The sequence below is a fragment of the Carica papaya genome, chromosome 4 (assembly GCF_054855325.1).
Source record: "Carica papaya isolate Zhongbai chromosome 4, ASM5485532v1, whole genome shotgun sequence".
Taxonomy (NCBI): domain Eukaryota; kingdom Viridiplantae; phylum Streptophyta; class Magnoliopsida; order Brassicales; family Caricaceae; genus Carica; species Carica papaya.
Genome location: NC_142312.1, coordinates 9,895,371 through 9,953,872, shown reverse-complemented (window position 1 = coordinate 9,953,872; position 58,502 = coordinate 9,895,371). Strand labels below are relative to the sequence as shown.

General features: G+C 34.0%; 5 protein-coding genes across 6 annotated transcripts in view; 3 read left to right on the top strand and 2 right to left on the bottom strand.

The window, feature by feature from the left end:
* Positions 1–4,061: 4,061 nt before the first annotated feature.
* On the top strand, positions 4,062–12,398 carry ISPF (isoprenoid F). Its single transcript, XM_022048220.2, has 3 exons — positions 4,062–4,484; positions 4,569–4,699; positions 12,040–12,398. The coding sequence occupies exons 1-3, from the start codon at positions 4,139–4,141 to the stop codon at positions 12,271–12,273; spliced, it is 711 nt and encodes a 236-aa protein (XP_021903912.1). The 5' UTR covers positions 4,062–4,138; the 3' UTR covers positions 12,274–12,398.
* A 4,778-nt stretch (positions 12,399–17,176) lies between these two features.
* Positions 17,177–19,468, top strand: ACS6 (1-aminocyclopropane-1-carboxylic acid (acc) synthase 6). The gene is made up of 4 exons (XM_088217804.1): positions 17,177–17,485; positions 17,579–17,710; positions 17,801–17,961; positions 18,073–19,468. Exons 1-4 carry the CDS (start codon positions 17,318–17,320, stop codon positions 19,073–19,075), a joined length of 1,464 nt encoding a protein of 487 aa, XP_088073930.1. The 5' UTR covers positions 17,177–17,317; the 3' UTR covers positions 19,076–19,468.
* Positions 19,469–20,173: 705 nt separating this feature from the next.
* Positions 20,174–21,528, bottom strand: LOC110819148 (heavy metal-associated isoprenylated plant protein 39-like). Its single transcript, XM_022048233.2, has 3 exons — positions 21,277–21,528; positions 20,783–20,858; positions 20,174–20,667 (listed from the first exon to the last, which is right to left on the bottom strand). The coding sequence occupies exons 1-3, from the start codon at positions 21,280–21,282 to the stop codon at positions 20,366–20,368; spliced, it is 384 nt and encodes a 127-aa protein (XP_021903925.1). The 5' UTR covers positions 21,283–21,528; the 3' UTR covers positions 20,174–20,365.
* A 1,400-nt stretch (positions 21,529–22,928) lies between these two features.
* LOC110807202 (beta-adaptin-like protein C) lies at positions 22,929–41,697 on the bottom strand. The gene is made up of 15 exons (XM_088217803.1): positions 41,502–41,697; positions 40,209–40,406; positions 39,565–39,678; positions 39,174–39,424; positions 26,855–26,990; positions 26,580–26,759; positions 26,363–26,455; positions 26,059–26,270; positions 25,887–25,950; positions 25,593–25,772; positions 25,353–25,445; positions 24,537–24,931; positions 24,120–24,309; positions 23,836–24,039; positions 22,929–23,486 (listed from the first exon to the last, which is right to left on the bottom strand). The coding sequence occupies exons 1-15, from the start codon at positions 41,586–41,588 to the stop codon at positions 23,187–23,189; spliced, it is 2,697 nt and encodes an 898-aa protein (XP_088073929.1). The 5' UTR covers positions 41,589–41,697; the 3' UTR covers positions 22,929–23,186.
* A 12,402-nt stretch (positions 41,698–54,099) lies between these two features.
* XPB1 (DNA repair helicase XPB1-like protein) overlaps positions 54,100–58,502 on the top strand; it is an 11,422-nt gene continuing 7,019 nt past the window's right edge. Inside the window, exons 1-12 of one of the 2 annotated variants that reach the window (XM_022032231.2) lie at positions 54,100–54,260; positions 54,352–54,395; positions 54,509–54,584; positions 54,692–54,851; positions 54,949–55,171; positions 55,259–55,315; positions 55,665–55,808; positions 56,925–57,005; positions 57,184–57,271; positions 57,460–57,797; positions 57,881–57,956; positions 58,045–58,238. In XM_022032231.2, the coding sequence (XP_021887923.2) occupies positions 54,251–54,260; positions 54,352–54,395; positions 54,509–54,584; positions 54,692–54,851; positions 54,949–55,171; positions 55,259–55,315; positions 55,665–55,808; positions 56,925–57,005; positions 57,184–57,271; positions 57,460–57,797; positions 57,881–57,956; positions 58,045–58,238 (1,491 nt within the window). In that variant the 5' untranslated portion in view covers positions 54,100–54,250. The remainder of the gene's footprint in view (positions 54,261–54,351; positions 54,396–54,508; positions 54,585–54,691; positions 54,852–54,948; positions 55,172–55,258; positions 55,316–55,664; positions 55,809–56,924; positions 57,006–57,183; positions 57,272–57,459; positions 57,798–57,880; positions 57,957–58,044; positions 58,239–58,502) is intronic. The other variant, XM_022032232.2, reaches the window with a different exon arrangement.

Genomic DNA, 58,502 nt, shown 5'->3' with positions numbered 1-58,502 from the left:
TTTGCACCAAATTGTCAAATTAGGAGATTATCATTTGAAGGGGGAGTCGAAGCATTAAATGCCTTACAAACTGATGAAAATTTTGGAAATTTGCAGCAACAACAATTAATTGATACAAGTTCAAATACTAGCCTCTAATGTGATCTACAATAAGAACAATTACAAGCAACGGAGTAAGAACAAATCTTGTTACCTCAAGAAGAAGAAATTCAAGGTCATAAAATGATAACTAAATCAAAAGCTGGAGTTTCTAAACCAAATCAGTATTCATCTTATTTCTAGCTTTATGTTGTTGAATGCTCACCATTAAAAGAACCTACTACTGTTCATGAAGCACTTCAAATAAATTGTAAGAAACAGGCTATGGAGGATGAAATAACAGCACTCAAGAGAAACAACACCTAAACCCTTGTTCCATGTGCTTTAACTATGAATATTGTTGGTAAAAAATGAGTTTTTCGAGTAAAGAACAATATTGATGGCCGTTTTTAGAGATGTAAAACAAGGCTTGTGGCAAAGGGGTTTCATCAAACTCCTGACATAGACTTTGAAGAAACCTTCAGCCCTATTGTAAAGGCATCTACTGTTAAAGTAATATTGACTATGACAGCTTCAATGAATTAAAATGTAAGGCGACTGGACATAAATAATGTTTTCCTTAAGGAATAATTACATGAGTCCGTTTTCATGGATCAACCAGAAGGATTCGAGGATCAAAATAGTCCAAATCATATTTGCAAATTAAATAAGGCTCTCTATGGCTTGAAACAGGTGCCAATAACATGGTTCAAAAAATTGAGATCTACACTACTTCATTGGGGTTTCAAAGGATCAAGATGTGATTTTTCACTCTTTTTTCATGAAGAACAAGAACCAAATTATTTTTGTGCTTATTTATATTGAATATATATGACATGAAGTGATCCAAAGCTCTTGTAAGAATTTGTTTAAAATTTAGACAAATTATTTACACTAAAAAGATTTTGGATCTCAGTATTTTTTTCTTAGAATTGAAGTTACAAGAGATAAATTTGGCTTTTATTTGACACAAATGAAATACATTGAAGAATTACTCAGAATAATAAAAATGGGGAATTCAAAATCATGTCCTACGCCAGCAACTGTTGGAGCTTCATTAACAGCTTCAGAAGGTAATCATTTAGACAATCCCACTCAATACAGAATTATAATAGGAGCCTTATAATATATTAGTTACACAAGACTAGATCTTACTTATATCATCAATAAACTAAGCCAATTCCTACAAAAGCCTACTAGCAATCATATCTAGGCTGTTAAAAGAGTGTTGAGATATCTTAAAGGTACTAGTAATCATGGATTGCATATTAAGCCTTGCAACAATCTCACATTCATTAGATATTCATATGCAGATTGGGCTTGTAACAAGGATGATAGGAGATCAATAGTTGGTCATTGTGTATTTTTTGCGACAAGTTTAGTATCATGGAGCTCAAAGAAACAACATGTGGTGTCAAGATCTAGTGCGAAATCAAAGTATCGTGCTTTGGCTCATGTCACTTATGAAATCACTTGGTTGGAATCCTTGCTAAAAGAATTATGTTTTCCACCATCTGAAGTACCAATTACCTGGTGTGACAATCAAAGTGTAATTTCATTAGTAAGCAAACATGTTTTCCATTCTCGAACCAAACATATAGAGGTAGATGTTCATTTCATAAGAGATAAAGTCATTAAGAAAAGGCTGGAGATCATATATGTGCCGTTAGAAGAACAAATTGCAGACTGCTTTACGAAAGCTCTTTCTGGAACAAGATTTAATTACTTAATAGACAAACTTAGAGTTGAAAAAAGACCCCTTACCCAAGTTTGAAGGGGGATGTTAGAATACATACTGCTATAGAAGATTATGCACCAACAAATGCAGATCATACACCAACAGCTGTAAAAAATTATATACCAACAGTTGCAGAGCATCAAACACTAGCAACTGCAGAGAATCCAACATTAACAGTTTTTCAGTCCCTCCTCATCGACCATGACTGTCATTTTGTAAGTTCTTTATAACAAACTTTGTCATTATTTGTTTTCTCTCTCTCAATACATGTCCATTTTTATTACTACATGTGTAATCTTAATCCATAACAAAAATTATAAATTTTCTTTATAAATAAAATTGATTTCTCTCAACAAGCACAGTTGAGAGTTGTCCAGTAATATTTAACAAATATTTTATCTATTTGGTTAGATATTTATTGGTATCATGCCAATTTATAACTAAACTTTTCATGATAGATACCATTTCAAAAACCCATATTAATTTGTCTATGGGACATCCATATGGCAAAAATGTATGTTTAACTAGATTAATATTCCATATATATATATAAATGGAGCAAGAAGATCAACCACTTTTTCTATTATAGTATTGGGTGGTCTCGAGTTCTAAACCCTTTTTAGGTTTGTAGGAACAACCACTTCTCTTCATAAACCTTAATAGTTTGACCATTACCCGTTATTCATTTTAGCCCCTTAATAAGTAAGTCCCTTCTAGCTAGTAAACTCCTCCAAAGACAACTAGGTCGTGGTCGGTCTATTTATATTTAATGTCACCATTTAGGAAATATTTTTCCCTTAGTACCTTTACAAGCAAGTATGTGTGATTAGAAAGGAGTTGTCATGCTTGTTTAGCAAACATTGCCTTATTGAAAAAATAGAAGTCCCTAAAGTCAAGACAATTAAGCATTTTTTAGGAACATAGGGAACTCCATTGAAGCCAATAAATTTGTCATTTTTTAGCTTAGTTACCCCATTAAAATCTTGTAATAAGCATATGAAGTTAGTTACAAAGATATTTAGGTAACAATAATTTACACATGACATATGTGGGTATTGCTTAAATAATTGTTTTAATCAATATCTCCTTCCCAACCTTAAATAATTTCCTGAAAGTGTCATTATGGAGCTTTCAGAATATCTTTGTGAAAAAGAACTCAAAAGTTGAATGAGGAGATCCACCCACAAATTTTGGTAGCTCCATATATTTTCTTTGGTGTTTCATTAACTGAATCCCTAATAAACTTTGAATAAGTTGACAATATTGCTCAATTAAGTATTCAGAGAAAGTGATGGAGGATTTATACATATTTATGTCTTGATATAAGATTTTACCATATTTTATTCAAGATTGCTTGAATTTCAATAATATTTCTTGTCGTAGTCCTCTTGAAAATTAAATTCCCATAAAAAAGTAAGTGAGATGGGAAGAGCTAATTGTACTATTTTTATTCCATGAATCATATCCTTTGTTTATGCATGTTTAAGTAACGAAGAAAAAATCTCTATGCATAAGATAAATAACTAAGGAGATAGAGACATTTCTGACGAATACACCTATTAGGAGAAATAACATCTAATGGTATACCATTTACAAGTACATAACATGTAACTGAAATGACACAAGACATAATCAACCCAACAACACATACATAAAAACCAAGTTTTAATAACATTTCATTCGAGAATTGTTATGAAACTCTATTATAAGCTTTATTGACATTTAATTTTAGTGTAAAGAAACTATGTTGACCACATCTCTGGTGTCAAAAATAATGAAATGCCTTAGGTGCAATTAAAATATTATCAATAGTAAAACGACCAAGAATGACTGTAGATTATGTAGAATGTACAATACAATCAAGCAAATTTTTTAAATACTTACCTATAAACTGTTGTTACTAGCTTTATAACAACATGACAAAAATTAATTAGGTGATAATCTAATGACATTTTAGGATGTGGAACTTTTGGTACAAGCAACATAAGTATGATTAAAGATTCATCATTGGAAGTGTTTTTTAATGATATTATAGTGACATCATTAATTGTAATTAGTTTCTGTCCTTTTTCATGAAGATGTTTATGTTTGAACACCATCTTAAACAAATTATAGATGACGTTATCAATTTCCTTGCATGATTTATATAATAATTTGAAAATATTATATTATTTTATATAATATTATTTAATGCATTTTTAAAATTTCCCACCTCATCTAATTTTAAGCGTGATTAAATATTCTCAAACGGGTGGCTTAGGGTACTTGTCAGCAAAACAACGTTTCCTTCATCTCGCCCCTGCGAAGCTCTGCAGAAATTCCATGCCCATGGCTACTCACCTTTGCAGTTGCGCCCCACCACCTACCAAAGTTACCAACAGCTCACTGTCTCCTCTACTAAACTATCATACTCATGCACCTAAACATCTGAGCTTCCTCGTACGGACACCCTCCCACTTTTCGACTCACTCACGGCCGTCTGTTTCAGCTTCTGCTGCTACCACCTCAATCGAAGTCAAAGACTCAGCGAACTCAGTCAGACCCTCCAAGTCACTGCCTTTCCGTGTGGGCCATGGGTTTGATCTCCACCGATTGGAGCCCGGATACCCTCTGATCATAGGCGGGATCAATATCCCCCATGATAGAGGCTGCGAGGCTCATTCTGATGGTAATTTTTAGGGTTTCTGATGGGTATTCTTATGTTTTCAGTGGGTGATTGAAGCTTGAGTTATGTTTATTGTTGGTATTGCAGGAGACGTGTTACTCCATTGTGTTGTTGATGCGATTTTGGGTGCTTTAGGGCTCCCTGATATTGGGCAGATATTTCCAGATTCTGATCCTAAGTGGAAAGGAGCACCATCTTCTGTTTTTATCAAAGAAGCTGTAAGTTCCTTTCTTATACTACTGACTTCTTTTGGTGTTTATGATGTTAACTTCTCTTGTGGCTGTTTCAGGGAGTTCACTGTAATTTAATTCACTGTAACTTAGTATTGTATTTGTTGTTTCTTAAAAATGATATATTAGATTTTTGTGATTAGCCATGAAAGAGATGCATATAGAGCTGAATTGCACTTCTGTTCAGTTGAGCTGCTTGGCTGGAATGGGGTGTACTCTTTGTTAAGCTCAAGCAAAATGGCCCCAATTTTGTTCGAAATCTTAGGGGTTCTTGTTTATTCTGGTTATTTATGAGTTCCTGACAGGAGTGGCTGCCAGGATTTTTGAAGCATAAACGTCTTCTCTGGACTAAGTTTACTTGGCTACAGGACGGGTTTCTAACGGTTTATTCTGTGAAGTCTCATTTACACTATGCTTTGAACAAAGGAATCCATTAAATGTGCCATTGGTTTGCAAAGCTATATTTTTATTTTTGAGTTATTACAGACTATGGAATTAATTTCAAAATGAATTTCTTTTCAAAATGAGCAAGAGCTTTTGAATTTTCTTAAATTTTATAGATTTTGAAATGAACTTGAGGGTTAAAAGTATAAAAACTTGAAATGACTTTGCACTATTATTTATGTCTTCTCAAATATAAAGATTTAGTTGAATTCTGCAAGAGATTTTTAAATGTTATATTTATTTCAAACATGAAATTTCATTAAATCATCCATCGATTCATCTAGGGATAACATGAAATTTCATGTTTCATTTGTTTTAAACAAAACCTTCATAAAATTTTGAATTTATTTATAAACAAAATTTTAATGCTTGAAGCACATAACAAAATCTGATAATTTTTTTTTTTTGGAAATTTAGTTGAATACTGGAACTTAAGCAAGGATGTAAAAATTATTTCAACCTTCTTCCTCTCTTTAAATTCTGAAGTTTACTCCTAGGTGAATTGAAGTTTCTTTTCTTTTCAGATGAAATCCGTTTAAAACACAATTTCATGTTTGGATCTTTTCCAAACATAAAATCAAAATTTAAAATAGATTTTACTATTCATTTTTGTATGCAATTCATCTGTTTCAAATCCTGCACAGGACATGCAATCAAATTAAACTTGTAAAAAGCATGCAATTAAACTTCACAACCTCATATCATTTAACTTAGGGGACTTGCTACAAAAGTGAGGTAATGTAGGTTTTCTGATTTTCTGGAGTGGGAAAAAGCAAGTGCAGTGACGCTTTCATATCCCTGTAATCATGCAGCTTCCTGTCTGGTGGTCAGTAAACCAGACAACAAAATGAACCTTCATTCAGGACAACTTTGTTAATTTGTAGTCAGAAACGCAATTAGGTTTTGTTCAGCTTGCTAGGTTAGGGTGTATGAATAATGAAATAGATGAAAATGCCTACCTTTCTTTTAACTATCCTTTTTTTCTGAAAGTTGCAACCATTCAAGAGAAAAAGCAAACTAGATTGCATTAAGATGATTGGGATGTTAGCTCGTTTGAAATTTTACTTATTGATGCTTTATGTGTTCCTTTTTCCCTTTGTATATGGTTGCTCTTGGGTTTATTAATATGAGGTAATGCACCCACGTTCACGAGGAGAGAGATGTATGTGAAACCTTACATGTGACACATACAACATTTCAATGCCAAAGAAAAAACCAAAAGGATAATATTCTTAGCCTTTTGGCAGCAAAGCTTTGTATTTTTTCTTTTTTACTAATATTTGACAAAATCAAAAGTCGACATAAAGAAGCTACGGGTTCACAATGAACATGCAAGCAAGCATTAACGATGATCTGATTGAATGTTAGCTTTTGTATTTAATTTGGCAGAACAGTTTCACTGAGGTGAATTTCCAATTGGTATATGACTTTGATAGAAGAAAACATAGAAGCAAGGAAAGATGTGAGAGCTAAGAAAAGAGAGAGTTGGTGGTCTTTGCTTTAAATTTTCTGAAAATCTAGACTCCGTTTTAATAGTTTTCATTTTTTGAAGTTATGTATATTCTATTTCATAAAGCGATGGACGTTAGTTACAAATAGAGAGAACAATAGTGAAAATGAAGATAGAATTAAGCAACTTTAAACTTCTAAAATAAAGAATTAGGGAATTTTAAAATATTGTTTTTAGTGTTCTCTAGAAAACTATTTTTTTGTAGTCTAATTGTTTAACAAATATTCAACTTGGACAAGATTTGCGTAAACACATGAATTTAGTTTGCGATTCTAGATATTTGATCTGCCCATCACTGGCTTGGATGGTTATGGGTTGGCATTTTGATGGGAATTTCCTAGTTTTGTGTCCAACATCTATTTGTATATATATATATATATATATATATATATAACACTTTATGATAGATATTTGGACATAAAGAGACCTTTTTTAGATAATTGATGACCTGATAGATCTAATTTATCTCTAAAATTGTGAGTCTTTTCATATATACTTGGAAAAGAAAAACTTTTTCTAATGCTTTGAAAGATACACCATTTGTTGATTTAGATAAGAATTAGCTTTTATTTCTCGAAATTTTGAATTCAAAATAAACGTGATAATCTTATCATATAAGAGTTGTATTTGCATGCATATATGCAGCCTACCTAAATGATCTAATCTGATAAGAATTTTCAGTTGTAACCTTGCTTATTTAAAGCACTCAATCATCAATGAACATCAATCGAATTCTCCTTCGATTATCTTCTTACTTCTGCAACATACGAAAACAGAGGCAGTTGCATGCTTTTACTCTGTTTTCGTGCCTTTCTCTCCCTAAATTTTCTCTCTCTAAATTCTCGAATACAATATGCTTCAAAAACAGCAGATAAGCTGCTAAAATCAATAGTAGTATCAGAGGGTTTTTCTTAAGGTACTGTGAGACAATCAAGATGTCTTCTTGTTTTGATTCTTCAGCTCCACCACACTTCAATGGAGATAATTATCACTCATGGGCCGTGAAAATAGAGATTCACCTGAAATCTCTGAGTTTATAGGAGGTAGTCCTTGATGACAGTGACCCACCTCCTCTAAGAGACACATCGTCTCTTACTCAAATTAAAAGGCACGAGGATGAAGTAGCAAAGAAACCTCGTGCCTTGGCTTGTATTCATTCGGCAGTCTCAGAATCTGTCTTTAGCAGGATCTTGCCCTACAAAACACCTAAATCAGCTTGGGATAAGCTCAAAGAAGAGTTCGATGGAGGCCACAGAAGTAGAAGAATAAAGATTATAAAATTGAAGGCTGAGTTTATTGCCTTGCGAATGAAAGATGAAGACACTATAAGGCAATATGCCTCTCGGCTTTCTGATATTGTTAGCAAAATCAGGATACTTTATGAAAACTTTCCAGAATCTCGAGTAGTAGAACATATTTTGGTGAGCTTACCTGCCAAGTTCGAATAAAAAATTTCAGTGTTAGAGGAGTTGGGTGACACTGATACAATCACTGCTGCTGAACTGATAAACAAACTTGAGACTCAAGAACAAAGAGCCAGTATGAGGGAGACCATAAATCTAGAAGGAGCACTGTTTATTTCTCAGACTAGAAACAAGTCTGGAACTGAAAATTGGGGGAGAAAAATTGAGGATAAAGGCTCAAATTCACGACAAGGCAACCAGAGTCAAGGTAAGCGAAACAAATACCCTCCATGCAAAATATGTTCTTTAACTAATCACCTTGAGAAGGATTGCTGGTATAAAGGGAAAAGAACTGTCAAATGCAATTTTTGCAAGAGACTCGGTCACAAAGAGAAGGATTGCAAAATAAAAAAGAAGCAGGAGGAATCAAAACACGAACCACAACAGGCAAACATGATCAAAAATGAAGAAGATACTCAAAATACACTCCTTGTAACTTCAAAATTAATGAAAACAGCACTATGGGTAGTCGACAGTGGCTGCGCAGCTCATATGTGCAAAGATGAGCTATTTCACAATCTGAACAAAAATATGAAGGAGTATATTCAACTTGGTGATGGGAAAGCTGTTAGAGCTGAAAGTAAGAGAAGTGTTCTGGTGAGCACAAAACAAGGTAACAAGTTGATACATGACGTATTATTTGTTCCTAACCTACGCCAAAACTTACTGAGTGTACGCCAAATTGCAAGTTATGGCTACATCATTACCTTTAAGCATACTTTCTGTGAAATCTTTAATGAAAAAGATGAACTCATAGCCGAAGTTCCCTTGAGGAACAAAATATATGCTCTAAATTTGGCAGAACCAAAGAACAAAGCGAATGTGGCAAATCAAAATGAAGGAATAATCTGGCACAGGAGGTATGGACACTGTCACAAGGCAGGTCTTGAAAAATTGCAGGCTCATCAGATGAGTATTCTGTATGCGGTATTTGCCAAATAGCCAAAATGGCTAGAATGCCCTTCCCATCTCAAACACAGTGGAGAGCAAAAGAAAAGCTTGAGCTTGTACACTCAGACATCTGTGGCCCGATAAGTGAGGAATCATTAAGCGGTTATAAGTATTTCACTCTGTTCATAGATGATCTCACCAAAATGTGTTGGGTTTATTTCTTGCGCAGCAAAGGTGAAGTCTTCAACCGATTTGTGGAGTTTAAGGCTTGGGTAGAGAAGGAAAGTTAAAGAAGTGTGAAATGTTTAAGAACTTACAATGCTTTGGAGTACACTTCGGCTGAGTTCACTAACTTTTGCATCAAAAATGGTATCAAGAGGCAGCTGAGTGTTCCTTATTCGCCTCAGCAAAATGGTGTTGCAGAAAGGAGAAATCTCTCAGTTGTTGAAATGGGAAGAAGCCTGCTTGCAGACAAACACCTACCGAGGAAGTTTCGGGCTGAAGCAATAAACACCTCGGTGTATTTGCTAAACTGTTTGCCCACTCAAGCTCTTGAGAAACAAACTCCATATGAAGCCTGGAGTGGTAGAAAACCATCTACTCAACACCTAAAAATTTTTGGATCGGTGTGCTACTCACACATTCCAAATGAGAGAAGAAAGAAGCTGGATAACAAAGCTGAGTTGGGAGTGTTTCTGGGATATGGCTCAGAATCAAAAGGCTATAGAATTCTCAACTTAAACACTAACAGGTTGATAATTCGCAGGGATGTTGTGGTAGATGAATCTACCTACTGGAACTGGGAAGAAAGAAGAATTGAAGCAGATAGTGAATTCAAAGGTACTGTCAGTGAGATCCAAAATTCAGGACTCCCAAATGCTCACTGGGAAACTGAAGAAGAAGAAGAAGTAAATTGGGATGAAGGAAGCAGTTCACAAACTAAATTCCGAGCCTTAACAGATATATATGAAAGATGCAATTTTGCTGCATCTGAACCTACCTCTTTTGAAGATGCAGTGCAACATAAGAGTTGGAGAGATGCCATGAAGGAGGAGATCAGCATGATTGAGAAGAACAAAACTTGGTTGCTGATTCCTAAACCAGAAGGAAAAAAGTCAATCGGGGTTAAATGGGTTTTCAGGATTAAACTGAATCCAGATGGATCAGTGAATAAATACAAAGCCCGACTGGTGGTCAAGGGATTTGCTCAACTTACAGGTATGGACTTAGGTGAAATGTTTGCTCCAGTTGCGAGGCATGAAACCATACGCCTGCTTCTGGCACTGGCTGCTTAGTTCAAGTGGAAAGTGATGCATCTGGACGTAAAATCAGCTTTCCTAAATGGCGACCTAGAAGAAGAGATTCTTGTCCAGCAACCAGAAGGATTCAGCGTACCTGGAAAGGAAGATTATGTCTATCTGCTAAAAAAGGCCCTGTATGGCCTCAAACAGGCTCCTCGAGCCTCGTATAAAAAACTCGAGGCTTATCTAACTTACTATGGCTTCGAAAAGAGCCAAAATGAAGCTATCTTGTACGTAAGACATGAAACAGAAGGTGAGAAGCTAATTGTTGCAATTTACATTGATGATATTTTGGTTACTGGCAGTAATAAATTGAACATAGAGAAGTTCAAATCTCAACTGGAAAAACAATTTGAGATGTCTGCTCTAGGGGAAGCTTGCTACTTCCCGGGAATGGAAATAAAACAAACACATGCTGTCATTTTTCTCTCACAAGCCAAGTATGCAAAAGAAATTTTGCAGAAATTTTGCTTAGACGTGTGTAAAGTTGTGTCCGTTCAAATGATTCAAAACTCAAAGTTATCAAAAGCAGAAGATGAGGAAGTGGTAGATGAAAATGTGTATAGAAGCATTATCGGAAGCCTGTTGTACCTCACGGCAACCATACCAAACTTGATGTACTCTGTAAGTCTGTTGTCAAGGTTCATGTCTTCTCCCAGAAAATCTCATCTAGCTACTGTAAAGCATATTTTGAGGTACATCAAAGGAACTGCTAATTTTGGCATCTGGTATAAATCAACAGAAGGTGGTACTCTACAAGGGTACATGGACAGTGATTGGGCCGGGATTGTTGAAGATGCAAGAAGCACCTCTGGGTATGTTTTCTCACTTGGATCAAGCGCATTCTCATGGGCATCGAAGAAGCAAGAAGTGGTTGTTCAATTTACTGCGGAAGCTGAATACATAGCGCAGCTGCCGCAGCTAATCAAGCAATATAGATAAGGAAAATTTTGAAGGATTTGAAGCTAAAAAACAATTTGCCCACTGAGATTTTTGTCGACAACAAGTCTACCATCGCAATGGCCAAAAACCCAGTCATGTATGGCAGAACTAAACACATTAATGTGAAGTACCATGCAATCTGGGATACTGAGAAAAATCATGAAATAAAGCTTGTGCACTGCTCCTCAAAAAACTAGTTAGCTGATGTCTTAACCAAGGCTGTTGGAAAAGGCAAGTTTGAAGACCTGAGATCATGGTTGGGAGTTGAAGCAAATTCTTAAGGAGTAGTGTTGATTTAGATAAGAATTAGCTTTTATTTTTTGAAAATTTGAATTCAAAATAAACATGATAATCTTATTACATGAGAGTTGTATTTGCATGCACATATGCAGCCTACCAAAATTATCTAATCTGGTAAGAATTTTCGGTTGTAACCTTGCTTATTTAAAGCTCTCAATCATCAATGAACATCAATCGAATTCTCCTTCAATTATCTTCTTACTTCTGCAACATACGAAAACAGAGGCAGTTGCATGTCTGTTTTCATGCCTTTCTCTCACTTAATTTTCTCTCTCTAAATTCTCAAATGCAATCTGCTTCAAAAACAGCAGATAAGTTGCTAAAATCAACACCATTTGTTATTCAGGGATTATTTTGTCTACCTAAATATTATATCTCCTGCAACAGCTTGGAGCAGTGTACTATTAATTATTCTTGCAGTTCTGGAATTCGGAAGATTTATGTCACAGAACTCATACATAATATGTTATATTGCAGGTGAGGCTCATGCATGAGGCAGGATATGAGATTGGAAACCTGGATGCCACCTTGATTCTTCAAAGACCAAAGCTGAGCCCTCACAAGGAGGCTATCAGAGCCAATTTGTCTGAGTTGCTGGGAGCAGATCCATCAGTCATCAATCTGAAAGCAAAAACTCATGAGAAGGTTGATAGCCTTGGTGAAAATCGGAGTATTGCAGCTCACACGGTTGTCCTTCTGATGAAGAAGTGAAATTGTCAATGTTGTACCATATGGATATACAAACAGAAACTGATTATTTTGGATGTAAAGATTATCTGTGCAAGTAATCTGTTTCACACAGGTATAATAAAATGATGGTCTTCGTTGAACAGGTACATTTTTTGAGATGCGCAAAACATATTTGAGATGGTGATAGTCTGGTTTGACCAGCCATAGTTTCTGAATTCGCCCAAAGTTAGGCTTCAGTTTGCCAAATTTGAAATCAAATAATTTCTATAAAGTCATGTTAAGGATAATTATTTGGTTTTATTATCTGTTTCTACCTTGGTGACTTTAGAAAGATGGTGCATGCTCACTTGATTTCTGCATGTGAAGCACATTCCTTCAATCTTTTGAATCATTCCCAGGTTCCTGTTTTACCTGTAATTACATGATTTAAATGCATGAGTGATTTTTCAAGCATCTGTTTTGACTTAAAATCTATATATATATTTTTTTTAAAAAAAAACAAATACTATTATGTAATATATTGACTTATATACAGTATTGAATTGGTGGTACGCACTGTAAATAAATCCTACCCGGAACATCCTGTTGGTATGGTATTTATACATTGAAACATATACATTAGAAGAATATATGATGAAGTAAGTAAATCTGTTGCATTTAACAACTCCAGATTTTTATCCATTAATGCACAAATAAACTATTATATATATATATATATAGAGAGAGATTGGTTTCCCGACATCCACACTTTTCTGGGACAACATTTTACTTACTTCCGCTTCACTGTCTCTCCTTCGTATTAGATAGTGTTTGTTTGTGTTATTATGCTCTCAGAATCTCCCTTCCTATTTTATTTTTTAATTTTACTTTTCATTAAATCATAATAATTAATTAAATTAAAGATCTGTATGAAAAATGGCTTCTTCTATTATTACACGAGATATGACCGACATCAGATTCTCACCAACAACTGCATATCTACATATATATGTAAATTGTATGAGATACTCAGGTGAGAACTCATTATAAGAGAAACAAACTCGTCAAAATATTTATTTAACAAATTCAATTTAATGGAATACGAATTGCATACATGATATTCACATGATATAAAATTCAGAAATAACAAAAACATTTAAGACTGTTTAATTTATTAGATAAGATTTTTCGTTCTACTGTTTTTAATATATTCAAAAATTTAATGGAATTATTATATTTTTTAGTTTAAAAATAGATTTCGAATTTTCTTTTTCTGGGAATTCTTGAAGTTATTTCAAAATCTTATTAAATTAATTAATAACATTTAAAACCGTACTTGCTTAATTTCATATATATATATATATATATAAAGTAAAACTTTCAATGTGGTACTTCCTCAATTTTTTGAAAGCATTTTTTAATTTTTTTTTTAAAAAGCTGATTGAATAACATACATTAATTATCAATGTTTTTAATAGAATTTAATATTGGCACGATTTTAATGTTAAAGAACTTTTTCAATTAATTTATTTAATTTTAAATCACATCAGTTTATATAAATCATATTTTATATATACACTGATGAGTTTATATAACTCATATTAGATATTTATGCAATTTAAGGTTGATTATAACCTGTTCGTGCAGATCGATGGAAAAAATTTTATTATAATATTGATTTATGTTGATGATATAGCCATAGCATGTAATGATATGAAATCAACTTACCATCTAAAATATATAGTGAAAATAGAAATTTAAAATTAAGATCATGGAAACCTAAAATACTTTCTTTGAGTTGAGATTGTGTAGTCCAAAGATGAAATTTGTATTTATCAATGCAACTATGTCTTAAATTTATTGAATGAATAAGAATTTTATGTGTCAGAACTTCGAAGTTACCATTGGATCAAAATCTCATATTGTCAAAGGAAGATAATAAGCTTATTTTCAACTGTACCTATATAGAAGGTTTATTGAAAGACTGATATATTTGAACTTTACAAGACTAAATCTATCATATTCCATGAAACTTTTTAATCAATTCACGGAGCATCCACAAGATTAATATTTTAATATCACATACAAAGTCCTAAGATATATCAAATATGCTCCAACATGATGTTTATGTTATCCATGTTCTTTGGTATTGCTACTTAATGCATACAATGATAGTGATTTGGGAGCTTTTCGTAACATTAGAAAATCTATCACAAAGTATTGTTTTTTCATTGGGTCATCTTTTATCTCTTGAAAATAAAAGAAACACACATTATTTCTTATTCATATAATAAATTTGAGTACGAGACAATATCTAATTTTTATTGTGAGCTGACCTAAATAAGGTATTTATTATGTAATTTAGATATTGAACATTCTCGAGTCATTATCATGTATTGTAACAAAAAAATTATAATAAATCTTATTTTTTATAAAAGATGAAACATATAAAAATAGATTGTTATATAATATTTGAAAAGATTTAAAATGAAAGCATTATGACAAATGACTAAAGCTTGATTTGATAATATATCTCCTTATCATTTAGAAAAATATTTTTTAATTTTAAAGTATTTTTAGTTTAAAATTAAAAGTCTACTCATTTTTAAAAGAGAAAGAAAGAATTTATCTTAAAAAAGAAAAAATGAATTAAATCTCTGTACTATTTAATATATATATATACATATATATCTATCGATATATTAATTTCTATAAAATTAAAATTTCTTTCTTTATGTTTCAAAAAATGAAAAATAAAGAAAATTAATTTTTGTAAATATAAATATAAATGAAGAAATGTCACTTTCCTTCTTCTTAGAATTATCAAAATAAAAAGTAAATTACTGATTTGTTAAATATATATAATATATATTTTAAAAACTTAGAACAAATTAATAATTTATAAAATTATGATAGGTGAAGAGTCAAATTTTATTTTGGCATATAACTATAGACTTATTTTATATTGTATGTATCGGAAAATGTAAAAAAAAAAAAAAAAAGAAAAAGATGAGAATGGAATAATAACCAAATCGAGCCATTACGACTTCTAATTTGTAATTTAAGGAAAAAAAAATGATGATTAATATGAAAATAAAGAGCAAAAAAGTCGTAAGACGTGGCATTAAAATAATACTTATTTTTAATCATCCACGAGCAGATAACACGTGGCAAGATCTGGTGACGGGAGGTATTTGAAACGTCTCTTCCTGAGTGAATGCTTATACACGTGTGCCGTTTTTAATTTCTTTTTTGTGTTTTTTTTGTCGGCTGTGTGATTTTAATTATTTGCATCCTCAGCGTTTCTGAGTTTCACTTTTTTATTATTGTTTTGAATTATTTTAATAATTAATTATTATAGGGAAAAAGAATAAAAAAGTGTGTGGAGAGAAATTTCTCAGCTACGACTTTTGACAAAAAGCAAAGTTTCAACTGAAAAAGGATTATTATTACATTATGAAAAAATTTCCATGTCATTACTAAATTAATCAAATCTAATTAAGACCGGCCACCCATGTGATTATGACTAATTAAACCCGATTTTGATGTTTCAATTTCCAAATTCTTCTAACACTCCACGTGTACCCATTAAACAAGTCATTACCATTTGTAATTTAATGGTTCAGGGTATATTTATTTTTAATATAAAATTTACGAATTAAGTGATATAAAAATACGGTGACGAGATGACAATAGGATAGATAGAGATAAATGTCGGTACGAAAAATTGAGAATGACGGCATATATATATATATGAATATTTTTGATAAATATAAATGAAATGAAATTATTTTATGTGTGGGTGCGCGGGAGAAGGCTATCACATGTTGTGTCGGAACAAAGCCTGCACACGGTGGGACCTAACCGGTGCTTATGACCCACTCACTCCTCTCGCATATGATAAACCATTTAATTTTTTTGGTCCCAACATGTAATCTCAGCCACATATGTACACCCTTATAATTAAACCTCCAACCAACTTATGTAATGTATATCTAATATTCATTTTCATACGCATACATACATACATACATACATACATACATCTTGATGATAATTATGGTACACCCCCATCTCTCTCCTTTTTTTCCTTTTAGGGCAGTCATCCTTCCTCTCGGGAAACCTAATATTAAACAATGTATTTAAATATTATTAATATGTATTTCATAAGCTTTTCACTTTTTTTTTTTTTTGTAACTTCACACACCCCCATGATGGTAAGTCTCATCTTGTCAATCTTTTTCTCACCAATAAATTATATAATTATTTTGAGGAGACAAAAACTTTGTAATATTATCCAAAAGTCACAAACGTATTCAACGCGCTTCATTCATTTAAATACCACGTCCTTTTAATTGAGTCAGACATGACGTCCAAATTACCCATTTTAATCTCTTTTCATTTACTTCCATCAACAATATAATTTAAATATAAGTTTTGTTTAATTTTATAAAAATTATTACAAATCTTGGTCAAAACAAAAGAGTTGAATTTGACAGATTTGGGTCATCCTACGACTTATTAGTTGTGATAGAAGAATTAGATCAATCAACTCCCCTCCTTTAGGTGGCTTGCCACCTCTGTAATTATTAAGTAAGGAGGTAATATTATAATCTTACTTTCTCGAGAAAAATTTTCTTTATTATCCCAGGAATTTCTGGGCTATTATTACCAGCTGGCTGTACCAAACCCCATTAGAAAGAAAAAGAATTCCATTAGTGATCAAGTTCAAAACGCCCACCAAATCCAACCAAATTTGTTCAAAGGATGCACTTATGATGTTCCTTCACAGAACTTTCTGTTTGCCCTTTGATTCTCCCATCACATTTTAAATAATTGTTTACAGCATATAGCCATCTTAAAAAGTCAAGCCACTGCACGACCACCCTACATTCAATCTCTCTCTCTCTCTCTCTCTCTACATATATATATACGTGTACACACACAAACACACATATAACCGCACTCCCAACCAAAATACTCTAACTGCTAAACCCATCTCTGAATCAGAAACATCTTCCTTTATCTTCGTGTATACACGTATATAATACATACTCTTGTAGGTGAATTTTGAGCTAGAAAGAAAATGGTGCTAATGTTGAGAAATCAAGAGCTGTTGTCCAAGATTGCAACCAGCAACGGACATGGCGAGGACTCTCCCTACTTTGATGGGTGGAAAGCATACGACAGTGACCCTTTTCATCCTACACAGAATCCAGAAGGAGTTATACAGATGGGTCTTGCAGAGAATCAGGTAATTACATACAGAAACCCTATACATACATATACATATACATACACTTTTTAAAGCAAGGTTGATTCTCATCTGCTGATCTGGTTGATGCAGCTTTGCTTTAATTTAATTCACGAGTGGCTGCTGAAAAACCCAGAAGCCTCCATTTGTACAGCACAAGGAGCAGCTGAATTCAGAGATATAGCTATCTTTCAAGATTATCATGGCTTGGCTGAATTCAGAGAGGTAAAAGAAAAAAACAAAAAAAAATGGGTGTTTAATTATGATTTAATTATGACAATTTGTATTAAACCAAAATTGATGTTTTGGGTTCAGGCTGTTGCAAAGTTTATGGGGAAAGTGAGAAGAAACAGAGCTTCATTTGACCCTGATCGGATTGTTATGAGTGGAGGAGCAACTGGAGCTCATGAAATGATTGCTTTCTGTTTGGCTGATCCTGGCGATGCATTCTTGGTTCCAACTCCTTATTATCCAGGGTAATTTAACACTCTCTACAGATACATGTACATTTATATTTTTATGGGTAAAATAAGCTCGGCTTTTATTTTCTTAACATTTATGACTAATGAAATTGGGATTGCTTGCAGGTTTGATAGAGATTTGAGATGGAGAACGGGAGTCAAACTCATTCCAGTTGTCTGTGAAAGCTCAAACGATTACCAGATCACCATAGAAGCCCTGGAAGCTGCTTATGAAACCGCACAAGAAGCTGACATCAAGGTAAAGGGTTTGCTCATAACCAACCCATCAAACCCACTGGGAACAATTATTACCAAGGACACATTAGAAGCTCTAGTCACCTTCACCAACCACAAGAACATTCATCTGGTGTGTGATGAGATATATGCTGCTACCGTCTTCAGCCAGCCCGAATTCACCAGCATAGCCGAGATAATTGAAGAAGATAAAATTTGTTGCAATCGTGATCTCATCCACATCATTTACAGTTTATCCAAAGACATGGGATTCCCTGGATTTAGAGTTGGCATTGTGTATTCATACAATGATGCAGTGGTGAGTTGTGCTCGTAAGATGTCGAGCTTCGGCCTAGTATCTTCGCAAACCCAGTATCTGATTGCATCCATGTTAGCAGACGATGAATTTGTAGACAAATTTATTGTAGAGAGCAGAAAGAGGCTGGCAATGAGACATAGTTTTTTCACACAAAGACTTGCTCAAGTAGGCATTAACTGTTTAAAAAGCAATGCTGGTCTTTTTGTGTGGATGGATTTGCGTAGACTGCTGAAAGAACAGACATTTGAAGCAGAAATGGTGTTATGGAGAGTAATTATAAACGAAATGAAACTCAATGTATCTCCTGGTTCGTCTTTCCACTGCTCAGAACCTGGCTGGTTCAGGGTTTGCTTTGCAAACATGGACGATAAGACAATGGAAATTGCACTGTCAAGAATCAAAACCTTCATGCTTCAACATAAGGAAGCAATGGTGCCTAAAAAGAAACTTTGCTGGCAAACTAGTCTTAGACTCAGCTTCTCCTCTCGCTATGAGGATATCATGAAGACACCGGGTTCGTTCATGTCTCCTCACTCGCCTATACCTCAATCACCTCTTGTTCGAGCCAGGACATAGATCCAAATACTTATGATCACAACCAGTTTTCAGATGATGATGATGATAATATGTCGATTCGTTGGGTGATGATTCGAGTGATCGTGCATCAGGGCGATCTAGTTGACAAGTTAGCTAATTATATTTTGATCTTGTTAGAATCATGTGTAAATAAGAGAAAGTTGGTGCATTCTTTTCCAGTTACAGATCAATTGATCATATTCTACTGGTTTATAAGCACACAACTATGTTTATTTATTTATTTTTTTAATAATTTTTTTTCACATACAACAAGTGTAGGTGAAAAAATATTTAAGTGTTTGTTTGTGTGCGTTGCTCAAGCACGTTACACCTATCATGTCTTCCTTCCTAATTATTTTATATGTCATGATCAAGTTAATTTTATTTTAACTATTTATAACTCTATTTACCCTATTTATTTATTTATATTTAATAATTTAAATGAATTATTAAAGATATTATATTAATTATTATAAATTTATGTGACTCAATATGATAATAATAATGACAATGACTAATTTACACCTACATATACATATAATAAATGTTTAGAAGAAACTAACATTTTTGATAGAATTCATTTATAAATTTAGTTGAAGGAAAATATTGTGAAAAATTTGACAGTGTATAAAATATCATGTGAAATTAAAATAATATATTTTAAAATTTATCATAAATAAATTTCATAAAATCTTTATTCAAAGTCAAATTTTTGTCGGTCATCCCAATAGAAATTACATCCTGTAGTAGTTAATCTTCATGTTTATTTAAAATTAATTTTCCAACATATATATATATATATATATATTTATAGATAACCAATCCAAGGACTATAAAAGTTTGAAATGTCAAATTACCAACCAATACAATACAATATTGATATATGGGGCATAAATCTCTCCATATAATATGTATGTATATATATATATATATATAGGGCCTAATTACTAACCCAGAAAGGGATTTTTCCATGATCCTCCGTTAGAAATTGTCCATCAGTCAAATCAAGTCAAACAAATATTTACATATATATATATATATATATATATATATATAGACACACATATATACTCAGAAAAGAAAGAAAACAAGCCAACAAGAAATAAGAAATGGGAAGGAGAAATTAGTTACCATTTAACACACAATTATAAACTCCACTAGTAATTAACATTACAAACACAGAGCAGTCCCATACATACAAAATTTACTTATTGTCTCTCCATGATATATATATATATACCAAATCCTCCGTATATATAGACATATATATGTAACAAGATGAATATTATTTTAAGAGATGACACAACCATTTGGGTTATCTTCAGTGAATACATGATAATATCTAGGGAAGTATGGATTGTAGGCTTGAAGATAGGCCTTCTGAAGCTCTGCTAATTTTTGTTGTTCATTTTGATCTTTCTTTTTGTCTTCTTCCTTCTTCTCTCCATCTTTTTTCTCCTCCTTTGCTGGTCCAACTGTTAAAATCTCTGTCCACCATTGTTTTCTCAATTTGCTTACGATTTCGACCGGATCAACGTCTCCTATTACTGTTAATTTCTTCTCTTTCATGTCCATCGCAATCGAATCAATCCCTATAAGATTTAGTTTTTCGTTTTTTTTTTTGAAAAAAAGGTGAAAAGAGAAAAATCTTGAGTACCAATTGTCACTTTTGATAGAGCAAATCGATGTTGAATATTGTATTAGTACCTGAAAGAACAGAAACTGCTTTCATGGCCTTTTGTTTTTCTTTTTTATCATGCAAATCCAATTTCAATACAACTTTCTGCAACAGAAACAAGAGGCTGACATGTCAAAAATCAATACTTATTACACAAAATAAACTTCCCTTATAACATATATATGTGTGACCCTTAGAATACAACCATATATATGTACGTATACATATATAGTACGTAATAAAGCTAGAACAGAGCCGTAGTTTATAAAATAAGAGAAATCAAACATGAGAATTACTATGTCAGTGAACTCTCAGTCTCAATCGTCTGGATTGAAATAGAAAAGAACCAATTAAATTTTCGTTAATTACCATTTTAGTATAAATTGAAAACTACAGCAACAGCATATATATATATGTGTGTGTGTGTAGTCATGAAAGGGATGTTACGCAAATGAATATGAAAGAAAAACGATGACAATAAACAAGAAAGAAAATTCAGAAATAAAAGAGAAGGAAACTTGACCTTCATTTGTAATTGTAAAAGCTGAGACCTGGACTCTTGAAAGTCTGTGAAGATATAAACTAATTGAGGCCGCCACTAGCAGAGAGAGAATCATACATACATATATACTTACATATATAGAAAAATGGATGACAGACCTACTGCTTGTATATTTAATAAATAGTAAGGTTTGGTTTAATGTAAAGCCAAGACAAAAAAAGTCAAAAACACTACTTAGAGACAGAGATATGAAGCCTCCCGATCAAATAAGCAACCAGGCGTTGACGTCGTGCATTGTCACCCATACACTTATTATAATTTTCTGCTTCAATTGTGTTTTTTCTATCTGGGTTTCATGTATCTGTCATCAATCTCATCATTTCGTTGGATGGTTATTTTTACTTGGTTTCACACTTATCATTGTAAGTTCTTTTGTGTATTTAAAATATATATATATATATATGTGAATCTGATTATTAGTTGGTTCTAATTAAAAAAATATAATTACTTTTTTAATTATTATTATAAATCTATCAACTTATTAATAAATTAAATTTTAAAATTATTGAATCAAATATTATAAATTGAATATGATCAATTTTTTAATATGATTATAAAATGATGATTTATACTTTTTTAATAAAATTTAAATTTGTAAACTTTAACTAAGATATTAATGATTGGATTATTCTGTTATGAATAATCATTTCAATTAATTATTTAAGATAATATCACAACTAAAATTTTAATATTTGAAGCGTGATATTACAATTTTCATTAAAAATTATTAAATTTGCATTAGACTAGATATAATTTTTTTAATTTAATTATTTGTATTTAAAATAATAAATTAAAGTACAGTTAATTGATTAAATGAGTATCAATCAACAATTCAATTAATTAATTAACACATGAGTAAGAAGCAAAGATAGCCTAATTGTTCCTCCTATTTTTTTAATTTTTGTAGGATTATAGAAATAACAATAATGAGTAGATTAGTTGTTATTTCAAATCAAAAAAGGTGATGGTTATTTTATTGATAATGATTTATTTGAATGCATAATTAAAGAAATGAATATGAGAATTTTAATTACAATAACTTTTAAAATTTTGAAAAAAAAAAAAAAGAAAATTACAATACAAACAGTAATGTAATAAAAAAATCACGATTGAAAATTTAATTATAAATTATTTAACTTAATTACTTATATTAAACGTTAAATTAAAATATTATTTTGAATAGATAAGCTGCCTAAATAGTAAATAGGAAACCTCATATGATTGAAAATGAAAAACATGAATATAGCGTTAAAACAAACAGAAATATATACATTTTAAAAAAAGCACTTTTACAAACAAATAAATAAAAATGTAGAGTGTTTTTAACAACTGAAGTGAAAATCTATTCTTGATAATTTTAAGTCTATTCTCAAATTGGATACCCTCTTTGTAACACGACGGACGGCGAAAAGAACCAATTTTTGTGTTCTGTTCTTAAATTTCTTTTTTAACATTTTCATACTTGGAATGCACCCAATAATATTTAATTTCTAATTTTCATGGATGAGCTTTGCATAAAACATAATAGATCACTGTTTAGCGAAATAAACATTCTAACTAAAATTTTTGTGTAATGGAGTCAGGCTGAAGAAAAAAGGAAAAAAAAAAAGGAATGCCAATCGAATATAATGTCCTTTTTAAAGGAAGAATCCTGGATAACAGCAAAAGAATAATCTTGTCTTATAAATCACTACTGCATAAATGGTTTTGACTAATAAAATACATGTTAAAAAAAGGAAACACTTACAAATTTTTTTTTAAAAAAATAAAACAAAAAACTAACATTAAGCCAATACAAAGAGACCTCCAAAAACAGATTTTTACAACACTAACAAAAATATTTCTTTGGAGAAGTAATAAAGACAAGAAAATCAAGGCTTCAGGAGATTCTCAACCGCTTCAAAGAACAAGGGTGCCATCTCAGGGCTCGGAGTCTTAATTGCGCATTTGAGGCCAGGATTTCCAATAACTGTTGTGAGTTCAATCAAAAAGGGTACACCTCGTGGGATCTTTGCAGAGAAATAGAACACGTCCTGATTCGCGTGCTTGCGCTTTGCTATGAAAAACATGTTTGATGCAGCCAGCCGATCCAGTGTTGCTTCTGCGCTGCTTATCGCAAGCCCTGGAAAGTCCTTTTGGACCTCGTTTGAATCCGGAAGGGATCTCCATGTCTGTATAATGAAGATGACACGTGCAGATAAAGTTCCAACATCTAGAAATGATGCAAAGAAAAAAAAAAAAACATCCAAACAAACAGTAAAATATTGACAATTAAGCTTTTTCGGTTCAGAGCTTATGATCAGGTCGTATAGGATACCAATTATAAATAGAGTTGCATCCTTTCTCTTAAACCACTAAAATGACAGAAGTATATCAGTAGCAAGAGGCAATAGGTTTGTGAAACCTCATCATCCATACCACTACCGAGGAGCACATTAAGAATATTATTAGACAATTATCATCATAGCTATAAGAAATTATGAAACTTTCTATCAACATGGAACTCCAGAAAATTCTTACCTCAAGAAAGCTTCCACGCTCCATTCTACCATCTTCAGTGAAAAATACGTTCAACAAGATCTTATCATTGAAGTACCAGACTGGCTGCTGATTGTTTTTAACAGCAACTTGCAAAAGCGAGCTGGGAGGACCAGCAGACATATTCTGCAACAATACCATAGGCAGCATTGTCCTTGCGGATGTTCCGGGTTGCAATGGTGGGACCTAATGCAGAACAGAAGATTTAGTTACAACCCAATACCATTAAAATAGATCTAATTCAACAACCATGCAATAGTAACTACCTGCAGAGGTGCAGAAGCTGCAAGACCAAATGAATTCTTGTTGAACTGAATCATGAAGCCATCAAGCAAAATCTGTGAGTTGTTCTCGAAAAGTAAGCTGTAAAATATTTGACCATCCTGTTTCATCAACTGAGCACTAATTTGCAGACCCTGACCAGTTGATGCTGGTAGTAGAATAGGCAAAGGACGGCTGCAATCAAGGTCAACAAATCCAGTAAGCCATGCATGTCTTGCTACATCTATCTACTGGACATTTACATATTATAAGAACCTCTTGATAATTTTAGATCAGATTACCACTGAAATGACTTCATAATAAATTTATTATAGACAATCAATTATTCTTGTAGCCAAATTGCTCCATAAAAGAAATATCAATTAGACAGACAACATCTTTTCACATTCTATCATACTCACACAGAAGGTGGGGCAGGCTGATCAAGAGGGACAATAGCACTATTGTCTAAACCCATTAGATCACCTAATAAATCAGGCACAGGGACAGGAGCAGGAGCAGGCGCTGGCTGTCGTGCTCCAGCATATGGAACATTATTAGAACTCGTTGGAGGTGAGACACCTCCATCGGCAGCTTGAGCATCAGAATATCCTTGTTCACTCCCCTCAGCATAGTCTTCGTCTTCAGTTTTCTGAGTAGCAGTCTTCACGCGAGTTACAAAAGCATCTGGTGGTTTGTGATATACGGAGGACAATGTAGCAACATTAGCAAGTAGTTCATCAAGCAGAGATGGATCAAGCTGGTTTGAATCATCACTAATCACAGGTTTCTCAGCTAACACGACATCTTTTGCTGCCTGAAATAGAAAGGTAGGCACATATTACATGTAAAGCTAGCCTTTCTATTTCCTAAAGCATCTGTTTCTAAATACAGAGGTCATGCATATATGCACAAAAATACCAAAAGTTCAAGATCAACTTTTATCTATTTTAAACCCCTTCCTTTCATGGATCTGTACTGCCCAAGACCACGGAAAAGACTCTAACGCAAACAAAAGGCTTAACTAGGATTTGCGTAGGTATTGCTAAATGGAATTTATGACAATGTGGTCTTCTTATAGTAGTTTACATGGAAAGGTATCTCCAATATGGAACAAACAGGACTTTGGAAGCATCGGTCTATAATGTCCTTTAAGAAAATAAGAATTAATTTGTATCCCAAAATAGAAAGGAGGCCTACTGATTGGAATAAAGGGACAAAAATGGAAACAATCGCACCTCGGGATCAGTAGAGAGGAGACGCCAATATATGTATGCACGATCCCGTAGATCAGGATTGTCTGTCTCCACAGTAGCATTATTCAAGACAACCTGTAAACATGAATCCATGTAGTGAGAATTAATCAAAATTTCTGAACATAAGAATTCCTCCAAAAGCGAGAACACAGTTCTTGGGCGGAGCAAAAGCCTGACTACATAATTATCAAAATATGTGCCTCAGGATTGAAAAGGCCATGCCTGAATCATTTGCTGTGGACCTTCTGTCGGCTTCTTTAGAAATAGTTTAACAGTTGCTGTCAGCAGTTGCAACTGGACTTGTGCAGGCTCTTCTGGGAAACTCTCCAAGAAGCTTTCAAGAAGCTCATCAGCATTGTCGATTCTTTCCGCATATTCACCAATTATCCATATCATTGATGCCTTGCAGCAGAAAAGAAGCAATGGTTATGCGAAAAATGGGTTCAGTCAAAAACAAATTCCAAAGTGTAATTGCAATCCTCATGATGTGATAAAACTAGAGAAGAACCCCAATACCTTAGCTTCTGGCTCATCTAAAGTGTCCAAACTCTCACAAAGTGTTGCAATGATGGATTCATAGCTGCAAAGGTTAATAAACCAAAAGCAAGTTTTAGCTATTTTTTTTTAAGAATAAAAAGCAAGTTATAGCTATTAATGTAATAAGTGTACAAAAAGGAACATAACTTACGTGTTAGGGTATCTTCTAAAGATGTCTTTGATAACTATGATAGCCTCTTGAACCACGTAGTTTACTTTGATCTTTATCAGTTCCAGGAGAACGCTAATGCACCGTTCAGCAGCTCTCTCTAATTTGATGGCACAACGCCCTATGGCACGAACAGCCTTTCTAACAAAATCAACATCAACTTCCGTCGCATATTCTTTGAACTCCAGTAAAACCTAAAATCATGTTCGATATAAGTATCTATTTATTGAAAAGGTAAAAGTAGAAGAAAAAGGAAATGCATAAGTTCCATATGAAGAAGAGGTACCTGGTCGATATTCCGATCAGAAGCAAGCTTAATCATGATTTCCAACTTTTCCATCTTCACATAAATCGGATCATTGTACTTGCAAAAGAACACCTAGCAAAATGTAAATGTTGATGTAAATGCCACCTTACTCAAAACATTACCACAAAGTAAAAGACAAATTGCAGTTATCTTGGGTACAATTACAAAAGAAGGAACTAACTTCATATGAATTCACCTTAATTTCATGGGCAAGGATTGTTGGCCGTCTTTGTACTATTAGGTTAATATTACGTAAGGCAACATATTGAATCTCTGGTTCTGCTGAAAGTAAAGTTACAAGAGGAGGAGCCATCTTCTTGCAAAGATTTCGTACCACATCAGTGCTGGTGATAAGTTCCATTTGTTGAAGGATCATCTAAAATTGAAGAACACAAACAATGAGGTCTAAAAGGATGCAACTGCAACTAATTGATGAACTACAACGATAAGGACACAGAACGAAAATTTTACCTTAACAGCTGAAAGTACAACAGCACAATTGGCATGTTGTAGTCGTGGAGTAACTCTCTCGACAATATTTTCAGCTTCACGAGCATCAGCTGCCTTATATCTAGACAGAGCATCAAGAATAAAAACTTGACCCCACCTGTATAACAGTAGCATTATCGACGTTAGAGAAGCAAAGTTAAGGCTCATTCTAGCTATAAACTAACAAAGGAACGCACAGATGTTTCATATTAAAATAAGTTATGGCCAATTGTTTAAGCTGCTCTGCTTGCAGTGTGCACATGTTATTCCAGTGGAACATCCAAAGCCAGATCTAGTTGGAGATTAAGATAATTCTTTTAGGCTACATGCAACAAACAACTCAATTTCTGTATTCCAGTACTCTTAATTAGACAAGGGAAAGAAGAAAACAGCTCCATAAAACACTGATATCAATATAAACATTTGTTGTCACTCAAGTCAATAGGAAAAGAACAGCTGTGTCCCCATGCCTATGATCACGTCAACTGCAGGTTTATTGAATATATGCTAAAGAGAACGAACTCCGACGAAAGATGGTGTAAGTGGATTAACTCCCGCATCACTACAACTTCTATGGCAATAATGGTGAATGAGGACCCATCTTCGTTTTCCAAAGCTCCAGAAGGCTTAGACAAGGGGCCCACTATTTCTATTAGTGGTTATCATAGCCATGGAAGGTTGAACAAACTGTTGGTAAGAGCTAGAGAGTTGAATTTGTTTAGTGGATTGACAGCTGGAGTGTGCGAACAAGTGGAATAAATTATTCACTTATTTTTCTGTGAATGATGCCTTAGTTTTCTGTGAACTGGATGAAGGGGAGCTTTTCAATTTTAGATGCGTCCTATTGAGCTTTCAAGCAGTGTCTGAATTTAACATTAATTTGATTAAGTTTGAATTAGTAACATTGGGTGGTGGGAATGATGATACCAGACTAACAAATGTCCTGGGATGCAAACAGGTGGAGTTACCGATCAAGGATTTGGCGTTGCTCTTATGGGTTAGTTATAAAGATGTGAGAATGTGGGACCTGGTCAAAGCAAGGTTCGACTAGATATTAGCGAGTTGTAAGAGAAACCTTCCATCTAAGGGATGAATGCTTATTTTAATCAAAAGTACGTTAGCTAATCTTCCCATTTACTATATGACTCTCTTGACAATCCCAATAAGTATAGTGAAGAGATTGGAGTTCATTCAATGTAGATTATTGTGGGGTGACTCAAAAAATAGAATGTGATATCGTCTAGTGGCATGAGATAAGATTAAAAAATTGTTGCATCAGGGCGGTTTACGGTTGAAAAAGCCCGTGGATATGAACAAAGCGCTTCAAGGAAAATGGCTTCGGCAGTTCATGAAAGAAAATGGTGTTCTTTAGAGGAGAGTAATCAAGGTGAAGTTTGGTACAGTGGATAGAGAACGGCATACCAAAACTTCATCAAGACCGCATGAAAAAGGGTTGTGGAAGAAAATTTGTAGGAAGGATAAATTTCAGGGATGTATCAAGCGGAGGGTTAAGCAATGGGAGAAGAATTAGGCTTTGGACAGATCCTTGGTTTAGGGACAGAGCACTTTAAGAGCAATTTCCTTAGATTTTTTATATTATATGAAACAAAGAGATCACCATTTGTGAGTCTTTTAGATCCATCGGGGGGCTCTTGAATGGAAAGTGGAGTTGATTAGAAATCTCAATGACCGGGAGATCATTGAGTATGAATCCCTACTCAGTTCTATATCCACAGTTTATATGAATGAGAGCAATGATCAACCAGTTTGGAGCCTAAGTGCTGAGATTACTTATACGGTAAAATTTTTCTACAACTACTTGGCTAAAAATGATTTCACTGAGATTAGATTTACTTACAAGCAAATCTGGAAAGATGAATGTTACCCCCAGAATTGTTTTTTCCGCTTGAGAGGTAGGGAGAGGATGTATAATTACTAGCAGGAAATGTTTTTAGACTATTGACAATTTAGGAAGGAAATCTCTAATTACTATTAACAAGCTAATGAAGAGTGGAAAGATTTTGGGGAATAGATGCTTCCTATTTAAGGGTGCGGAAGGGACTTGCAATCATATCTTATTGTGGTGTCTATTGGCAAATAAGTTATGGATCATGATATACAGGTTATGGGGATCAGTTGGAGTATGTTAGGTAATGTAAGGGAGGAGATTAGGGCATGGAAAGGTATTAGTGGTGGAAAAAAGCCAGTGGGTCTCATCCCCTTGCTATTTTTTGGGTTGTATTGAAAGCAAAAATTAGGCGAGCTTTAAAGGGGGTGGAAACAGGCTTCGATAGAGTTAGAGATAGTTGGTTTCAGAGAGTGGGTTTATTATTAATGGGACATTCTTTGCAATCTATATAAGACTTCGGGAATTTTTATTATCCTGATTGAATTGTAAATAATTTTGTATATGGGTTGGCACCCCCTTGATACGGTGCATTGATACTATATATTATACTTTTATTTTTTTAAAAAAAAGAACAGCTGTGTTCCTTTTCACAGAATGGATTGTTGGTATGGGCAGTTTATTGCAAAAACAGAATGATCCCCCTTCACATTGAACTAGTGCATAAAAACTTCACAAATGATCAAGAGAGGAAAAAGGACTGAAGGTTTAAGCTAGAAAGTTTCTGGTGAGTTCTTAATCAGTTTTTTTTTCAACATATGTAAGAGAGTTCTATATATGTACATACACGTATATATACATGCACGCACACACATATAATACACAAATCCTTTTCTAATGCAAAAAAGTATATTATTAAGGGCAACAAGGAATAAATTACAACGTTGGAGGATAAGAGAGCTCTCTAGGAGAAGACCTCCAAGGCATAGTTACAAGTGAATACAACAAAAATAAGTGTATCATCACACCCCTGTTTCAATGTAACACAGAACTAGATATATCTGTAAATTTCTAGTGGGCTTTAGCCCATAAGGGAGCAAGAAATGTAATGTGCTCTCACAGAATTTGTATCAGGAAGGTAAGATCTTCAAGAACCTCATTGTTCCATTCCAGTCACAGCAGCCACAAACCCATAAACAACATTTAAATACATATTATGAAAAATAAAAAATTATTGGAAAGAGGAGAAAAAAAGTACAATACCGGAAGACGGAGCTCCTAGGTAAAGAAAGGGGAAAAAACCATCAAAACAACACCTCCTAGTCCCTTTGCAAGATAGCCCTAGAGACATCTCCAAAGACACCATATGCCTTGGTCCACAATACAGCAAAGAAGACCATTTTTTAGGCTGGAAAAAATAACCACTTAAAGAGTCTAGAATTACACCATCATAATACCCATAAACCAGCAAATATAAATCCTGTCCAAGCATGCTAACTTCCTAAGGGAAGGGAGAAGGACCTACATGCTAACAAAAGTATCAATCAGCCTGTTAGGAGGTTCAGATATGAACCCCGCTGAGAACTTGTGTGAGGTAGTGAGAGAGAGAGAAATGAGGAATTTTAGAAGTGAATAGGAAGAAGAGAGAAAGAAAGGTTGTAGGGTTAGGTGAGAGAAGGAAGAGACGAAGATGAGAGGAGAGGATTCGGAAATGACTCTAGCACTGTCCGTTAATACATAAAAGTTGTATGCAAATTTCTAGTATGTCCATTACATGGCTGCATTCTCTTAAATTCTACCTTAGTACAGAAATACGGAAAAATCCAACAAACCATAACAGAAAGGAACTCCTAATAGTACCAGCAGCAGCAGAGAAAATGCTAGCTGCAATAACAGAGATTATTCCATTTCTAAATACCCAAATCTGGTACACCAACTCAGCTTAGCAGACATTTTTCTTCTTTTCTCAATAATAAACCTGGAGTGCCTTGCCACCTTCCTCAGCAGTCTTTTTTAACATTTTGACCTGAGTCTTTTAGGGTCTTAACACCTGGGCATAGCCTCCAGGCCACCTCATAGTGCAAAAAAGATGGCTATGGGATTCACCTGCCTTGAAATATATAACACACACCCAGAAGAAGGGCACAGTTACAACAAAACCATTGGTGTTGAGCCTGTTCATAATAGTCGTCCAAACAAAAACCTTCCTAAGAGGTAACTTGTGTTTCCAAGAGTGCTGGTGAAAGTCTTGTAATGGCAATTAGAATTATTTATAATGTGAGAAAAGGAGAATTTACCATAAAGGATTCCATGTGTCCAAATCTGATATCGAAATGTAAAGAGATGCTAAAAAAGGGCAAGGATGTTCAACAAAGAGATAATATCAACAGATCCTCGATCATCAACATTCCATAAGAAAAAGGAGTTCCAAGAGATTTGACCATCTAACTAATTGATAAAGTGACCAATTGGAGTTCAAAAATGGCTTTCATAGTGCGCCACCATCCCCCCTTGTTAATATCCAGTTTCCAAAGTCTCTCATCAAGTTTTTCAGTCAGCTTAATGTTGTCTAAACAAAGCATAAAGTTGTTGTACTCATCAATCTCCCAATCTTGCAGATTCCTCTTAACCTTAACACTCTAGGTTCTATCACCACCCACGGATCCGAAAATCTTCTCCACCTTAGCCTCCTTATCGCTAGCAATAGCATAAATTCTACGAAACCGATCTTTTACTTTGAAATCACCCGCCAACTCATCATGCCAAAAACTTGTTTCTTATTAGGTCACGATGTATATGATTGGGAAGACATAGGATTAGTTATACAGGTGACACCTCCTTGATATCTTTGTGAATAACATTTCTCACCTTTATTTAAAAAAAACCATCCCCCGGCCTCAAAACCATCAGGAATAAAAATTCTTTTGACAGAACCATCTCTTTCTTCCTATAATACAAGATTTATGCCCCATCTGTTCTAGATCAAAGCTACGAAGAGATGACGATGTTGTCCTTTAATATTTCTGCCCCATGAATCTTTGCCTCTGTTCCAATAGAAGTCACTTAGGTTTTCAATCATCCTTTCAACTTTTTTTTTGTTGAAAGTGATAGAAATTTTGTTTCCTCTTCCGTTTACGTAGATTCTCAAACCATCAAGCTTCTTTCCATCGCAAACGATGTCAAAAGATTTTCTCCCGATAAGGACGAAGCGCTTGCTATTTTCAGGAAGCATTGAGGGAAAATGGGGAGGCTGACCCACTCGGTTGGAGGCCAACAATGTGTTAATATGGGTTTGTAAGCTAGCAAGAGAGGATATAGATGAGAGTGGAAGGTTGAGAAAGATTGAGAAAGTAGAGAGGATTTTAGAGAGAGAAATTTTTAGAGAGTAGAGAGGATTTTGCAAACATCACAGCTTCCAGCCTGATTGATTATAAAGAAAATTTTAAAACATTCAGATCATATCTCTCCTGTTTTCTACTCTCATCAGATACAATCTGAATCCTCTGACATATCTTTAAGTTGTCCGAACTGCAAGCACACCCAACGCTTCATCATTCCACTGGAAGAGAAGAAATCATATGCAAAAGCTCTGAAATCTCACAACGCTAACCCTAACCAGGTGATGACGACTATAGACTCGGAATTCCAAAAATACGGTTTTTGAAGTTCAAAAACCAAAAAGCAAAGGCGGAAAAAAGACACAAAAGGTCATTTCAACTTATAAAAAGACTCACCATCCTAAAGAGCCTAGATTACCTTGTGCCGAAAAGGGGAAATGGACAAATGAGGTGGGCCCAAGCAAAATGAACAAATCGAAGGCTAACTCGACTAGAATGCACCAAAAAGTTAAGTGGGCTTGGAGAGAAAAGAAAAATGATCCACACCCGAACCCGAATCCAATTTTGATTATTATATTAGAGCCTCAAACGAAATATGGGAATTCGGTCTTGCAAAATCTAAGCCCTAGAATCCCCTATCGAGACATGGCAGCTAATGTCTTTTGCTCAAAGTCCTGGTCTGGTGCTCAACAAATTTCATGCAACCCCGTTATGAGTCTCGAAGAAGAACTACTTTCTGGTACGGGCTACGAATTGGTGGTGCATCATTCCGAAAATGAATGCCTAACAGGCGGGTTCGAAGATTTAGGTAATGACAGAGTTCTGTTCAATGTTATTGAATATATCGATGCTCTTCTGAAAGACAAGCATAGGTATGACCCTCAGCTATTCTCTGATTGAATTACACATAATATTTTTTGTATTAGTAAACATCTCGCGACTTCTTTTTTTAGTTATGAAATGGAAGCTAAAAACTTATTTATTGAGTTGAAGAATAAGCTAGAAATCTACAAAAGCAAGCCTATACTCCTACATTCCAAGAAAAAAAAACAGACAGAAAGTGAATCCAGATAATTAAAACATTTACAAATATTAATCAATTATGAGAGTCGCAGCAAAAAGTCCAAGGAATCAGAGGTCGTTTTCATTCAACCCAAATGACTAACAAAATTATTTCTTGAAACGTTAGAGGTCTTAACGACCATAAAAAAAAGGTTATAATCAAAGGGTGCCTAAATAGATGGAAGCCTAACATCATATGCTTTGAGGAAACAAAAATGGAGGTAATCTCTGAAAAAACTATTCACAACTTGTGAAAAATAACCGACATCGGCTGAAATTTTCTCCCTCCTGAAGGCTCTGCTGGAGGTATTTAATTATGTGGAGAACAAACAAAGTTCAATATCATAATGTCTTTACAGGTGAAGTAACTCTTTCATGTCTATTTTCTAACAATAGCAATTCTTGGTATTTCTCTAGGGGTGTATTGAGAAGCAACTCTTCAGAACATCTTCTACTTGGAGAGGAATTAATTAATATCAAAATAATTGGGGGTCAATGGTATTGTTGACGGGAATTTCAACATGGTTTTGAGGAGCTCTGAAAGATCTGGCAGCAACTACTCCAATAATGATATTGATGATTTCATGGCCTTACTTGACAAACTTGATTTAAATGATTTGCCTTTTAAGGGTGGAAGATGGACTTGGAGTAATCAAAGAAGCCAACCATCTTTCTCTAAAATCGATAAATTCCTTATATCATCCGAGCTGCTTCTGGAATTATCAGGTGTCAATCAAAATATACTCTCAAGACCTATTTCAGATCATTTCCCGATCTCTGACCATGGATGTTATCAAATAGAGCCTTGTACCATTTAGACTTGACAACAAATGGCTAGGTCTAGAAAGCTTTAAAGATTTAGTCACTAACACATGAAACAACACTCATGTTCAGGGTTCCATCAGCTACAGAATTGCTGTCAAACTAAAAACCCTAAAACAGGAAATTAAAAACTAGGCCAAAGACACGCGCAGAAAGAAGAAGAGTGCATAACAGATCTTATTTCTGAAATTGAAGTCCTGGACAAGGAAGAAGAAAATGGTAATCTGATTATTCTGGAAAGGGAGAGGAAATGTCACTTGAAAGCTAATTTAGACAAAAAATTACAAATAGAAGCTACCTCCTGAAAACAAAAATCAAGAAAAAAGTGGCTCAAATATGGAGATAAAAACTCCAAATACTTTCATATGTTAGTTAATCATAGAAGAAGAGTGAATTATGTTGAACAACTCAACATGGATGGCAAGTGCATCAAGGGTAATGAGGCTCTTAGAGAGGGGGCAAAAGTGCATTTTCAAAAACTGTATAAGGAGAGTACCAATTATAGGCCCAAACTTGACAATCTTTTCTTCAACAGTCTTGATGAGGTTTAGAAAAATCTATTGGAGGAGGAATTCTCCAAGAAAGAGATCTAGTCCTGTTTGAAAAATTGTGATGGGGATAAAGCCTGGGGCTCAAATGGATTCAACATCAAATTTTTACAAACCTTTTGGGAGGTCATTAAACAAGATATACTTGATTTTTTCAAGGATTTTCATGCTCATGGAAAATTTGTTCGCTCTCTCAATTCAACATTTCTTGTTATGATCCCAAAAAAAGCTCAGCCCAAGAATATCAATGAATATTGACTTATTAGCCTCATTGTTTCATTTACAAACTGTTATCGAACGTTTTAGCTAATAGATTAACAAGTGTGCTGAAATATATCATCAGTAATTGTTAACACACGTTTGTTAACGGGAGATAGATTACTGATGTCATCCTTATTGCTAACGAATTTGTGAATGAAACCATTCGGCACAACAAGAAAGGTATTCTATGCAAACTTGACATGGAAAAAGGCTTTCGATCATGTTAATTGGAATATCCTAGATTATATGTTGCAAAGAATGGGTTTTGGTGATAAATGGAGAAACTGGATCAAATCTTGTCTCACTATAACCATCCTTGCCGTTATAGTGAATAGTGGGTCTTTCTCTTTTTTCACTGCTACTAGAGGGTTGAGACGAGGGGATCCGCTCTCCTCCTTTTTATTTATTATTGTAATGGAGGCTTTGCATCAATTACTAGAGAGAGCTAAAGCTATTCAATTAATTAAGGGGGTATCTATGGGAAACAACACAAGACACATTGAATTTTCCCACTCTTATTCGCAGAAGACACACTCATATTCTGTCAACCTAACACAAGTCATTTAATATTCTCAAATGTATTATGATTCGCTTCCACGCTGTGTCAGGATCAAAAATTAATCTTCACAAATAAGAATTAGTTGACCTGGGCTGCTGCAATACTGGAAATACATTCTATGATATTCTTGACTGTAAAAAGTCGACCCTTCCATTACCTACCTGGGTGTACCTTTGGGAAACAAGAAAAATGACAAAAGATGCTGGGAACCAGTGATTGAAACGTTCAACAACAGATTACCCACTTGGAAGAAGAAATTTCTGTCTAAAAGAGGTAGATTAACACTCATAAAGAGCACTCTCTCTAATCTGCCAATCTATTATCTATTTGTTATTAATATTCCCATAAATGTTGCCAAAAAATTGGAAGTCATCCAATGCAATGTTCTATGGGGTGACAGTCAAAACAAGAAGAAATATCATTTGATTAAGTGGTCGGATGTTAAAAAACTCTTGAGGGAAGGTGGATTGGGGCTGAGATCCTTGACTAATTAAACAAGGCCTTGCTTGGGAAATGGATTTGGAGATTTTGGAATGACAACATCAGTTTATGGAAATTGGTTATCAACTGCAAATGGTTTTAAGGCAATCTTTATATTTTTGAAATAAAAAGTGTATATTATTCACAAGGTACAAAAAACGGGAATACCACCCATGTACAAAATCTCTACAAAAAAGTTAGAATATCAATGATTTCCCCAAAATCATCATCATTAACGATGTCATGACCAAGCACAATTGTCCCAAACAAGTGTATCCATCTATCTATTAATCTATTAAAACTACTCTCTATGCTATCAAAAGCCTTTCTATTTCCCTCTTTTCAAATAACCCAAAAAACGGTCAAAGGGATAAAATTACCAATGTTTCTTTTTACATATAAACCATCCCAAGCCCAAATCTCCCCCCCTAACCGAACCCGAAATAATCCAATTGATACCTAACCACCCATAAATCTCGCGCCATACTTTAGAAACAGTAGGATTGCAAGTTTCCTCAGCCTTTAAACAGCAATAGCAACCATTTGCAATAATCCCGCCTTTACTTTTCAACCTGTCCAAAGTAAGGATTTTTTCCCAGCAAACCTCCCAAGCAAAAAAAGCAATACGTGGAGGAATTTTAGTCTTCCAAATCAGCTTAGCAGGAAACAGTCTTCTGTTTTCAGTACCCATCTTGTGTAAGAACTTATTGTATGAAGTGACCAAAAATATTCCATTTTTTTCCAAATTCCACACCACCTAATCATCACTATCTGACACATGTGCATATTCAAGAGTAGCCATCAAGTCTTCAAACTCTTCAACCTCTCAATCATTCAAGTTCCTCTTAGTATTAATTAACCAAACCGTGTTCCCATTAACAACCTTGTAAGCCTCCACAAATGTCATATCTTTGGATTGAGCGATATTATAAATTCTGGGAAACCTCCTCAGTAGTCTACCTTCCCCAACCCAATCTTTTTCCCAAAACTTTGTCTTGTTACCTCTGTCAAGTTTCCACTTTAAGCACTGATTAAACAAATTCCACTGCATCAGAATTTTCCTCCACAAACCCCACCCATGAGGGAGAGAAGGACTGCCACCGCTTCTAAAGGTCATATGCATACCCCATCTAGCTTCAACAATCCTTCTCCACATTCTATTATCTTCCCTCCAATACCTCCAAAGCCATTTACCTTGAAGAGCTTCATTCAATTTAACCAAGGACCGAATCCCTAATCCTCCATATTGAAGTCAATCCTTATGATCTTTCACACATTCAGAACAGCAACTATGGTATTAGTATGTGGAAGAACATAATTAATTTGAATGATGTTGTTTTTCATTGTTCTAAGTGGTCTATTGGGAATGGTCAAAAAATCCGTTTTTGGGAGCATATATGGTGCGGAACTGAAAATTTCAAAGATAAATTTCCTCATACCTACACTATCACTAAGAACAAGCATGCATCTGTTTGGGAAGTTGCTGGTTCGGCCTGCCAAGCTTCTTGGAATGTCCCAGTCGCGAGAAATCTTAATGATTGGGAGCTGGAAGATTATGAATCTCTGCTTCTTACATTGGCCAGTATTACTCTAATTAATAGGGAGGACAAATTAATTTGGAACCTCAAAAAGAATGGATTATTTTATGTCAATTCCCTGTATTGCTTCCTGGATGGTAAAAAACAGAATATTCAAAGAACTTTTCCATCTAAGATAATATGGAAATCTGGTGCTCCTCCAAGTATATCATTCTTTGCTTGGGAGGCTGCTAAGGAGAAGATACTTACACTTGATAATTTGATGAAAAGAGGTCACACAATTGTTAATAGATGTTTTCTTTGTAAGGAAGACTTCGAAACTTGTAATCACATTCTTTTGAAATGCCTCACCACTCGGGATCTCCAGAACATGATCCTAGGGCTGCTGGGGGTCTCTTGGGTAATCTCTGAAAATGTCAACTCGGAATTGATGGCTTGGGAGGACCTTGGCAGCAGCAATAAATTCACCAGACTCATTCCTCGTACTAAATTTTGGGTCATCTAGAAGGAAAGAAACAAATGGGCTTTTGAAGGAGTCGAATCTGATTTTAACATCATCAAGGATAACTTGTTTAACTATTTTGGCTCTTATATTTTAGGACATAATCTTGATCGTTTTGACGATTTAGATAATATTGTAGATATGCTAATCAAGATGTAAATTCTGTACATGGGGGTACTCCCTCAGCACCTTTTGATATTAATACTACTCTTACTTTTATTTTCAAAAAAAAAAAAGTGACCAATGGGAGTTTTATGATGACAAAAGAGAATGTAAAGACAAAGGGAAAATAATATAGAAGGGTAGATCACCAGTACAAAGGTCTTTCAATGCAGGATTCCTCACCCACTTGCGAACATAATAATTTATGTTTTCTTTCCTACGGATGCTAGTTTTTGACGTAATAGTTTCTATTTTCCTACAATCTACAAAAGTGAGCACTGGGAGGTTACCTATTCCTCAAGAGTAGCCAAGTTCTTAAATTTAGATGTTGAACTGAATAAAGACTAAGCAAAATTAATCAAAAAAAAAGAGCATGAGTTTCTTTCCCAAACTCAAAGACCCAAGCGTTGCCTCTCTCTTCTCTTTTTTTTTTTCAAGAAAAAAAAGACCCAAGGGTTATCTCCTTTTCCTTTTTTTTTTGTTTGTTCGAAAAGACCCAAGGGTTATCTCCTTTTCCATTTTTTTTTTTGTTTGTTCGAAAAGACCCAAGGGTTGTCTCTTATTGGGACCCTAGCAACGAGGTCAAACAGTTCTCTCCTACCAAGCCCTTATGTTAAGAGATCTTAATGATCCCTCACCCTCTTCCATAGGAAACCTATAATAACAAAGGTTCCCAACATAACATGTTTTTATTACATATCCACAAGTTAATTTTCTATTTACTATTTTTTTTTTCTTTTCCTGAAGATATTAGTGTTAGTATTCTAGGTTTTTTTTTTCTTTATAGAAATTTTTCAAGTAATATTTTTCTTTTTTTCCCCAACAGATGGAATTAGTTCTTTGTGTAATAGTTTCCTGTTTTCCCAAAAAAATGGGAATTGGTCTCTTCCAGCAAAGGAGGTTACCAATTCCTTAGAAGCAGCTAATTTTCTTCTTGAATAAATTTAGATGTTGGATTGAATAAAGACTAAGCAGAAACTCAAAGATCAAGAGGTTCTCTCTTAACAAGCCCTTCCCTTATCCAGAACAAACCCATAGGTTCTTAGATCCCAATCTAGAGACCTAACACTTGTTTTTCAATTTCTTAGTCTAAAGAAAGGGAACTGGGGATTTCAAAGCCAAACTTACTATGCATTCACATTAAAACAATAAGGAGGATGAGAGTGTATGAAGCTGAACTTACTCTGTGCATTCATTTAGAGCAGTGAGGAGTTTTGAGAGCGTATGACTAGTGATCTCAAAGATAGGCCTACTAGTGTTTTCTTGAATCTCAGCAAGAGCAGCTACAGCATTTGCTACAACCATTGGATTATTGTCAGATATCAAATCCTTCAGAGATTCCAGAAAACCTCTATCCTCGACTAACTCAGCATTTATATCATAGAGCTTCGCAACACATATAGCTGCTGTTTTGCGAACATATGGATCATCATCCTTGACAGAATATTATCCAATAGTCAGATAAAGAAATCAATGACAAGATGCAACTGAAGTAAACTAGATTTCTAACACTGTTGAAGTAGAAGAGCAAAGCATTATGGTAAATGGCAAAGGCATAAATAAAAAATGTTAACCTTAAGACACCTCTGAAGGGGATCACATAGGTACTCCGTAATTTTGTCAACACGAATGCATCCCATTGTACGTACAGCCAAAGCACGAATGAGAGGATTTGGATCTTGTGAATCCTGCATGTTAAAAGAATTGCAATAACATTAAAAAATATAATTAACCTTTTTCCCTTTGGGAAAGGATCTTGCACATTCTAATTTTAAGAGGCCAGCAACCCAAATTGCAGAGCTCCTTCATTCATAAACCATACTTTTCTTTCTTTTTTTCTGACAGAGTGAAAAATAAATAAAAAATGTGATAAGAATTAACTCTACGCACAAACTGTCCATTCCAGTGCTAAAATATATAGAAGACAAATCCACACTTCTATGCAGTGAAGGGGACATTTCCAAGTGAAGGAAGAACAGATCAAACAGAAATTAAAACATCTAGACTTTGAGAAAACATTAAATTTTGAGGAATTCATGAGAAATTTAATATTGAAAACACAGATCTATAGTTTGGAAGCAAGTTCCTAAAATTTAAGTAAATAACCAAAGTTCTGATATAAACACATTTAACTTTTTTAGTGGAGATGTCAAAAACTGTACTAAGAGAAATGCCCAGCTTAATCTATAAGAGGAAGATCATTGATAGTTATTTTAACCTTCACAAAAGTATTGACAGCAAGAATTGCAAGATCAGGCTGGCTTTTGGCATAATTTATAAGATACAAATAAACCAGCTTTTTCAGCTCCAAATTTTCTGTCTGCATGCAGTTCACCACATCTGTGAAAAGTGATGAGACATCCTTCCCAACAGTCATTGCTGCAATCACCTTTTTAACAGCATCTTTTCTCTTATCCTATATCATGGAAAAGAAGAGAATGTTTCTGATTCTGAATTCTGATGGAATGTAAAATAGACATAGTTCCCACATGAAATTGTCACATAAGCATCCCAAAAAAGATCATTAAAACACTTCACAATGCAAAATTAATCAGTACCAGAAACAACTCTATTTGAAGCACTTGTTATGATGAAAAATTGCCAATTGAAACATAACCAAGTTTGTTAAACATGTTGATGAAACATATTAAGCCAAGTATTGACTACAAAAGCCAGAATGGACTCCAGATATAGAACAAATTTTGCACTTGGCAGCAATCTTAGTTAAACTGGTTTGTAAACAAGTTGATGAATATCTCTTTTGATCTTAGTCTGGTCTCTATCCTTTTGATATTTAAAAAGTTTTCCTTTTTCTTCGGATAGCTCTTCTCTAGATTCAATGCCCAACCCTCTAATTTCTCCAAACCCCAAAAGAAAAACACCTTTACAAGTGTTTCATTTCACAATCTTGTCCCCGAGCCAATCAGTGGGCTGATACCACATACACAGATACCCACGAAATGGTGCACAGGCGCACGAATGCAAGTACAGAAATAAAGGTTTCATATGAAGTAAATAAACCCGGATTAGAATCTTCTTTCAAATATACAAAACCTAAAAACCAACTTAGGGCAAGTTTAATTATCATAACTCCGACCCATAAAAGAAATCACCCAATGAACAAAGCAATCCATGCACAAAGCTCCAATCTAAGAACTAACTAATCTCCAAATCCCATATTTGTTTTTGCTCGTATTCGCATACCACCGTGAAACCGTAAATTTGTCTTCCTAGTTCCAGCATTTCCTCAGTAATAATGCAGAAAATGAAGTTTGCGATAGTAAACATGGCATTTTGAATTGATCCGTTTAGTAGCATATCAAAATCATCAAGAACTAATCTAAGGAAGAAGAACCTACAGATCTACCAGAAACGACAATTAGATAGCAGTGAAGAAGCAAACATGAAACAAAAACTTCAAACCTAATCGACACGAATCATAGATCAAGACGTACACAATCATATACGTGTATGGGTGCGCAGAGAGAGAAAACGAAAGCGAAAAAGTGACCTTGTACTGAGAATTGAGCTCTTCTTTGAGCTCCGGGATTTCTCCCTTCTTGGTGGTAGAGAAGTACTTTGAATCGTGACCGCTCATATCTCTCTACCTCCTTCTCTGCCACTACGATTCCAGTATGTCTTCTTCTTCTTCTTTGAATAGATGAAGAATAGCAATGAAAGGAAATGCAGGAAGACTGAAGACCGGGTTGTTTGTCAATAAGAAGGAGCCCATGAATTTTTTGGCCTTTCGCAGTGGCGACGATCCGAAACCGTCGGACCGGTTACGAGTATGTTCGCTGGCTCAATGTGAAACGGACTGCTTCTGCCCAAAGCCCAGCCCAATTCGGGAAGCTGACGACTTTTTGACTGTTAATGGTGGGTTGGTGACTCAATGTTACATGGGATTAAAGTTCTGTACAATTAAATCTAATTATTGAATACTGAAAAATAAAATATGATTATATTATTAATTCCTTAAATTTTGGTACTGATATTAAATTAAATTAAAAATCGAATTATTGAACTAAATTAGTTTGCTTTTGTTTTGGTTATTCCCAAAAATTAGTTTTAAATTTTTTCACAAATAATGAAATAACTTTGATAATACTAAAATATTGAAAAATAATAAATTATTTTTAGAGTTTAAGCATTTTCAATTGCTTATTATTGTTTATAGGTAATTGCTATATTATTATTTGTTTAATTATTTCTCATATTAAAATGACGAAGGTATCATACTTACAGATAAAAAAAAATATATTATTGTAATGTCATTCTTAAAAAATATAATTTGTATAATTATTTAAAAAAATTATTTTTCTAAAAACTTAGAATTTTTTGTTTTAATTAAAATATTAATTGAATAATGAACTTATTGCTTGTGTAAGTAATATCTCCATAATGAATTATAAGTTGGGATACTATTAAAAAACATTGAGCTCTACTTAAAATGATTATAATTTGTTGCATAATATTATAAACGCCCACAACAGCCACAAAGGGAGTTACAGGTAGTTCCACTTCCTACTCAACTTGCTATTTTTCAAGGATGTGTATCAGTAAAATAATCACTCTTTGTGAGCCTATAAGAAAAAAAAAATTGTTTATGTTTATCAAGAAGAAAATTGCACCTGATAAAACATGATAAAATCCTCTTCTCTCTAACGTTAAGTCAGTTCATTAATAGATTTAGCTTTTAGGGTGTGAATATTATCCAATACTTTAATAGTATCTAGAAGAATAAAGAGGTAATCAAGAGTTTCAATAAGAAGGAATCATTCTTTGTGCGCAGTAAACGAGCATCTGGTCCTATTGTTTTCGCACTAAGATCAGTATTAATTACTTACAGTGGTATCAAAGTCTAGTTGTTTACTTCTGACCCTATAATAATCATACTCTAATCTGGATTAAGCTCGTTAATTTTTTTTGTATATTAACTTGATGATGATGGATCCAAAAAACATATTATTTTTTACTTATGTATATTTGTGCATAATGTTCTGCTAATTACATGTAAATCTAAGTGATTTCATTTCACCTCTATGTTATTGTGAGATAGAATACATGAACAGTGTTTCTTTTTTTTTTATCTAAAACTAGTAACTCACAAAATTTTTCTGTGTGAAACACCAAAATGGCCTAATTAATGAAGTCTAAAAACTCCAAATACCTCGGTAGACTGACTCTGCCCTGACAAAGTGACGCGTGACTATACGCGGAGTCTTCGTGGTTGCGCATGAATTTCTTTTTTTTCCTTAGAAAAAGAAAATGAAAGATAAAAATAGTAGAAACTAGAAAAAGAAAGAGAGAGAGAGAGGTGTTGCATTGTGAGTATGTGAAAGAAGAAAAAAAAGAAGAGAAGAGAAAAAGAAAGAGAGAGATTAAAGATATATATATATATAAAACTTGTGGTCGACTCCTGCAAAGGAAAAGGGGGCCTTTTATTTTACTATTCCTTTATATCTCATAATGATGATGATAATGTCATCTATTTTAATTTTTTTCCTTAGAAAAAAAAAGAGTTAGTGATTTTTTTTTTAACGATAATATGGGTATTTTAATACTTCAGTACGTTTTAAAATATTCAATGTATGCATTTTTTTTGGGCGGCAATATTGATATTTTATTATGTTGTTTTTTATCAACATTATATTAATGTGTATTAATTAGTTTTTGTACATTATTTTGTTACGCCTCTTTTTGTTAAGTAGAGATAACTACAAATATCTATATGATATTTGATTTTTTTTATGTTAATTAGTTTGGCAAAATTAAAGGGTTATATAGATGTGTTCAATTTAATTTTTAGTTATAATAATTAAATTATAATATTTTCAATTTGTATCATATATGATTATTATGAATCTAGTGAAATTTTCAAACACATAATATAAATAATGAAATTTTGATAATTTAACTATGAGAAATCGTACATAATATTCATCTTTTTATACTTGTAAAAATGACAATTAAGAACATAATTACTAATCTGTCTACCAACGAGAAGTTGGATTGAACAAATTATGATATATGACATTGGAAGATTCAATGTATTCTTAATGAGCGCGGGATTTTAGAAACCTTGATCACTATTGTAAATGAGCCAAAAAATATAATAGTGACCATTACAATGAGGATCTGGCTGCATACCAAGAACAATCCAAGAAAGATCATTTTGTGCGGTATACTATGTTATATTGCATGCATAATAATCTCATTGGAGAATTCTAGAGTTGTTCCACGAATATGGATATATGAAACAAGCTTAAGGTCATTTATGGCCAGACATCCGCTACAAAACTCCTGGACTTGGATTTAAAATGGATGAAGTATGAAATGAATCTAAAACACAGTATAACTAAACACTTATATGTCATGAATGTTATGGTTCGTGACCTTAAGGCTGGAAGCCGCGACATAAGAGATCGAGAGCAGGTTTTGAATGTGATCTATTCATTTTCAAATGAACCTAAATGTTGGAAAAATTTTAAAATTCTGATGGTTCATAATGAACACATCAATACTTTCTTTGAAATTGCTAGGCACATTGAAATGGAGGTTAAGCATCAAAAGGCACTAAATCCTTCCAATATGGCGGTTGTTACCCATTGCGCCAAATTTATGGGAAACAAGTTTAATCATGCCAAGCAATTTAAGAAAGGTTCGCGCCCCTCTCAAACTAATGGACTTAAGGATAGTGTGGCTAAACAACATAAGGCAAATGGACATAAAGAGAAAAATATAGCGCGTGTGAAGTGCTACAACTGTGGAAGCAAGAGTCACTTTGCTTATAATTGTTTCAAGCCGAAAAAGATACATTTCTTTACTTTACATCTTGATTTATTTATTTGTTTTTATGCATTAGTTGCTAATTTTTATCCTAATTAGATTGTAGACATGAGAATAAACAAACATGTAGTTCAAGATCGAGTTAGATTTATGGACTATCATTGTGTCCTGATGAATTTGTAAATTATTGTATTGGGCAACAACAGTGAATAGGACATCCTTGGAATCATAACATACTAGCTCAAGCTATGTGGAGGAAATACTTTATTCCTTCATGATATTTTATATACACCTGGAATGCGATGTTATTTATTTTCAGTTATTTTTTTGTTGAAATTGGAATTCTTTTCTAACTTTAAGTCTGGTAATTTAGATATTTTATATCATGGTGATGTGTTTGCCCATAATATAAAATATCTAAATTACCAGACTTGGATGATAATATTTATAATAATTCTATGTATAAGGCTACAAGGTTATAGAGAGAAAAATATAGCGTGTGTGAAGTGTTACAACTGCGGCAACAAGGGTCACTTCGTTTGTGATTGTTCCGAGCCAATGAATGTACTTTTCTTCACTTTGTCTTTTGATTTATTTGTTTGTTCTCATGCATTAGTTGTTAATTCTCTTCCTAATTGAATTATAGATATAGAAACAAACAAACATGTAGTTCAAGATCGATCTAGATTCGTGAACTACCATCGTGTCCCAGTAGGTTCGCAAACTGTTGTATTGAGCAACGACAACGAATAAGACATTATTGAAATTGGAACATACCAGCTCAAGCTACGTAGAAGAAATACTTTGTTCATTCATAATACTCTTTATGTACCAGGAGTGCGGTGTTGTTTACTTTTAATTGTTTTCTTGTTGAAATTGAAATTTTTTTTAAACTTCAATTCTAGTACTTTAGACATTTTATATCATAATGATGTGTTTGGCCATGAGTCTTTAAGAGACAATTTTTTTTATTTTTGACTTGGATGATAATATTTATAATAATTATATGTTTACTTATGCTTCTCACTTTAATTATGATGCATGGTAGACTTGGTCATATTGGTTAAGACCGAATGAGTAGACTAGTTAAAGAAGATCTTTCAGATCGGATTACTAAAGGTAAGTTGTTTAAATGTGAGTCATGCTTAACTGGTAAAGCAAGTAAGAAGCCTTTTGGTAAGGCTTCATGTAATATCCACCTAAAGGAAAAAAAGAAGAAATGTAAATAAAAAATAAAATTAAAATTATGATTTAAATGAAAACAAGTGAGAAAAAGTGGGGCAAAAATATAAATAAGGGGAAGTGGAAGGGAGCAAAAGAAATCAGGAAAATAAACGGTCCAGATCAAACTGCTGGAGGAGATCGGATGGAAGAGATTTTAAAAAAAATGAACAGCCTAAATCGAGCTATGAAGATCCAACGGTTGGGACGAACGGGTAAAAAGGGGAGAAAATTAGCCAAAAAACAGAGAGGGAGAAGAGAGATGAGCGATCAGGTGAAAGGGAAGAGAGGAGATCTATCGAGCGAGGGGAGCCGAGAGGAAGAAAGAAGGAGAGGAAAGGAAGAGGGAGGCCGGAAAGATGAAGGGAAATGAGAGAAAAAATGAGGAAGGAGAAAAAAAGAGAGGAATGGCCGAGTGGGCAAGAGAACGGGAGCCAAAAAATGGCCGCCGCGAGGGAGGAAGAAAAGAAGAGAGGGGCAGAGGGGGGAGAGTTGGAAGTCGAGCTGAAAGGAAGAATGAGGAAGAAGGAGGAAGAGGAAACGGCCTGAGACACTGTGTGACGGCAAAGACCGAGGCAAGCGAGGTAAAGGTTTGTCTTTTTCATCTTTTCTTCCCCTATTTCCCTTTCAATCTCTTTTTATTTTGCACTAACCGACTTTTAGGCATGAAAATCATCATTCCAATCTCAAGCACGCAAGGGAGTCGCAGGGTGACCGAGAGAAGACAATTGGGAGCCAAACTGAGGCCAAATCACCCCACGCTAAAAAGGTAAAGCTTTTTCCTATTTTTGGTGGTTATTGACTGACAGTGGAGCGGGGACAGTGTAAGGCTAGTCGTGCGAGCTCAACTGGGCCACCCACCTGCGCGGGAACTGAGGAGGTTTCTCGAGAATGGAAAAACCTACCCACCATGGAAGCCGAAGGGTCTTCCACAGGAATGGAGGCCGGAATCGTCTTTTGTGGTTTCAATTCGCCGTCTAGGAAGCTGAAAACTCTTTCTCAAAAATGAAAATCCGATTCACCAAACGAAAAGCTGAAAGGTTTTTCAAGTACGAATCTCGATAATTTCGGTATTATGTTAGGTGGTCATTGGAACCCGATTTGATTAAATTAATTTTTAATATTTCGAAGTATTTTAATTAATTTATATCATTGGTACAGAAAAATTTGGACATTCAGGTGGATCCAGGAAAATGCCTAGGAGTGTAAGTATTTCTAAATCTCAACCAGGTTTGAATTTCGAAAAGTGAATTCATTTAAAAAATATTCTAAATTTTAAAATTTGAAAGAACATTGGCTCAATTTTCTATGAAAAATAGAACCCAAACTATGATCAGTAAACTTAAGCAATTGGAACTCTATGAGAAGATGAAACCAAAAAGTAGACCCAACGAATTGAGAGTTATTTGGACTGATGAAATATGAAATTAAAAAAGAAAATTTCCAATTAAGAAAAAATTGAAAAAATAAATAAATAAAATAAAAGGTAAAAATATAAAGAAAAAGAAATAATTGAAGTTATGAAATGATCATTTAAATAAATTAAGAATTTTAGAATGAGAGGGTAGGAGTGAATAGGGTAGGGATTCTGAATACCTTATCATTTAGTCTGAATCGAGGAGGGGAGTGTGTGTGTGTGTGGCTGAAGTTCAACAAGTATGGTGAATCTACACATAGATAAAGTATGAAACCTAATTCAAACGTGGATAGGTATTTGTTAGTGTGGGTAACCTAGCAAACGTATATGTTGTGGCCATTTTAAAATTTATGTGTGTGTGATATCTATCTGATGGGGGGATCCATTTCACCTTTCCTCGATAACGACATAAACGACATCGCGTGATGAAACCATAGAAATGATCTTTTGAGTGTATCTGTGATATTTTGTGTGTATGATTATGTTTTAAGATGATGACTAATATTAGAGTGCATTTATGACTTTCGAGAGTATGAGAATATACATTTGAGATTATATATGATATTTGAGAGAATTCAGAAGATCGATTAGAAACATGTGAAATAATAAAAATAAGAAAATGAATTTTGCACTGGTAAAATAAATCGAGGAGTAAGACTCTTTGAACCAATAATGGTCGTGAATATCTTTTTAATATATTTAAAGAATATTATGAGAAAAAGGGTATACGTAGGCAACTTACAATTTTCCATACTCCACAACAAAATGGTGTTATAGAGCAAAAGAATCGTACATTTCTAAACATAGTTAAATTGATGATGGCACATGTTAATCTCTTTAATAATTTTTGGGGAGATGCATTGCTTATGATAACTTACATCTTTAACTGTGTACCAAGTAAAAGTATACATGTCACTCCGTAAGAGTTATAGAATTATGAGAAGTCAATTTTGGATCATTTACGTCTTTAGGGTTCGACAGGATATATGTATAACTCAACCCACATGCACATAAAACTCGATCCAAGAGCAACTAAGATGGTGTTCATTAGATATCCTGAATATTTAAAAGGATATGTAATGTTTATAGAACACCCAAATGGTGGCATGACATAAATTATCTTCCTCAATGTTGATTTTCTTGAGGATGAGTTCCCAAGCATTGGTAAAATAAAAGGAAAACTAGAACTGTATGAGTTACAAGAAGATATACAACTATCTATTAGTGAGATGGAAGTATTGAGAACCTATCAAATCACTAAAGATAGTGAGATTCTACCAAATGAAAGAGTGATCCTACTATCTTAGATGGTGAAAACTTGCCTATAAATGATAATCCACTAAAAAATGAGGTTAGTCCTCAAGTTCTAAATTTTATGCTAATAAGGGACAGTGGAAGAGATTTATCATCTAGTCAGGTAGGTGATGAAGATCCTAAAATTTGAAGGAATGAATATGGAAAATTCTCCGATGATATTTTCAAATCAAGTGAAAAATTTTCCTTTGTATTACTTTAGAAATTAAACAACTCACCTCCTCAGAGGAGGCTATGAATTCACTAAATAGTAAAGAGTGGATTGATGCCATGAAGGATGAGATGGACTCGATGACAAAAAATAAGGTTTAGGAACTAGTTGATCTCCTGCCTCGACGTAAATCAATTGGAAACAAATGGGGTTTTAAGATAAAACGTTGGATGGATGGATCGATTGAAAATTTGAAGACCCAGTTAGTAGAGAAAGGTTTTACCCAAATTGAGAGCATAAACTATGAAGAGACTTGTTCTCCTGTGGTGAGATTTGCCTCTATTCGCCTCATTCTAGCCCTGGTTGCCCATTTGCACTTGGAGTTGTTTCAAATGGATGTAAAAATTACTTTCCTCAATGATGCATTTGAGGAAGAGATATATGTGGATCAACCTATTGGGTTTATCTTAAAATGTCAAGAAAATAAATTTTCTCATCTTAAAGGATCCATATATAGTCTCAAGTAGTCTTTCAGGCAATGGTATTTCAAATTTTATGAAGTTATTGCTTCATTTAGTTTGTCTATGGTAGATAAAGACCATTATGTGTATGTTAAGATAACGGATAAAAAGTTTTTAGAGCTCATCCTTTTGCAAGCAAGCTATGCACCATATTAAGAATTATTATATTTTTCTTCTCCGATACACCATTTTATTGTGGTGTGTAAGCTATTGTGAGCTCTCTTCGTATATCATGTGCTGTATATAAATCAACAAATTATTTTGAGCAATATTCTCCACCATGATCAATTCAAAGGCTTTTAATGGACTTTTCTGATTTGTTTTAACCCGTGCTTTGAAGCTTTTGAATGCATTAAACGCTTCTGATTTTTCTTGTAAAAAATAAACCTAAATTTTACGTGTATAATCATCAAAGAAAATAATCAAATATCTCTTACCTCAATTAAAAGATGGGTTTATTAGTCCACAAATGTTAGAATGAACCAATTCTAGGACCGTTCTTGCTCTCCATGACTTTCCTTGAGGAAATTAAGGATGATGTTGTTTACCAACAACACATTCCTCACAAATTTTGGAAGAAATATCAATATAATGAAGTCGTGTCACCATAATTTTCTGTTGGAGAATCTTCAATCTGTTAAAACTCAAATGTCCATAGCAAAAATGTCATAGCCATGAAGAGTCTTCGACTTCACTCAATAAGTAGGATTTAACACATTCAATCTTAAAAGGAAATAACTTGTTTGAACTCATTAAAATAACAACAATAGTTCTTTTGCAATGATCATATATCTCACAAATACCCTGTTGAATAGTGATTATATAGCCATTTTATTACAATTGACTAGCACTCAACAAGTTAAAATTCAAGTTAGGAACATAAAACATATTTGAGATTGTTTCAATGAAACAATTCTTGGTTTTAATCTTAATATCTCCTTTTCCCATCACATTCATAGTAAAACCATCGCCAAAACTTATTATAAAATAAATATCATAATTTATATATGAAAAAGGGACTTACTTCCACACATGTGATTACAGCACCCTCTATCAACATACCAAATATCTATTTCAGGTTTTCCATCAACTTGAACAACCATCAACAAGGTCTCTCCTTCCTTCTTTTATGCAAAATTTGATTTTTTTTCCATTTTCTTTGTCACTAAGCAGCTTCGTATGGCATTCAGAATAATAATGTCCAAAGTTATGACACTTGATGATGAGCAAGTATAGGAAAAATAATTTATTTAAAGAGAGAATCAACCAAGAGAAAATACTTCTTCTTAAATCATATGATATATTAAAGGAAGAGAAAATCAAATATTATTCCTTGAAGAACTAACCCACGATTTAGGAAAGATATGAGTGGCCTCTTTGCTCTTTTAATAGCGAACCTTAATTCTTCATACTTACTTTCCCTTAATTCCTCCACAATTAATCAAAATATTCTTATTTAAAAAGAGAATATCCTATCTAATCTATTCTATTCAAAATCTTCTTAATTTTCATTATTTTCTCATTTAAGACAAGACTTACTTTTTTATAATTTTTACCATTAATTTAGGATATTTATTTCCTTGTAATGCATATGACCTACTCTATAAATAGGTTTTCAGTTCACAACTGTAATTAATTAAGTTTGAGAATAATAAAATTATGAAGTTTTAGTTTTTAATTAGTTAGTTTTCTTCAACTTTCTTGTTGAATGAGAATTAATTCAACTTATCAAAGTAAATCCTTGTGGTGTTTTATCAATTTTCTTTTGAATTGATTTTTAACTTATCAAGTTCGTATTGTGGTGTTTTTAATCAATTCAAACTATCTCAATTATCTTGGTTGAAATTCACGTGTTGAATGTAGGTCAAGTAGGGAGCATTTGTTAAGGGTTTTATGATTTTAAATATTGATGTTATATGCGAAGTTTTTGATCATGTTAGTTGTCCTAGGTTCCGCATCACCTGAAGCACTCTATATTAGACTTGTCAAAATGTTGATTTTACCATTTACCTTTTCCCCTAATTTGGAGTGTTTGTTGCCATTTTGATCTCCTCTTCATTTACCTCTACCTTTTCCTCTGCCCCTGCCTCTGGAATTTGATGTATCAGTAGAGATAGAAGCTTTTAAAACTTGCTCTTCCATAGTTGAACTTCTATCCATCTTCTGTTCATGGACCAATAGGGAGCTTTGAAGTTTGTCAAGAGAAAAAGCATCAATGTCGTTGGGTTCTTTAATTGAGTAAACAACATAATCGAATTTTGGTGATAGGGAGCACAATATATTCTCCACAATGGTGACATTTTCCATTTTTTCATCATGGAATCGTATTTTGTTGTTGATTTCCTTGGTTCTGGCATAATAATTGATGATAGATTCACCATCCCTTATTTATAGTCTTAAAATCCCTCCTAAAGGCTTAAAAGTGTGCATATTTCACTATCGAGGAGCCCTAATGTTTTTTTTTCATAGAATCTCAAATATCCTTAAAAGAAACATTGTAAAGAATTATTTCTAAGATGGGATGATCAATTACCTGAAAGAGATAATTTTTTGCTTTTAAATCCTTCAACTTCTTGCCTTCCAACACTATCTTTTCAGTGCCAAGCAGAGTTATGCCTTTGGCTGGTTTTTCAATTCCAGATTCCATAACTTGTCAATATTCTTTAGATTATAAGAAATTTTTTATCAGCATACTCCAACGGTCATGGTGACAATCAGATCTAGGGATTACAAGCTATATAAGAATGTAACAACTTACTTTTGACTTTGACACAAGAAAAAGTTAGTGCTCTTTTTGTGTATGGGCACTCACTTTTGACTTTGACACACGTGTTTCACTCTTCTTACCCTCTCATTCTACATGTTTCACTCTTTTCATCCTTTCACAACCTTTTATTATCTTTTTTTTTAAATGCTATGACACCATTGTTATAAAGTAAAGATAAAGAAAATTACTTGAATCATTGCACTTTTATTCAGAATGCTTACTGCCTTTTATAGGCTTTTTCTAATAGAAAACATCATTAAATTAGTTAGAATGTAACAACAACTATCAGTTAAAGACTTAACAAAATATTAGCAATTAACAACTAAAAACTTGGATACGTTGCAAAGTTTTACAAAATAGGCTTGTAGAGGCTAGAACCAATTTTGACTTAGTAAACCAAATACAAAATAATTATCAACAAAATGGAGATTGGCACTATCACCTATCTAATAAGCACATGAGAAGTTAGTTAGCTGATGGGAAAGTTGCTTCTTGATTTATAGGCATAAATTAATGTGTCCTTCAATTATCATAAAACTCTTTTGAATGCTTACTACTAAGTAATTATTGGATAATGCATGAATTATGCAAGCTTATTAGTAACAAAGGCGATTAAGGATATCTAATCACATTTCTGTATTTAGTAACATTAGTAAGAGGGTTGAGATCATCGACAATCAGAGGCTATAGCAGTGACATAGGATAACCCACAAGCTTGGTTGTATACATGCTAGATTATTTTCTTAAAAGACTCAGATGAAATTCGTTTAGCTATAAAAGATATAGATTAGTTATTTACAGCTTTAACAAGCAAAAAGGGATGAAGATCATCAATGTCTTTCAAGGAGAATGTTTTAGAAAGAGCAATAATGAAGGAAGCCATAAACTTTTTACAATTGCTTATAAGAAAAAACATCGTTAACCTTTATAAGAAAAAAAAAGTTATAGGTAGAGTCTAAAACAAAGATGAAAAAGGAGACATATACTCTATAAATGTTAAAACCAAAAGAAAATATGAGCTTCTTTAAAGTTATCAAGCTTGGGGATTTGTTTGAGGTTGTAAAGAGATTTTCTTAACCTGTAAACAAAAGAGGGATTACTAACATCAACGAGCCAAAGTTACGTATATCTCATCTTATAAGGATCTACTAAGAAATGCATTATTCATATAAAATAGTTGGACTTTGCAATTACAAATAAGTGACTATAATTATTGTGGGTATAACCACTAGTTTAAAGATCTTAAATTGTAAATGTCAAGGGTTTGATGAAATCCTGAGTAGGAATCATATCTTGTAGTGAGCGATAAAATTATCAATTTTTTTTTTTATACAATATCCACTTATAGCTAACTTGTGTTTTGTTGGGCTGTCTTCCATTGACACCTAATGCATTAGATCTTATCTAATAGAGCTTGTCTTCAATTGGGATTAGAGAGACATATGGGTTCAGTTCGGTTAAGTGTGTAGCAGGAGTGAGATAAGGGTGGACGTTTGAAAAACATATGGCTTTATGAGTGGCTCCTCGACATATGAGTTTGAGGATGAAGGGAAATGAGATTTTGTAAAGGTTAGGAATTTAGAGTTTAACAGGTTAAGTAAGCTAGAAAGACGGGAAAAAAATAAACAAAAAACACAAACACTAAAAAAAAAGGAGGAAAATGATATTGGAGCAATGTGATCTTCTTTTCTCTATATTTTTCTCTTCTTCCCCATGCCTAGTTCTCTCCCAACTTAAAGTCCTCTTCTTTTCCTCTTTTGTCAACAGGACTATCCCAAAAGCTTGTTCACACTTGATTTTATCCCAAAGAGGAAGTCACACTTGTTTGGTCAAAACGACAGGGTTTTGAGCCGAAAACCATTCAAGACACACGGGCTATGATCTCAGCAATAGAGGAACTTTAGGCCCAAAACTATCTAATATGCCTTCTTTCTGCGGCAGTCAAATCAACGCAGTTCATATATAACAGGCCCTGTCTATTTAAATATTCCCCACCGCCTCCACCGCAAGCACCACCGCATATAATCTTAAAAAACCAAAGGAACATAGCACAACCTTGTCGGATCGGACCACATTACAGATGGGACACGGTAATAGTCTCGGCTCTCAAACCTTCCATCTGAAATTCGATTTCATAGTACTTTCTTCCTTAATTTTCCACTTGAATAAAATTATTTGCAGGCGAGAAGGGTCGGCCCAACAAAAAGCTTAAATTTTCTGTCAAGGTCTTCCTTCTTTTATTTTCTTTGAGTTTTGGATATTATTTCTTCATATAGAAGGAAAAATACAACTGTTAAAGTATAGTTGTCTGCCAAATAATATAGCATCATTTACACAGGATGATCAGAGGAGCACAAATGCAGAAGATGATGATACTTTCTACGGCGAAGAACCTGAGGATGATTATCGCGATGGTACTTGTTTCTTTCTCCTTTTTGATTCTTTATTAATTAATTATTTTCAAATCGAAAATGGACAAATTAATTGAAGTGGTGATTTTGATTTATTGAACGTGAAAAAGAAGGGAAGAAAAGGGACTTCAGCAAACTAGAACTAAAACCAGATCACGCAAATAGGCCTTTATGGGCCTGTGCGGATGGGAGGATTTTTCTCGAGACCTTTTCCCCTCTCTACAAACAAGCATACGATTTTCTTATTGCCATAGCTGAACCAGTTTGCAGGTACCCATTTTGTGAGACGTGAATCGTAACTTCCATTAAGAGTCTTTTATGCATATGGCTTGGATATGATTGTAACGTGATTGGGTTGGGTTTGTAGGCCAGAGTCTATGCACGAATATAACTTGACACCACATTCTTTGTATGCCGCGGTATCAGTTGGTTTGGAGACAGAAACCATTGTTGCTGTTTTGGGTAAGTTGTCAAAGACCAAGCTACCCAAGGAGATGATTGACTTCATTTATGAATCCACTGCCAATTATGGCAAAGTGAAACTCGTGTTGAAAAAGAATCGCTACTTTGTTGAATCCCCATTTCCAGAGGCAAGTTGCTTTTGCTTTTTATGTTTCGTGTCACATTAATAAGCAATTTTTTTTTCTTGCTTACTAATCTATTCATGATGTTTGCAGGTATTGAAGAGGCTGCTTCAAGATGAAGTGATATCGCGAGCAAGGATTACTTCTGAGGTCCGTTTTCCAATGTGATTGTAGTTTTTGATTGTGGGGGAGCATTCACTTATCTTCAGGGTGATAGTTAACATAATATTATCTAATACACAAATGATTTTATCTGGTCCTTAGAGGATGGATATATTGATGTGGCTTCATTTGAGTTGGATTCTTTAACTATATGATGTTTTTGTTTATTTGAGGATTGCTTATGTGGATATTGATTCTGGTTATTGTGCGACCGTTAGTAACTAACCCATGTAACTTTTGTTTAGGTGCTTGTAGCTTCCACATTTCTTTTTTCTGGAGCTTAAGCCATCTTTGTTCCTTTTATCATTGTCTCCAGATTGACATTGGTTTCTTTTAGGGTTCTTATGGGAGAGATGGATTTACTATCAGCAAAACCGCGGGTGAAATTGGAGGTGGTCATGAAGAGTTGTTGAATGAAGCGGAATTGGCCGCTGCGGCTGAAGAGAAGGAAACTCATTCATTTGAGATTGATCCTTCACAGGTTAGTGCTAAATGTTTAGTTTGATCCATGTAAAAAACTGATAGCAAAATCTATATGTCCTCTGTGGAAAGTAATTAGCTTCTCCCTATATTTACATTATAGATAGATAAACTTCCTCAGTTCGTGACCATGTTATGAATTGACTAAGGCTGAAATCTTGAACCAAGCACGTTGCTTGTTTCAAGATTTCCTCTGTTAGTGACTTACTTTAAAACTCGTTGGAGGGAATCCTGTGATCTCTTGACTTGGCTGTCATTATTGATGAAATAGTGGTGATACCACAATAGGTGGTTCCATATTTTGTTGGATCTGCCTAATCCTATTAACTCCTAATAAAAATTCCAATTTGGCCTTATTTCAATTCTTGAAAAAGTTCCTAAATAACTTCTAAAAAAAAGGGCTCAGCCAAAATCGGAAAAGCGCATTAGATATGAGTGCATAAACCTTCTGAGCAAAGTGATCAGTTGCTTTCGCTGGTTGCTGATGGTGGTCTCTGTTTCTGTTGTTGTGGTGTCCTCTATTGGGGCTGTAATCTAGAAGTTTGTATTCACTAGATATCCATGCATATATTACTTAAAAATTGAAATTAGCTCAAAGATGCTTGATTGATCTTTAAATTGTTCTGCTATAATTAAAAAAAATAAAATCAAACATGATGACTTAAGGATGTCGTGTAATTTTTGTTCATGAGTGCACTTCCTTGTTGCATATTGAATTATATTCTCAAAAAAAAAAAAAAAAAAAAATTTGGAGATTGCCCCTTATAGGGTTGCCTCAAGAGGGTATGCTTGGAACAACCTCCCTCTAAAATGATCTTGCTATCAGACTTGTGTCTGGAATAGAGTGGGTCTTATGGGGCTAGGGCATCATTATTTGTGTTTACCATGCAAGGATAGGTCAAGCCAATGTGGCCCTACCTAAATGGGTCCCAGTTATTGAAGAAAAGATAAATAGATGAAGAAAATGAAGATGCTCTCCACGGCTTTTCTGGAAATATGGATTTCATAAGGGATCATGTGTTCATATGGAAATAGTCAATCATGCTTGTAGCTTTAATGTTCTACTGTTTCTTACAAAGTTCCCATGTCATATACTTTTTGTATTCCTTGTTGACAGGTGGAGAATGTGAAGCAACGTTGCTTGCCAAATGCTTTAAACTATCCAATGTTAGAGGAGTATGATTTCAGAAATGACACTGTGAGTTACAATTCTCAACTTCATTTCCTGCAAGAAGTTAATACTTGGGAATGAGAAAACGAAAAATTCATGTTATTTGATAATAGGTAGGAACCCATCTTTATAAAATTTGACTTGTCTTGGATTTTAATGGTATACCTTTTCACAGTTGATTTTTTTTTTTTTCCCTGTATTGTAGGTCAACCCTGACCTGGACATGGAATTGAAGCCTCACGCCCAACCTCGACCATATCAAGAAAAAAGTCTTAGCAAAATGTTTGGAAATGGTATAGTTACTTTCTTTTTGGAAGCAGTCAATTATATTTCCATTTATTTAGCCAATGTTATTGTATTGACAAAGTGGTTTTAGAATAGTTGGTTTGTTTATCATGTTGACGGGATTGTAACATGTTTCACTGGAGGAAGGATTAGTTATGTTGTTCTGAGTGTACTATGTGATTGTTTAATTTTGCAGGTAGAGCAAGATCTGGCATTATTGTCTTACCTTGTGGTGCTGGAAAATCTCTTGTTGGTGTCTCTGCAGCATCTCGTATTAAGAAGAGTTGTCTTTGTTTAGCAACAAATGCCGTTTCAGTTGATCAATGGGCATTCCAGTTTAGGTTATGGTCAACCATACGAGAAGATCAAATCTGTCGTTTCACATCTGATAGCAAAGAAAGGTTCCGTGGCAATGCTGGTGTTGTCGTGACAACATACAACATGGTTGCTTTTGGTGGTAAACGGTCAGAGGAATCTGAGAAGATAATTGAAGAAATAAGAAACAGGGAATGGGGACTGTTGCTTATGGATGAGGTAATTACCGATCGTGTTATTATGTGAACTGGATTTGGTGATTTTCATCAACATTGTGGCATAATATTTGCATTTCTATTCAGGTGCATGTGGTCCCGGCTCATATGTTCCGAAAAGTAATCAGTCTCACCAAATCTCACTGCAAATTGGGGCTTACTGGTGGGAATATGAATATATGATAATTTTTAAAATTTTGATTCTTCTGCAACATCTAATTTTCACCGAGGCATTTCTTGTTGACTGGCAGCAACACTTGTGAGAGAGGATGAAAGGATTACAGATCTGAACTTCCTAATTGGTCCCAAATTGTATGAAGCCAACTGGTTGGATTTAGTGAAAGGTGGATTCATAGCAAATGTACAGTGTGCTGAGGTGTGGTGTCCAATGACAAAGGAGTTCTTTGCGGAATATTTGAAGAAAGAAAATTCCAAGAAGAGACAGGTCTGCGAATCTAAAAATCTTTTTCTTTTTATCAATTCCGTACAGGTGACAAATGTATAACAGTCGTTCTATGCTTGTCATAACGTTTTTCTGATAATTGTTTCTAGTGAGATGTCAGAGTCCTGTTTTCTGTTGTCAAAGATAAAGGTGTTGTGGTTTTCCTTTTTATCATAATCAGTAACAATGATAGAAAGAAGTGTATATTACTCTGTAATTCCATTAGAGCACTATGTAATTCAATTATGCTTATGCAAGTTTTATTAG

Coding starts and splice junctions, on each gene's coding strand:
- LOC110807202 (XM_088217803.1), bottom strand. CDS start 41,588: ATGAGCGGTCACGATTCAAAGTACTTCTCTACCACCAAGAAGGGAGAA. Junction 26,456..26,579: donor TCCTTGCCCATGAAATTAAG/GTGAATTCATAT, acceptor ACATTTTGCTAG/GTGTTCTTTTGCAAGTACAA. Junction 24,310..24,536: donor CAGCCTGCCCCACCTTCTGT/GTGAGTATGATA, acceptor CCTTGATTGCAG/CCGTCCTTTGCCTATTCTAC.
- ACS6 (XM_088217804.1), top strand. CDS start 17,318: ATGGTGCTAATGTTGAGAAATCAAGAGCTGTTGTCCAAGATTGCAACC. Junction 17,486..17,578: donor TGGGTCTTGCAGAGAATCAG/GTAATTACATAC, acceptor TGGTTGATGCAG/CTTTGCTTTAATTTAATTCA. Junction 17,962..18,072: donor CCAACTCCTTATTATCCAGG/GTAATTTAACAC, acceptor GATTGCTTGCAG/GTTTGATAGAGATTTGAGAT.
- LOC110819148 (XM_022048233.2), bottom strand. Junction 20,668..20,782: donor AGCAGTTTCTGTTCTTTCAG/GTACTAATACAA, acceptor TAAATCTTATAG/GGATTGATTCGATTGCGATG.
- ISPF (XM_022048220.2), top strand. CDS start 4,139: ATGCCCATGGCTACTCACCTTTGCAGTTGCGCCCCACCACCTACCAAA. Junction 4,485..4,568: donor CTGCGAGGCTCATTCTGATG/GTAATTTTTAGG, acceptor TTGGTATTGCAG/GAGACGTGTTACTCCATTGT. Junction 4,700..12,039: donor CTGTTTTTATCAAAGAAGCT/GTAAGTTCCTTT, acceptor GTTATATTGCAG/GTGAGGCTCATGCATGAGGC.